Here is a 72,089-nt window from a genome sequence, read left to right as displayed (position 1 = left end):
TTATTGGGTATTGTGTGTAGATTGATGAGGGAAAAAACTATTTAGTCAATTTTAGAATAAGGCTGTAATGTAACAAAATGTGTAAATAGTCAAGGGGTCTGAATAATTTCTGAATGCATTGTAGCTTGTTTTTGGTAGCAGGTTCAGGAATGGCTGAAGAATTGCAACATTTACCTGGATATCTCTGAAAATAGCACTGCTGGGTGATTTAAAACGTCATAGTCAATTGATCAATAATATAATAATACTCTTAGCAAACATTTTTACCTTTAATTTACAATACGTAGAATCTATGAGAATAGAAAGGTTCAGAACTTTTGTGAAACTTCACAGCACTGTTGAAAAAATAAAACTGGATGGTGTTCAGAGATAGATGGGAGGGGTTGAGTAGAGCTGAAGGATGGAACTAAAAACAAACAAATGATAACTATTGTAAAATATACTGTGTCTGTAAAATATATGTAGTATGCATAAGCTGGAAGTAGAAGCCTAAGAGTTGTTGTCCATTAGTTTACTCCAATTAGGGGAGGGATGTAAGGCTTACGGGAACATAATAAAATAAAATATATTTAAAAATATAAAGTACCAGTCAAAAGTTTGGACACACCTACTCATTCCAGGGTTTTTCTTTTCTTTTTACTATTTTCTACATTGTAAAATAATAGTGAAGACATTAACACTATGAAACAACACATATGGATTAATGTAGTAACCAAAAAAGTGTTAAACAAATCAAAATATATTTTATATTTGAGATTCTTGAAAGTAGCCACCCTTTGCCTTGATGACAGCTTTGCACACTCTTGGCATTTTCTCAACCAGCTTCATGAGGTAGTCACCTGGAATACAATTCAATTAACAGGTGTGCCTTATTAAAAGTTAATTTGTGGAATTTCTTTCCTTCTTAATGCATTAGAGCCAATCAGTTGTGTTGTGAGAAGGTAGGGATGGTATACAGAAGAAAGCACTATTTGGAAAAGACAAAGTCCATATTATGGCAAGAACAGCTCAAATAAGCAAAGAGAAACAACAGTCCATCATTACTTTAAGACATTAAGGTCAGTCAATCCGTAAAATGTCAAGAACTTTGAAAGTTTCTTCAAGTGCAGCTGCAAAAACCATCAAGCACTATGATGAAACTGGCTCTCGTGAGGAAGGGAGATCCAGAGTTACCTCTGCTGCAGAGGATAAGTTCATTCGAGTTACCAGCCTATCTCTCCTGATAGTAAATTAATTGGAATTCCAACATCAAAGGAACCATGATGAATAGAAATTGCAGCCCAAATAAATGCTTCACAGACTTCAAGTAACAGACGCGTCTCAACATCAACTGTTCAGAGGAGACTGCGTGAATCAGGCCATCATGGCCAAATTGCTGCAAAGAAACCACTACTAAAGGATAGCAATAATAAGAAGAGACTTGCTTGGGCCAAGAAACACGAGCAATGGACATTAGACCGGTGGAAATCTGTCCTTTGGTCTGATGAGTCAAAATGTAAGATTTTTGGTTCCAACCGCCGTGTCTTTGTGAGATGCAGAGTAGGTGAACAGATGATCTCCACATGTGTGGTTCCCACCGTGAAGCATGGAGGAGGAGGTGTGATGGTGTGGGGGTGCTTTGCTGGGCACACTTAACCAGCATGGCTACCACAGCATTCTGCAGCGATACGCCATCCCATCTGGTTTGAGCTTAGTGGGACTATCATTTGTTTTTCTACAGGACAATGACCCAACACACCTCCAGGCTGTGTATGGGCTATTTGACCGAGAAAGAGAGCGATGGAGTCCTGCGTCAGATGACCTGGCCTCCACAATCACCATACCTCAACCCAATTGAGATGGTTTGGGATGAGTTGGATGGCAGAGTGAAGGAAAAGCAGCCAACAAGTGCTCAGCATATGTGGGAACTCCTTCAAGACTGTTGGAAAAGCATTCCAGGTGAAGCTGGTTGAGAGAATGCCAAGAGTGTGCAAAGCTGTCATCAAGGCAAAGGGTGGCTACTTTGAAGATTATAAAATACATTTTGATTTGTTTAACACTTTTTTGGTTACTACATGATTCCATATGTGTTATTTCATAGTTTTGATGTCTTCACTATTATTATACAATGTAGAAAATAGTAAAAATAAAGAATAGCCCTTGAATGAGTAGGTGTGTCCAAACTCTTGACTGCTACTATATATATATATATATATACATAATATATATATATATATTTACCCAAAAATGTATGGGGGATTGGAAATAATGCAGACAATTCCATTGATGGAAGGCACAATCTATCTGCAATATTAAAGCTGATCTACTCCCCATCGTTCCCCCGTCCCCCATAAACAATGTCTTGTGGTTTTTATGGAACGTTTTCTTAATGTTCTGATAACATTATTTTAAATTGAACCATGAGGAAACCTGCAGAAAACGTTATGCTGAAGTACTGAAATTCCCACAGAAGAACGTTGTTTCTTAATGTTCTCTGAATGTTCTGAGAACATGACTTTAAATAGAACCATGAGGAAACCTGTAGAAAACGTTATGCTAAATAACCATTAGACAATCACACTCTCTCCAAGCTCTAAGAATCATATGGTTTTCAGAATGTTATGTGCTACCTGGGTTCGTTGCCTCTCTCACACACATATTTATTTTTGTCACACACCCGCATACACACACAAATTTACTTAAAATGTCATATGTTCTTCTCATGGCATAGAATGCTGAATTTTGTTTGGAATATCGCTCGATTAAAGAAAGGCTATTTCTAAGATTGTATACTATATTGCTTCATTTCCTGTTCCAAAAAGAATAAGCTAATAGCAGACATTGTGACAACCAACATACTGTGTGAAATCCAACCTCGCGATGGGGCTGGATGTCACAAGTGCCCAGCGTGTTTGATGGCTTATAACTCCATGTTGGAATGAGATTTGAGGATTAAAAGGTCCCCATTTAAACCTAAGACCTTGTTCTTTCACCTAATATTGCAAATAGTCTTGTAAGATATACTGGTTCTGAGAAATACACACAAGAGTAAAAAGTGTGACAATCAATCCCAGTCTCCCCTAACCATCTAATGACAGTACAGGTAAGCCTTCATACAGGTTGTCCCCTCATATGCTATGGAACACACAGCTACAGTACTTGTCCCTGTCCCCCCCATAAACAGCAACCCCCACCACTCTAACTGAACCTCCCCAACATCCAGCTACCATTGAGCTCTACTCAATGGCCCTTGTTTGCGCTTGTCCGCCAGGCTTGTTTTAGCCAGGGATGAGGGAGACAGACAGGGAGAGGAGAGGAGAGAGAGAAGAGCCGAACTAGAGATGTCAGGGCCCCCCTACTAACTCACAAACAGCCAATCACCTGACTCGCCTGTCATCGAGCCGCTCCGAGCCTCTGTGGTGTCTCTCACTGTCTTCCTCTTAATTACCCATCATCCACCTCTCCGGCGAGGCCCTCACAAATTACAGCGCATTGTCCCCCGCCGATCGACCTGTCAACGCGCGGCCCGGGTTTCAGAGACGCTGGCCATTGTCGGCTGCTGTGCCCCGGCCCGGGCCGAGAAGAGAGGGCCCCCCGTAACAAACCTTCCCCATTAGCTCTGGTGCCAGCTGACTTTGTGACCCAGACGGCTTTCTGCCGAGTCAGGCCAAATGACAGGAGCTGTGGCTGATATACCCACACACAATGGAGGGAGGGATGGAGAGAGGGGGGAGAAGATGGGGGGGAAAGAGAGAGAGAGAGATGGAGGGAGGATGGAGAGGGGAGATAGAGGGTGGGAGAGAAGGGAGAAAGGGAAAGAGAGAGAGAGAGGGCGAGAGAGAGAGAGAGAGAGAGAGAGAGAGAGAGAGAGAGAGAGAGAGAGCGAGCGAGAGAGAGAGCAGGAGGAACAAAACAAAAGAGCAGCCTTCCTTGACATGAGCTAGTGGTCATATTAAGTTAATCCTCCTGGCCCACTCTTTTCTTTGCTTTCTTTTTTCTTTTCTTCCCTCTTTCCGTTTATTTGATTGTGTTCGTCTGCAGTGAGGATCTCTATGGAGAATTGGCCTCATCCATCAGACTAAACGACTCCACTGCCCGGGAGTTGAGAGAAGAATTGACCCCTTTTTATGATGTCAGATGAGCAGAGAGATGGAAGCAATAGGAGCACTGTTCTAGTCCGAGACTGCAGGAGAGATGGAGTAGATTCAGCATTCATATTTGTTCAGCCATTGAAATGCCCTGTATTGAATTGTATTGAATACAGCGTGAATGCACCGTATAGAAGTAAAGTAGGGCCAGACGTTTTTTTCCTGGTCAGATCACATTTAATTCATGAGAGTCAATGGGGTCCGGTAGATTATCATGAAAACTATAACGAGGGAAAATCATGAGTTTATCCGTTTTCTCCAGACAAAAAAAGTCTGTCTCAGTTTGACTGTATTCCCAATTACCGTGCCTACGTGACTTACTTCCTCGCAAAAATATGCGGACGCAGATGTGCTCAAGAAACTGATCATCCGATCATCCCGAAAAATCCAGCAATCAAACCGAGAATGTTTTCTTCTTCTTCAAATTAAAGTCCATGAAGCTTTGTTATTCTTGCAGTCAAATTAAATCAGCTTCATGCTCTGGTTTCATCGTGCCAACAGATTGCATCAGCCAAAACTAAAGACCTATTGAAAAACAAACACATAGTACATTTTAATTGTACGGCCTTGGGTATTGAACGTAAACGTTTTTACTGTTCTCCTTTCTTTGCTATTACCTAAATGGCGGCAACTAAATACACTAATTAATAATGACTAGCATATGCTGGGTTAAGTGTGGAATTATTTTACTGTGTTATTACGTGTAAATGAGAGATTAAAGGTACAGCAAAGGGTGTTCAGTTCAGACACTCACACAAACACCTTAGCAGTCGACCAGGGTTTCCAAGGACCAAATAAACTTTTGATTAATTATTATTATGAACTTGGAATATATACTGTATATTGATGAAAAATCTTTGTCTTTTTTTATCCTCATAATGTCAAGAAAGGTCCTTATAATACAATGGTATACCCTTAAGATTGTCAAAATGCATTTCCCTTCCAAAGTCTTTTTTAGAGTGAACACACATTGATAGTAATTTGAATTGCATGAAACTGTTTGGTATTTTAAGTCCTCATAATCCTTTAAATATTTAAGATGTCAAATTGCATTTCTGTCCCACTTGTCTGGTGGTACTCCCGAGTGGCACAGCGGTCTAAGGTACTGCATCATAGTGCTAGAGGCATCACTATAGACCCTGGTTCGATCCCGGGCTGTAACACAACCAGCCGTGATTGGGAGTCCCATAGGGCAGAGCACAATTGGCCCAGCGTCGTTCAGGTTAGGGGAGGATTTGGCCGGGGTAGCCCGTCATTGTAAATAAGAATTGTTTCTTAATTGACTTGCCTAGTTAAATAAATATAAAAAATGGTGTGATTTATTATCTAGTCTATTGTGACTCATTCACTTTAGAGCTCACAATCTGTCACAAAGTCATACTGTATGTACACATCCATAACTTATTCTAAGGACCCCCCACCCCTGCCCCCACCCAAACAAATACCTCTTAATTATAATTATTATTTCCCCGCAGTCTGTGGTACATGAAAGCACTAGTAATTGTATGAGTTTGTTTGTGGGGGATAAAATGTGACGCGGGTTGTAAAAAACTGAAAATAGAAGGCTCCCATTGAAAAACAATGACCTCCTTCCTCTCTATCCCTCTATCCCTCTCTCTCTCTCTCTCTCTCTCTCACTGAAAAACACTGGAAAAAGTGCCATTTGGCATCGATTAGAAAAAAAGCTAAATTAGGGAGGTGGATGGGGGGGAAGAGGGGAGGAAGACCACAGGGTAACACACATGTATCTGTAGCCGCGACACTCTCTACCCCCTCTAATTTGGATGTCTAAGAATTGTCTGTATTTGTTCCCATATACCAGTAGGTCTCAATCAGACTGTAAATGAATGGCATAGCACATTGTGTGTGCATGTGTGTTCTTGTGTGTGTCTATGTGTGCCTGTGTGTGTACAGTATGTGTGTGCCTGTGTGTGTGTTTGTCTGTGTGTGCATTTGTGTGTGTGTGTGTTGATGTGTGTGTGTATGTATGGGCACAGTCCCCATTTGTAAATCATTAAAATATTTTTTTTATGTGACATTAATTAAAGTGCTTGCATGCGGTCACAGTCCCGCCGGCTGCACAAGTTGAGGATAATGAAGGGGTTCAGTGTGCTAACTGTCTGGTGGTCCTCTCAGTTCAGTGTGTTAACTGTCTCTCTTAGTTCAGAGTGATAACTGTCTGGTGGTCCTCTCAGTTCAGTGTGTTAACTGTCTGGTGGTCCTCTCAGTTCAGTGTGTTAACTGTCTGGTGGTTCTCTCAGTTTAGTGTGTTAACTGTCTGGTGGTCTTCTCAGTTCAGTGTGTTAACTGTCTGGTGGTCCTCTCAGTTCAGTGTGTTAACTGTCTGGTGGTCCTCTCAGTTCAGTGTGTTAACTGTCTGGTGGTCCTCTCAGTTCAGTGTGTTAACTGTCTGGTGGTTCTCTCAGTTTAGTGTGTTAACTGTCTGGTGGTCCTCTTAGTTCAGTGTGTTAACTGTCTGGTGGTTCTCTCAGTTCAGTGTGTTAACTGTCTCTCTTAGTTCAGTGTGATAACTGTCTCTCAGTTCAGTGTGCTAACTGTCTGGTGGTCCTCTCAGTTCAGTGTGTTAACTGTCTGGTGGTCCTCTCAGTTCAGTGTGTTAACTGTCTGGTGGTCTTCTCAGTTCAGTGTGTTAACTGTCTGGTGGTCCTCTCAGTTCAGTGTGTTAACTGTCTGGTGGTCCTCTCAGTTCAGTGTGTTAACTGTCTGGTGGTCCTCTTAGTTCAGTGTGTTAACTGTCTGGTGGTCCTCTCAGTTTAGTGTGTTAACTGTCTGGTGGTCTTCTCAGTTCAGTGTGTTAACTGTCTGGTGGTCCTCTCAGTTCAGTGTGTTAACTGTCTCTCTTAGTTCAGTGTGATAACTGTCTCTCAGTTCAGTGTGCTAACTGTCTGGTGGTCCTCTCAGTTCAGTGTGTTAACTGTCTGGTGGTCCTCTCAGTTCAGTGTGTTAACTGTCTGGTGGTCCTCTCAGTTCAGTGTGTTAACTGTCTGGTGGTTCTCTCAGTTCAGAGTGCTAACTGTCTGGTGGTCCTCTCAGTTCAGAGTGCTAACTGTCTGTTGGTCCTCTCAGTTCAGTGTGTTAACTGTCTGGTGGTCCTGTCAGTTCAGTGTGTTAACTGTCTGGTGGTCCTCTCAGTTCAGTGTGTTAACTGTCTGGTGGTCCTCTCAGTTCAGTGTGTTAACTGTCTGGTGGTTCTCTCAGTTGAGTGTGTTAACTGTCTGGTGGTCCTCTCAGTTCAGTGTGCTAACTGTCTGGTGGTCCTCTCAGTTCAGTGTGATAAGTGTCTCTCAGTTCAGTGTGCTAACTGTCTGGTGGTCCTCTCAGTTCAGTGTGTTAACTGTCTGGTGGTTCTCTCAGTTCAGTGTGTTAACTGTCTGGTGGTTCTCTCAGTTCAGTGTGTTAACTGTCTGGTGGTCCTCTCAGTTCAGAGTGCTAACTGTCTGGTGGTCCTCTCAGTTCAGAGTGCTAACTGTCTGTTGGTCCTCTCAGTTCAGTGTGTTAACTGTCTGGTGGTCCTGTCAGTTCAGTGTGTTAACTGTCTGATGGTCCTCTCAGTTTTGTGTGTTAACTGTCTGGTGGTCCTCTCAGTTCAGTGTGTTAACTGTCTGGTGGTCCTCTCAGTTCAGTGTGTTAACTGTCTGGTGGTCCTCTCAGTTCAGTGTGTTAACTGTCTGGTGGTCCTCTCAGTTGAGTGTGTTAACTGTCTGGTGGTCCTCTCAGTTCAGTGTGTTAACTGTCTGGTGGTCCTCTCAGTTCAGTGTGTTAACTGTCTGGTGGTCCTCTCAGTTCAGTGTGTTAACTGTCTGGTGGTCCTCTCAGTTCAGTGTGTTAACTGTCTGGTGGTCCTCTCAGTTCAGTGTGTTAACTGTCTGGTGGTCCTCTCAGCCCATTATAAGTATTACACAATATGCATATAATATTAACACAATATTAAACAATATAGACATGATCGTCTCTCATGGAGATTATCCTTACACAATAATTGATAATTGTGGGCCCAATATGGATATTATATTTTCAAGGAATCCATTTTATATTGCAATCACTGTGTGATGCATGTTATAGTTGTGATGAGCTAGTATGTGAGTACACAGAGTAAACAAAACAAAACACTGTAAAACAGTTACCTCATCCCCGTGGAAGAACTAGCTAACAAACAACCAAAGAATTAGTTTTGCATTATGTATGATGAAAACTGATTTGTTCATTAAATAGTCCATTTCACTCATTTCAGTTCATTTACACACAGAACAAAACTGTAGTGTATCCTCCTTGTCTTAATATTTAATATCTATACGGATCAAATGATTCTCCTGGCCCTGAGGGAATATACTGGCTGTAATAACTTTCATTCCGAGCCCTGTAGCGTTTATAAAAATGTTTACTGTGAGAACACCGAGGTTCATGGTTCAAACCAGCTGAAGCCAGCATTCGTAACAAGCCTTTGAGTCAATTGTATAAATGTATAAATATATCCATTTCATTATGGAACACAGTCAAATATTTGTTTCAGCGGTTTTCTCCCCATATAATGGGAAATTGCTGCAAGCTGTTGCACTTGGAAAATGTTTGCTCATAATACTATTCTTCTACACATAAATCACAGCTAAATGTTGAATTTAAATGGCTATGGACAGACAATTTATTCTTGGCTTCCTTCCTCAACCCCGAACTTACGGCCAGTGGGGTCGCTGCGCAGTTTTATGGGCGACTGTCATTATTTGTTGACAGTTGTTCATCATTTAGATGTTTAATTGTCCTCACTTAGTCTCTCTCTCTCTCTCTCTCTCTCTCTCTCTCTCTCTCCTCTCTCTCTCTCTCCTCTCTCTCTCTCTCTCCCTCTCCTCCTCTCTCTCTCTCTCTCTCTCTCCTCTCCTCTCTCCTCCTCTCTCTCTCTCCCCCCGGGTTGTGACCACCATCAAATTAGTTTTGGGGTGAAAACTTGTCACTGAGAATGATAAGCCACTATTGGATAATCAGTCCTTCATTTTGTGTGCGTGGGGGTCTGTCTGTCTGTGCAATTCCTATGACCATCCCTCTATTGCCATAGCTTCCAATGTCAAATACACCCATAAATATCTATAGGATATTTATTTGATGTGATACTATACATTTTACGGCTGTTGTTACTCTAAGAATCGACTCCAGCATTCCAGCGCTTATCTTATAACCAAAACCAGAAACCTGGGAATACCAGTCCAAATCCATAGTGATATTTTCATCATCTTCACTAAATGATGGGAGAATTCCTTATGATCTACTGTGAGCATCATCCAGGGAATAGATGAGGAAGGCAAGCAGTGAAATTCAACTTTCCCCCAATAATTAAAGGCACGGACTTTGCACTCCTGAGTCCTGAGCTATTCAATGCTACCGCTGCGCCGTAACTTCTTCTCGTCAGTTCTAACCCAATCCTGGTAGGGTTCTTTGCCATTATACAGATCCGGTCCGTTCGGCAGGTAAATACGCAGTGCCGGGCCCCTCCGTGGCCCCTCCATGGCCCCCTCCTGGGGTCACACGCCACGGTGTCTGTCTGTCTGTCTGGCAGCAGGGACTTACCGGGCAGGGCCCGCCGCTCACGGAGGGGTGCTCTGCCGACTCAAAGAGCCTTAGGACCCCTCCGAAGTCCTCAGGGGTCCTCAGAGATGACTTTCATTAAGGGTAAATAGAGGCCCCTTGTATTGCCTGACTGGAGACCGTGTTTGTTTATACAGATCAGATCAGACAGCTTGTTTTAATGTGGATAGTAAGCCTACTTTAAGCCTGAACATAAACCTGGGGTTTGATGTCAAAGATCTAGATGGCCTAGAGAGCTCCATTAAATATGCCCTGTTTGATGTGGTAGATATATAACATAGATCTTCGTCTATGAAATACGGTTGCTGTGGTAGACGTTGTCTGTCTATAGGGCTACATTGAAATTGTTTGTTCTGTTTATCTATAGCTTAGAGCTGTCTTGCTATATTAAATATGTTTCCTGTGTTTGACTGTATAGTTCTAGAGGTCCTATAGAGCTCCATTAAACATGTTGGCTTTACTTGATGTCATAGTTCTCGATAGCCTATCAAGCTATGTTATATTTGCTTGCTGAGTTTGATGATATAGTCTGAAAATAAATATTACATATGTTTGATGATAGATATAGATAGGCTGCGCAGCCACAGTATAGTCTATCCATTTGCTCTGTTTGAGGTTATAGATCTCTATAGCCTTCTGAGCTACATCCATAATATTAGATATGCTGATGTATAATCTGTTACAGTGGAGGTTGTCTTCACCTGAGGAGGGTGAACTTCTGCAGCATCACACTTTTATTGTTCACCGACGAGTAAAAGGTCAGCCGGGATGGAAGTCGATAATTTATCCTGTATTACCGCTAAAGCTTGCCAAGTCATGGAATCAATAGATCAACATTAATCATGTCATGACCTTCTCCTCAACCAAACTATCCAAACCCCATTGAAGCCCTATTCATTCTCATTTGCCATGCAGCTCCGCGGGCTGATAATGGGCAAAGCAAAACACAGATTAAAGCCAATTTGGATGGTTTGAGCTTGATGCTTTGCAGACGCAGGCAGGCAGCCCATGTTCAGGCTGACCTAACTGGGGGTTCATTCTACTCTTTCTCTCTCTCTCTCTCTTTCTCTCTCTCTCTCTCTCTCTCTCTCTCTCTCTCTCTCTCTCACTCTTTCTCTCTTTTTCGTCTGAGAGAGAGAGTCTGTGGCTTCACCGAGCGGGTGGAGACCGCAGAGCCTAAATCAAACCAGCCTGTGTGTATGTGTATGAGAGAAAGAAAGTGTGTGTGTGTGTGTGTGTGTGTGTGTGTCTCAGCTTCTCCCTGAGATGCCATTGGTAATAGGAACCAACTCATCTCCATTCAACCTCCATTTGTCTCATTAGCCTCTTAGTCCAAAGTCTAATAACAGGATGTCGTAAAATGATTTGGTCTATGACTAATGATAATATTTCTACTCCAAAATGAACGGAACAAAAGCAAAATGCGTTTTTTGTTGTTGTTGTCTTTGATGCCATGTATGGGCCGCAGCTTTGGGTCTATCGAGCTACCTCTCCGTAGGTCTAGATAATTGCTTACACGCTAGTCGTGGCATTAGGGTATCTCACGGCAGGATAACAGACTAATGAGTAATTTCATGGCTGTTGAGTCATTTTAAAGGGCAGCCATCTTGTTGATCTGACTGCGAGTTAGAGGACTGAAACGTTCTCTCTCATTGTAGCTACTGACTAAACAATCAGGTAAAAAGGAGGGAGTTGTTAAAACAACACACAAAGTCTCTGGCCATGTCTGAAATCTGTCCTACTACTTACAAAAATGACATACTTATTGTGCTACATACTATTTAGAACCTACTGTTTAGTAAAAATGTATTCAGTAAGGAACACATGTCACCATACCAGACTCAGCTATACTGAGAATGCGTCAAATGAATGCGTCGTTTCCCGCCATTCTTTTATTTTGAGACAGCAGCCTTATCTCATTTATCAGGTGATTATCAGCTGCTGTCAAACACAAACACAGATTCTCTTCCTCAATAGCATGCAGCGAATTCTAATAGATGAAAAGCCGAAATTAGTATGACATCCTGGCGTTTTAAAGCATACTCAATTTTCCACATTTCACATGCTATAAAACATTCTATTTTCGCATACCCAAAAACTGCGAGTATTGGTATTGGGACATGGCCAATGACTTCAAGGCACTTTCAAATGTACCGTATATCACAATGAGTTAAATCAAATTTCATCATCAAAAAATGTCTGTGATGAAATGCAGGGGTACCGAGAACACTGTCTGTCACTATAGGTCAAAGGTCAAATTGAATGTATCAGGGAAGAGAATGCAGCGAGAGAACTCTGGGTCATCTCTAGTTACCACAACCACAAATGGCTAAACCCTGCCTATTTCAACCCTTTCTCTTCTTAAAATCTTATTTTACATCTAACCCTGACCTTAACCCTAACAACATTGCTAACCTCATGCCTAACCCTAACCTTAAATTAAGTCCAAAAAGCGCATATTTGACCTCATGAGTTTTTATAATATAGGGATTGTTGACTTTGTGGCTGTGGTAACTAGTGACAACCAGAACTAGTGACAACCAGCCTGAGTGAATTCCTCTCCGCAACCCCTGGATACAACCCCTAGGGGGCAACATACCTCCTAAACTCCCACTGTAACACTAAATCTTTGTCTGAATAAAATGGCACCCTATCCCCTATATAGTGCACTGCTTTGGACCAGCACCCGTAGGCCCTAACTCATTTCATATCCCTAATTACAAAAGTTTTCTCCTCCTCAGTATGTCATTGTACCGTCTTTATTTTCTCTTTATCTCATTGCTCGTCAACTAGATAATAATACTGTGGAAATAAACCACTGTGATAAGTTATGATAAAGTCCCCTTGATACCACCATAGAAGACCAAGCCACATCATGCTGCATGTATAGTGTTTCTATCATCAAAGCCAGGTCGGTATGGGGAGGGTGTGTGGGTGTGTGTGGAGGATGTGTCGTTGCACTGACTCTGGTTAAGGAGACATTCCCATCTGGCGCCAGTGTAGAGGGAACCCACTGTGACACACAACAACACATACAGACACAGAACCCCGACCCCCCCCCCCGAGACTGAGTTGCCTCCCTCCCTCCCTCCCTCCCTCGGTCTCTCCTTCCTCTCCTTCCTAATGTCTTTTCTTCCCTCTCTGTTTCCTATTGTCTCTTCTCCCTCGTTTTGGTATTTTTCTGTCTGTCTCTTTCTTTCCCTCTCCTGTCCACTGTCTCTCTCCCCTCTCCTGTACACTGTCTCTCTCCCCTCTCCTTTCCACTGTCTCTCTCCCCTCTCCTTTCCACTGTCTCTCTCCCCTCTCCTGTCCACTGTCTCTCTCCCCTCTCCTTTCCACTGTCTCTCTCCCCTCTCCTGTCCACTGTCTCTCTCCCCTCTCCTGTCCACTGTCTCTCTCTCCTCTCCTGTACACTGTCTCTCTCTCCTCTCCTCTCCTTTCCACTGTCTCTCTCTCCTCCTGTCCACTGTCTCTCTCCCTCTCCTTTCCACTGTCTCTCTCCCCTCTCTTTTCCACTCTCTCTCTCCTCTCCTGTCCACTCTCTCTCCCCTCTCCTTTCCACTGTCTCTCTCCTTTCTCCTTTCTACTCTCTCTCCCCACTCCTGTCCACTCTCTCTCCTCTCCTGTCCACTCTCTCTCCCCTCTCCTTTCCACTGTCTCTCTCCCTTCTCCTTTCCACTCTCTCTCCCCACTCCTGTCCACTCTCTGTCCCCTCTCATTTCCACTGTCTCCCTGTCCCCTCCTGTCCACTGTCTCTCTCCTCTCCTCTCCTCTCTTCTTTTCTTATCTCTCTTCTGTCTCTCTCTTTCCCTCTTTTCTTATCCTTGTTCGGTCTCTGTCTTTCTTCTCTTCTACCTCGCTCCAATTTTCTCACTTTTTTTCATCCTTTTTTTTTACATACTTTAATTACACCTCCCTACTTATCAGCCGCTGAGAGAGAGAGTAATCACCTAGACAAATAAAAAATGAAACAGAACAATGAAAAGAGAGAGAGAGACCATTACAGTTACATCACTCCAAGTCCCCCTCTCTCTCACATTCTCCTCTGTTATTTGTGACATCAGAAAAACCCCAGAGGAATTTGATTATGGTGAACGTTATACACTAAATGAGCCTAAATGACTTTTGGCAATGACTCCTCGCAATCTACTGGGGAATGCGGAGCCTCCAAACAGTCAGAACAAATTAAAAGCCAACCTGCTATTTTACTGTGGAGATCTGTTGATGTTGTAAAGCGAGGTAAACGGGACTGGAGGCCTTTATGTGACTACCCAGCAGATTTTATTTGATTTTCCCCCGGCCCCAAATCCAAGCCTTCTTGGCATAAGATGCTATGCTTTCACTAAGCATGGGGTCTGGAAATGGCCTAATAAATACTTTTTAACACTTTATGTAGTTCCATGCCCTAGGCCAAGCGGACAAAGTTTGTCACTCAGCAACTGCATGCGGAGGGGGAGAGAAAAACTCCCATCACAGTCTAAACTGGGCATAATGTCAAGTTCATTAATAAGCGTGGCTGGGCACACACACACATGCAGTAGGTGCATGTACTCATAGGCATCCGCAAACACACACATGCGCACATATACACACACACATATACATGAGCCTGCCCATACACACACACACACACAGATGTGCACACAAGCACGCACGCACACACGCCCCTTACAAAACACACAGAAATACACACACGTCTCCGGGCTTAATGCGATGGTGTGAAAATATGTGAGTGTAAATGAGATGCAGACAGCCTCACAGCAGAGTCCCTGACAGAAATAGGAGAGAGACAGAGAGAGATAGAAAGAGAGAGAGACAGAAAGCGAGAGAGAGACAGAGAGAGAGAGAGAGAGAGAGAGAGACAGAAAGAGAGACAGAGAGAGAGGGACATAAAGAAAGAGAGACAGAGATAGATAGAGAGAGACAGAAAGAAAGAAAGAGAGACAGAGATAGATAGAAAGAGAGAGAGAGAGACAGAAAGCGAGAGAGAGACAGAGAGAGAGAGAGAGACAGAAAGAAAGAAAGAGAGACAGAGATAGATAGAGAGAGAGGAGGATATGGCTCAGTTCCGGATAACTAAGCTGAGGTTTGAAGAAAAGAAGCAAGTCATGTTTAGAATTCTGTGCATGCCACTCATCTCTGAATAATCAACAGTGAAAATATATTTTGGTGTACTTTTACTTGCTTTTCTTAAAAAAAAAAAACTTAATTGAAATAATTTGGAAATACCAGGTAAATAGATACTGAAACTGGATCGTAAAAAATAGAGCGTTGCTATTGTGCATTGAAAGTACATACAAGCAGTAATAAAGCCAATTCAACAAGTCCAAGATAATGAATGAGAAAGCTTAACACTTTATTGATGACATCAGAGCAGATGGGTCTGACATAAACGTTTGGCACTCAGAACAGAACGAGGTTTATAAACGCTGGGTGGTGAATGGTGACATAATGACAGTATCACAATCTGATCCATGGTGAAAATACTGCCAGTTATTATGATGAATTATGATGAATGCAAACTTGATATGAATCGCATTGCATTTTATTCACTATTTTAAAAATCCCCAAATAAATTATTTAAAAAATGTAATCCTTCAAGCTTTCACCCAAATCAAAAAAAAATTCAAATAAATTGCTTAAGAAAAAAAGTAAGCTCATAATAAATAGGTAATTAAATAAATACTAGAAAACACAAAGATACGGATACTCTAGGTAGTTAATGTTATGTTAAAATATTAATTATGAAACAGGAATCCTACTTGTACAGCTGCTAGTCTACTACATTCAAAATCATCTGAATTGAAATGACGTCAACCCATTTGATTATCTTCCACCTGAAAATATTCAGGTTCCTCGTACCCAATTGTACCAAAATCCTCATACACAAATTGTTCATAGCTGCTGGAAATCTACTGAGAAAAAAAGGCATGATAAATATGTTTTTTACAATCAGGTTTCTAAATGAATGTGGGCTCTGTGTTTCCTGAATAGAACAAAACATTTTATTTCCGAACTGTGTATGTAAAAATCTACAAAAAACATGTCTAGTTCGATCTAAATTTAATAACGCTAAACCTCGTGAGACCACATTACTAACGATACTCTACATTCAGTTCAGAATAAAATAAAAACCTGAAAACATGTTAGTCTGATAAAGATAATCTAGTGAGAATTTCAGGGAATCTTGTTATGTTCAGTTCTCCAACGCTTCTCACACGCACATCTCTCACCTCTCTCTCTCTCTCTCTCTCTCTCTCTCTCTCTCTCTTTCTCGCTCGCATAGGCACGCACACACATAACACAAGGCTGTGGTCCTCACTGATAACGTCATAGAGAGATTAACTTTACTGCAAATGAGTCACCTTCGCTGACACCTAAACAGACATTTGGAGCGTTACCCAGAATACCTCATAGTTAACTCCCCCAAGTAAACAACACTTTTTTTCTCCCCCATCTCCATCTCCATCCCCTCTTCCTAACTCTTCCTTTTGGAAATCCCATATTCCCTTCTACCTTTATCACCCCTTCCTAAACCTTTCCCCTCTGGAAATCCCTCCATCCCTCACTCCTTCGAACGACTCGCCTCCTCTTTGGCCCTCTCGGCTTGCTTCAGGGCGTTGATGACGGGGAACCATGGTGACGGGGGCAGCTCGGGGATGATGCCGCCGGCGGCGGTCCTCTTGGCCTGGTTGAGGTGACCCAGGGCGGTGTAGAGACTGCTGGAGCGGGGGGGCACGACTGGGTCCTCCTGCTGCTGCTGCTCTGTGTAGTACCAGGGCTCCAGGACTGCTGCTGGGGTGCAGTGCTTGTGCTGCATGGGGAAGAGGAGAGAGGATGGTTGGTGTCAATTTGATCATTTGCTTCAGGATGTGAAAAACGTTCTATTTTAAATCACTTCCTGAATTGAGTGAATGGAAAGTGACCCCCAACCCTGTAAGAGACAGGAGCCAGGAGGCAGAAGCGTCAGTGAAGAGGGTGTGCAAAGTGATGACGTCTGATACTGTTGCCTCTATTTACGGTTAGGGACAGCAGGGATTCTGGTCATGATAATGGGTTGTGGAAGGACTCAGCAAACGATGAGGGCAAGTCACATGTTACTGCCTTACCCTTCATTGAAACTACTTATTACAAGTGAGTCACACACGTCTTATTCCACAGCGTGGGCGAGCATGAGTAAGGTTCTTTCAGGGAAATCATTTTTCATATTCAAACTTAGATGTGCCAGCTTCGTCTCATTAGATATGACACCTGAGATGCCATCCTTAGATAAATGAACACGTAAGCTGTCGAAGGGAAAGAATGGTACTCCACCAATTTGCCAAGCTCTGACAGGAGAAGCTTCAAGTGAGTTTTCCTTAAGAGCGTTTTCCATTGAGTAGCATTGGCCTACTGAACAAACCCCTGAGGGAAATCCAAGGCTTCTTGACAGACTACCTGACCTTCCATCAGTATTGTGAGAAATGACCTCTCACAACAACCCTGGCTGCCTACGCTCTGCTAAACGGAAGACAACGCCACGACACCCTCCGTTTGACTCTCCTATTTCCTGCCCCTTTTCATGTCTCCAACAACACATTAGCTGTGGAAAAACGCTGCGAGCTACACTGTACCCGTCAACATCAAAAGCCTTTGCCGGGAAGGCCCCGTTGCCCATCTCCCTCCTCTCGTCTCAAGCCTTTAATCACAGTTTAGTCACGCTCAGCCTTAATGAAAGGCCCCTCTCTGATTCACGGGCGTCCCAATCTACTGCCTGACCAAAAAGCCTTGCCTGCCCCTCGCTCTTTAAAAGACAGGGGGCCTTTGTAGAGAGTAACAGGCGTGGAGCGTTGCCTGAGCACACGATGCCTGGGAGGTGTCCTAAGGAGATAATGAGTTTATGTTCCCAGAGTGAAGAGACAGAAAGAGTGGGAGAGAATCCCTTAGAAGTCTCTGGTGGGAAAATATGTTGTCAACAGAATACAGTATGAGTACTAGATGAGGTGTACAGTAAGTACGGACTATAGGAGAGGGTGTATTAGTAAGTCATTGGGACTGGATGATAACTATGTTTGTGAAGGCGATTATAAGAACTTAAATAACAGTCCTCTGTTGGACTCTGTGAGAGAACGCTAGAGAAACAACCTCTGCTTCTTGTCTGTGGTTTTAATGAATGTAACCCCGAGTGGCGCAGCGGTCTAAGGCACTGCATCTCAGTGCTTGAGGCGTCACTACAGACACCCTGGTTCGATTCCAGGCTCTATCACAACGCCCATGATTGGGAGTCAAATAGGGCTGCGCACAATCGGCCTAGATTCGTCCGGGTTTGGCCGGTGTAGGCCGTCATTGTAAATAAGAATTTGTTCTTAACTGACTTGCCTAGTTAAATAAAGGTTAAATAAAATAAAAACCTATAGGACTGTCTGACTGGGATAGGAGGCAGTGTGTGTATGTGATGATGATGCTTTCAGTGGTCTACCTTACCATTGGGACATAAGCTGTTTGGATAGAAGGTGTGTGTGTGTTAGTGATGCCTACCTTGAGAACGAAGCCCTCTGGGCAGGTAAGTTGATTGTACCACAGAGCCTTGTACATGACCAGCAGGAGAAGACAAGCCAGGAACCCAAGGGTGATGAGGATCAAACCTGTGAGCTGGAACACACACACACACACACGACCATGAATATCACCATTCCCAGCAGTACTTCAGTAAACATACTACTAGCCCCTAGATAAGACTTTACCTTGACCTTCTCTGATACCTTGTTGTAGAGTTTTATATTCAGCTTGTTGATTCCCGGCACGTACAACTTCTTCTTTTTCTTCTGCTGCAGCTGATACTCTGTTGTGGTCTTCACGATTACCTGAGGATCAACAGCAGCATAGCACACAGAGCACTCCGAGTCAGATCGCTGGGTTGGAACTGGGCTGCTGCCTTAAATAGAACTGTAAGGGGTGTGTGTGTGTGTGTGTGTGTGTGTGTGTGTGTGTGTGTGTGTGTGTGATCTACTATGTATTCTAAGAGGCTCTGAGATAGTGTGGAGTGATGTCAGAGCACTCTGAATCATTGGGATAACAGGGAGGCTGGGTCAAGGCACAGTACAGGGACCAATGGCAGGCTCAGGTATGATGTAGGCTTGATGTGTGTCCAGACGTGTAGTGTAATGTAATATACAGACAGGATGTACTGAACATGTTTAATAATTTGCTTGGTACACGCGCACGCACGCACGCACACACACACGTTGTTACCTTGTCTAAGTATGGCTGTTGCAGCTGGTTAACCTCCAGAGGGGTGATGAGGGGGATGTTATCAAAGCCATCGTCCATAGACTGTTCTTTATCCAGCTTATCAGCCAGGTTACTGCCCAGCTTCACCATGTCTGCCTGCCTGAACAATCTGAATGAGGAAAGAAGCAGTGCAGAGGATCAGATGCTGGGTAACACAGCTCTGTTGGGTTCTATCTACTTCTCAATGACTGTCTGTCTGGACGATTTGGATCGCAATACAAACAGTGCTGAACGATTAGATGCTGGGTAACGCAACTCAGTTTAGCTTTACTGTGTAGAGGGTAAGATACTTGGTAATGGAGCTTGGCTTTATTCCACTTAGTTGCTCCCTGTTTCCTTGTGTGGCTGAAATTGAAGATGATGTTAAAACGATAGTGGTGGTGATGATGATGATAATGATGGTGAGAGCTTTATTTAAATGGATGCCATGATATGCCTCTGACTGTCTTCACCCTGCACTATCTAGGAGGTTTGTGTCAAACTAGATGTCATCGTCATTATGTCCATTTCCACAAGTAGGTCTACAGTATCTCTTTCATTCGGCAATGTGCATAGAGTTTATTATGTCCATACTGGCTGTAGTGCCACGGTGCGTCATGTAAAGACGTTGCGTGGGCTACACACAGGAACACACGCTGTGGGTTTGCTTCATATCCTATGTGTGTGTTGGTCTAACTGTGCTGTTCCCGCTCCTCCTCGATCAGCGCACCATCTGAATGTGGAACACAAGGTGAGAAAGCCACTGAGCTCGTTGACGCCGTGTGAAACGCAACACCACCTTCTCCGTAGCTCGCCATCCTGTACCGCTGTGGGAATGACTCATAATGATGATGCTAACAAGGGGGCAAAGGTCAGTTCCTCGCAGGTTCAATCATACAGACAGGTATAGGCAGGAACACAGACGAGCACGAAAACCATACACACAAACACACACTCTCTCTCGCTATCTCTCTCTGTCTCACACACGCACACACACACACACACACACACACACACGCACACACACACACACACACACACACACACACACACACACACACACACACACACACACACACACACACACACACACACACACACACACACACACACACACACACACACAAACACAAACACTTCCTCCAGGTTCCATTAGCCTAGCTATTGTTGCACGGTGGAGTGAGTGGGTGGCTATAATGGCTAATGTGGTTGTCTGTACAGAACTACAGCCCACCATCTTCAGACTGTAGATTGCAGGCTACTGTAGGAGGGAGGTGTGGGTGCCATGGTGATTCAGATGACTGATTGATGCTATATCAATGCAGAATGAGCTGAGAGCCAGCTGTCAAATCTGTTCCTCCATCAGCAAAGGAATGAAACAAAGTTTGGATAGATGTGGGTGGCATTATAACCATACAAACAGTATAGTTTCCTTAATCTTTTCTATTCATGTTGTTGGTCAATATTCTCTGAATATTTTGATTGGGAAGTACATTAACTAGGTGATGTGAATTAATGCTTTATAAATGCTAAAACCACATAACACAACATAAAACATAGACTTACAAATCCCCAAAAATGGAATGATTCTATAAATTAATAGTGTCTAGGCCTGTTAACTTTTTTCTTCATGCTTCACTAATCAGGCATCTGATCTCAACTTGCTGCATTGAAAAGAGCGTGTTTGCTGCAGCAGAGATTCCACTGATAAGCACAACTGCCAGGTAGCAAACATCCCGAAAACAAACAAGACAGAGAAATGGCATAAACATGACTGGTGAAACTCATCTCACATCACACGTCATGTGGCAACATACGTTTCGATAAGCACCATACATAACCTATAACCCTCATGTCATGGCACAGACTGCTCGAGATGCTCTTTGCATAGGCTACAAGGGCAATGGATTGACATTCAAGAATTCAAGAAGAAATTGAAATTCAAGAATTCGTTAATGAAAGCTAATTCGAACACCGATACATTGTCGCAAATGACAATGTCATCTTTGAAATTGTTTAGACCTTTGTGAATTTTAGCTTACTCTTTTCATGCATTCGATTAATATCGAGGGGCTCTCAACCGTATTAATATGCTTGAAATATACCGCCATTATTGATACTCAGATAAACACAAAGACATATGTAATCAATGCCGTTTTCACATCAGGCAATTTTTGTTGTGACAATCGAATCATGTCATTTGCAATGTAGACTATAGGATACCGTAGGCTACGGATTTATTCACGTAAACGCAAGCAGACATAAAAGCCTTATCAATAAAATTGCCCACAACAAACGATGACAATAAATCACACATAGGCTATAACAAAGGGAGAAAAATGACTTACTGCGTACGAGGATGACGATCGGTAGGGTTGAGTCGTGGATGTTTACGGGTAAAGCAGAGAACTGTGAATACCGTTCGGTTACCGTGGTGATGTCTGATTCACCGCAGGATTGCGCATGTAATTCGGTACTGGTTGCATCCTCCAGAGGAAATTGGAGCCTCTATGATGCGCCTCATGTTAAACGTGTCTGGGAGATGTGGGGAATAATAAAGCAAAGGGAATGAATATTTGACACATTAATTCTGATATGTTACTGTAAAGGTGAACGTTTTTAGATGGGTAGGCCTATAATGAAAAGAAAAGGTCAGGCAGCAGTGTCCCTAAATAGCCTTGTCTGTATGCCTACTGTATGCCAAACACAGTCAGATCAACAGTTTTACACATGTTGATCAACTTTATTTACTTCTCACATGGGAAAAATGGGTTAGCCTACTATATTGAATTCCACAAAATATTCTATACACATTTAATAACTACAAATTATTGTATATATTGACTTTGAGACCGAATTGGTGTGGTATACCGAAATCAGTTTGTGATATTCATATAGATATGTCATGCAATATTTGTTGAAAACCAATTACTAGGCCTACAGATGAAATAAAACCATTAATCTGTATGATTGGTTAAATAATTCAACCGTTCAATCATTTACAAAAATGTTTTAATGAAAATGTAATTGAAAATGAATATGATTTTTTAATCCAACCAAACACTACCTGCACACAACTTGCTCATATTTAAATGACATAGTCCCTAGTTCCTCAAAGACTGACATAAATGAAAGTGACTTGTTGTGAACCACAATGACCACAATGTGACATGCAGCAGCTGCTGCAGCTGATGGGGTCTGTCTATGGGATGGCTCTGTGATTCATCAGTGCCTCTAATTATGCCTTTCAATAGAGGTGAAGAGGTGATGCAGATGCCAAACAAGTGAAAAAGTGAAAACACGTTCTGTGTGTGTGTGTGTGTGTGTGTGTGTAAGAGAGAGAGTGAGCGAGAATGTGTGTGTATCAGAGAGAATGTGTGTGTGTGTGTGTGGTGTGTGTGTGAAAGAGTGTCTGTTGTGTGTTCGTGTGTGTGTGTGTGTGTGTGTGTGTGTGTGTGTGTGTGTGTGTGTGTGTGTGTGTGTGTGTGTGTGGAGAGAGAGAGAGCATCTGTTGTGTGTGTGTTTGTAAGAGAGAGTGAGAGAATATGTGTGTATCAGAGTGTGTGTGTGTATGTGTGTGTATGAGAGAGAGAGAGTGTCTGTTGTGTTTGTGTGTAAGAGAGAGTGAGAGAGAATGAGTGTGTGTATCAGAAAGAGTGTGAGTTTTATGTGTGAGAGTTTGTGTGTGTGACAGAGAGGGTGTCTGTTGTGTGTGTGTGTTGAAGTGGGAGAATTTGTGTGCATGTGTCAGAGAGTGTGTGTGTGTGTGTGTGTGAGTGTGTGTGTGTGTGTGTGTGTGTGTGTGTGTGTGTGTGTGTGTGTGTGTGTGTGTGTGTGTGTGTGTGTGTGTGTGTGTGTGTGTGTGTGTGTGTGTGTGTGTGAGAGAGAGAGAGTGTGTCTCTGAGAGGTTAAGCGAGCAAAGGAGAAACAGACAGAGAGCGAGAGAAAGAAAGAAAGAAAGAGGGGACGAAAGAAAGACTGATGGCCTACAAAAAGAGTAGGATGCAGGAGCCAGGCCTGTCTGCCCGGTTAAAAAACCCTATTCTCTCCACGAGGACCCCTGCTACTCCGTCTTTGGTTATGCCTGATTCTATGAATTCATCATGCCTTTAGTACACAGTGAGGGACTGTGAGGGACTGCCTGACCAAAATATACCATTCGCCCCCCTTTTAGAGCCTTTTGTCCCCCCCCCCCTGCATACCCTTCAATTGGACCTACATTTATTATTTTGACCTTTGCTTTGCGGGGGTGGGACTTCAAAGCAGACCCTCTATTTCTTCCTCTTTAGGGGGAGGGTCGTGTCATCCTCACAGTGTGAGAGGCAGACTGTTCTGTTCTGTCTCCTCGGGTTTTGTTGTTCGCTGGGAGATGGAGAGAGAGAGAGCCCTGGGAGAACATAATGAAAATGAGAATCAATTAGGTTATGGTCTTTAGAGTTAGAAGGGAAGAAGGGAGAGGGGAGAGAGTGTGTGTGTGTGTTCGTGTGAGAGAGAACGCGAGACTGAATGAGATTCAGTTTGTGTGTGTGTGTATAGAAGGGTGTTCTGCGTTAGGAACTACACACAGGGGTGAAAATCTGATATCAACTTTGGAGGGGACAATTACATGAAATTTTCTCAAGAGCAATTCCTGAGGGGGACACCAAAAGTAGTGCTGTAACATAGCCTACATTGTAATATGGTAAATGTATATTGAGGAACCAAAGAAATAAGGTGTTTGCCGTACTCCTAACTACCGGTACCCAAAACTACACAACTAATCACAACAGCAATACCATTGCCTTTAACAAATCTTAGTTCAGTCACCAGTTTAAGTTGAGAGTGGGGGTATCCATGGCATTTTCCAATTATGTTCCTATTTTACAAGTCAAAAAAATTGAGAACCTTTCATAATGTTGCCAAACAAAGACAACAAACTTACCTGAGACTCCCTGTCTCTGCCAGTCTGTCCCTGCATATCTGTCCCCAACTCTGCTGTCTGTGTGCCATCTGTTGCCTGCTCTGCCTAATGACATCATTGTGAAACATTTCCATTAGAATTTCATTTCTTTCTTATGAACATTTTATCAACTAGTCTTTGAGATATTAGGCTACTAGGGTTCTTACTATGCGTTTTGGTGTATTGAAAAATACTCTGATGTCCGTCTTTTATTTTTCTGCCATTTTTCTACCTGGCTGGCTGGCTGGCTGGCTACACACACACACAGTGTGTAGGTTATTTACAGTAGGAGATGGGCTTCTATCATCTTCTATCATTCTATTTGGGCTTCGATCTAAAAGGTAGCTAGCAAATGTAAAACGGATTAAAATGACAAGAGTTGACAGCTGTATGAGTTCACCATTTACACAACATATGCTGCAACCTTTTGTAATTTTAATAGTTTGTTTCATATTGGCTGGCTTCCAACAATAGCTGAATTTGCAAAGCTAGCGAGCACCAAATCAGTTTCAGTGGTGTTTGCTATAATCTTTGCTACCCGGGTTAAATAAAGGTGAAATAAAATAAATAAATAAAAGTTCCCTTGCGACAATTTAGCTTTTGCAACGAGACCATTAAATATATTTAAGACAATGGTAGAAGAGAGTGTAGTTCTGTTCAGTTTGGACTTCAGTTTATCGCTAACCTTATCACAGGGACTTTGAAGCACTAACTTACATCATCTGCATGCTGATCTTGGAATAAATTGACGATAGCAAAGATTCCATCTTTGACGACGTCACATAAATGGAATAGGTACTAGCTAGCTTAATAGTTAATATTTGCGCGCTAGCTCTGCATATTCAGCTAGTGTGTGTGCGCGATTGACTAGATTAACCTCACGTCAGTTACGTTCATTGAGTGCCTTTCAGACAGTAGATACGACCCCTCTGTTACCTTGCCAACTAAGGAACTGGCAGTGGATCAAACCATTGTGAGGCACAGGGTGGGGGGGTCGCAATCTTTTGAAACTTAAAAACACGCTAGTGAAGTACTGGTGGGAAAATATAGCATCGAAGTGGAGTGGTGAATTCTATACATTCTATGGATGTTTACATTGTATCAATAGAATACATCATGTATTTAAGTATTGCAATAAGAAACATGACAAATGTAAGCGATTCAGCTATTAGAATAAAATATGCATTAATTAAGTCTTTATAAAAGTGATACAACATAAGATGGCCAAGTACTCCATAAGCTTGTGTTATAACCCGTTATATCGTTTTTATAATACATTCAAAAAGTTAACCTGATTAGTATTACCTGTTAATTGATTAGTGTTAGTGATTATTCAACAGTCATGTCACATAATGATGTCAAAAGGATTTTATTTGTATAACGTATTTAGCATTCTTAGACATGCAGTGTTTATATTGAATCAAGTCATGCTTTCTGATGGATAGGTGTTGAATACTGACTTGTATCACGGGTGACGGACCAGCCTGGCTTTCTTCTTGGTTGTGGTAACTGAATGGGTTAGCCCGAAATCACTGTTAATGCGAAATTATTAACAATACTGCCACCTAGTGACGAATCCATTCAAATCCCTTTAATACTATTACAGAACTGCGCCAGTTACTGTACCTAGTATAGCGTCCTATTTACAAGGTGTATAGCTCACTAAGCAACTTGAACATGCTAGGTAAGAATGCACTTCTGTGAATGCGGTCTGTTTTATAAACTCTAAGAGCTTTCCTGATGTTTCTTATTTACCAACCAAGTCTTGGAAACACTGTTTATGTATTTTCATGTAAATTCACTTCTCTTCAGCATGGGAATAGAAATGACAATGCAAAAACGGCAATTAAAAAGCCCCTTTCTAATCTTGCAACTGGAATCTCAATTAATCTCCCGATTTGACTGCATTGAAATGACCATGAAATATGACTATCTCTCCAACTTATCTACAGACTCTCTACACACAATTCACAGTGTTATTATCCTGGTTACCAACAGGTGGCACCACAGTGACAGTCAATAGAGCCATGCTTCAGTTCAGTTCTGTATTTTCACCAATTTGGTTAGAAATAAGGCATAACATGATGATTAACTATTCAGTAGACCATGATGATAATGTCAAACAAATGTTATGTCCTGTATGAGGAAACCTAACTTTAGCCTGGTCTCAGATCTGTGTGTTTCCGATTCACCTGCCACCTGACTATAGATAGGCCTTCAACATGACTCGTTTAAATCACGGACGCAGCATGATGACTTGGCTGGCATCAGTACATACTGTCTAGTATAGGGACCAGGTTTATAGAACTAGGCTTCTTACCGGAGACTGTTTCTCTAGACAACAAGCAGAAGTCAGGAGGAACTCTGAGCACCACCCTCCCTCTGGGCTATTAGATCATTTCACTTTAGACTGTGTTATCCTGTCTGGCTATTACCCGTGTGACCAACACCTAGCCTGTTATCCTATTATTATCCATCAGGAGTCACTATTCCTGACCTGGCCTTATTCCACATGTCTATATCTGGCCCTGGTAATGAGGAAATGGGCCTTTAAAATAGGACCACATTAGGATGCTATTGCTGGTACACATGTTAGGTATAACCTTGCTTAGAGAGGGGTTACCAAAGTGTCACTGTCACCCTATGCTGTAAGGAGATTGATTGGAAAACATAAACAGGAAATCTAATGTAGCTAGCTAGGCTACTATACACAAGAATAAGTAGCATTGTCATTTAGCATCTGTCATGTACCTGAAATTACTGCATTTTGCTAGACTGGTTTATTAATTCATTTTTGGGTTTAAAATACTTTTGATTCCAGAGGATAGCACATTATATGATTAATAAAAACACTTGTGGTCCTTGACTTCAAGGTAGCATGTTACAATTGATTTCTGAGGTTAGATTAAGAGTGTGTTCAATGGGACAGAGTCATCTGATGAATTTAAATTAAGGCCACAACCTGTCTTTTAATTCATCACCAGGAGCCCATCAGCACTATTAGTCAGTGAGGGAGCTGTCGTAAGGTGTTACAATGGGGGTGTTGAAGGATTTGCAATTAAAGGGCAATTGAAGGGTGAACTGTAACACTGCAGACAAGAATGGGAGAAACTCCCCAAATACAGGTGTGCCAAGCTTGCAGCGTCATACCCAAGAAGACTCAAGGCTGTAATCGCTGCCAAAGGTGCTTCAACAAAGTACTGAGAAAAGGGACTGAATACTTATGTAAATGTGATATATCCGTTTTTTAAATACATTTGCAAAAAAACTGTTTTAGATCTGTCATCATGGGGTATTGTGTGTTGATTGATGAGGAGAAAAATCTATTTAATACATTTTAGAATAAGGCTGTAACGCAATAAAATGTGGAAAAAGTCTAGAGGTCTGAATACTTTCCGAATGCACTGTTTATATTGACTATAGGGTCTGACCACATGACCTGACCAGGGAAAACAAAATGTTTTTTACATGTTTTGAGAACAGAAGTGAACATTTTGCCTATTCTGGGAACATTCATTTTTAAGTTGTAGGGAGGTTCTCAGAACGTTTTACTACAGTTCCCTGAAAGTTTTCCTGGGAGGTTTTATTAACGTTCTGAGAACAGGTTTCAATAAGACTGCTAGCTTAGGTTAACTGTTTTGAACTCCAAGCACACATAGGACACATGGAAATGAATTTGCTTAGGCATTAATCATGCAATTTATTGTGGCACAGCATCAGTGAGATTCTAACCTATTACAGTATCTTCTGTTCTCTATCCATGTAATTAGTCCACTGCACCTCCAGGATGGAGCTAGCATGCCATGTTTTTTTTACTTATACGAAGCATTTTAGTATATTCAAATAGACCCTATTTCAAAGGGAACAAGAATTCATTAAGATCAGGTGTGGCCAATTAACAAGATAGAGGATAGAGCGAGTTTTGTTGATGCCGAGAACGGAATGTATGTGTTTTTAAATAACATTCTTACTAATGTTTTCATGTGGTTTTTATGGAAAGTTTTCGTAACGTTCTCAGAACAATTTGAGAACATTACTTTAAATAGAATGACGAGGAAACATGTAGGAAACTTTATGCTGAATTACTGAAATTCCCACAGAAGAACGTTGTTTCTTAATGTTCTCTGAACTATTTGAAAGAATTCAACAAAATAATTCCATTCCCCACCCCCAAGACTGTCGCCCCCCAAGCCCCCGTGCTCTGTCTCCCAATAATGCACCAACAACCAACCAAATGAACAAAAGAGAAAAAAGAGAAAGACAAAGGAAAACAGGAATCTACAGTGCAAAAAACAAAAGACATCATGGACAACAAAATCATAACAGCAAGGCCAAATGAAAATATGCTTGAGTGCATCTATGGCACTATTTACATGTGTGTATGTGTGTGTGTGTGTGTGTGTGTCTGTGTGTCTGTGTATGTGCACATGTGTGGGTTTGAATGAAATTGTGTGTATATGCATGTGGGCGGCATCAGCCTCAGGCAAACAGGATTAGCTGCCCGCACCCGCCCGCCAGTCTAGCATCACTACTCTGGACGGTTCTGACTTAGAATATGTGGACAACTACAAATACCTAGGTGTCTGGTTAGACTGTAAACTCTCCTTCCAGACTCACATTAAGCATCTCCAATCCAAAATTAAATCTAGAATCGGCTTCCTATTTCGCAACAAAGCCTCCTTTACTCATGCTACCAAACATACCCTCGTAAAACGTACTATCCTACCGATCCTTGAATTCGGCGATTTCATTTACAAAATAACCTCCAACACTCTACTCAGCAAATTGGATGTAGTCTATCACAGTGCCATCTGTTTTGTCACCAAAGCCCCATATACTACCCACCACTGTGACCTGTATGCTCTCGTTGGCTGGCCCTCGCTTCATATTCGTTGCCAAACCCACTGGCTCCAGGTCATCTATAAGTCCTTGCTAGGTAAAGCCCCGCCTAAAGCTCACTGGTCACCATAGCAGCACCCACCTGTAGCACGCGCTCCAGCAGGTATATTTCACTGGTCATCCCCAAAGCCAACTCCTCCTTCGGCCGCCTTTCCTTCCAGTTCTCTGCTGCCAATGACTGGAACGAATTGCAAAAATCACTGAAGCTGGAGTCTTATATCTCCCTCACTAACTTTAAGCATCAGCTGTCAGAGCGGTTGAAGGGCATGCATTTAGTTTTACTAGCGTTTAAGAGCATTTGGCGTTTAAGAGCCCATCTGTAAATAGCCTACCTCATCCCCATATTGTTATTCATTTTTTGGCTCCTTTGCACCCCAGTATCTCTACTTGCACATTCATCTTCTGCACATCTATCACTCCAGTGTTTATTTGCTAAATTGTAATTATTTCGCCACTATGGCCTATTTATTGCCTTACCTCCCTAATCTTACTACATTTGCACACACTGTATATAGATTTTTCTATTGTGTTATTGACAGTACATTTGTTTATCCCATGTGTAACTCTGTGTTGTTTGTGTCTCACTGTTTTGCCTTATCTTGGCCAGGTCGCAGTTGTAATTAAGAACTTGTTCTCAACTGGCCTACCTGGTTAAGTAAAGGTGAAATAAACATAAAAAATAGTTGTAACAACATTTCCCCTCAGTGTCATTCAAACTTACTTTTTGTTTCATTTAGACTTAATTTTTTTACTTTTATGTTTGACTGTCATTCTATCCCCCTTCTAGCAACTCCACTCGCACTTGTCTCTAATGCTGACAGCAGGCCTACTTAGCATATTTTCTCAGAACATACAATGCATATGCTCTTGACTAATGCTCTTTGATGTGATAAATAATGTCAATTTCTGATGCTTATTTGAGTTTTTAGGACATGTTCAATAATTGGACAAATATTAAATCCATATAATTGTTTCAGACACTAGCTAACCATGCCATCTGCATGGGCACTCGCAAACTGCAAGCTAAAATCCCTATAATTGGTAGCCGAGCACCAAGAATCACTTATTTTCTGCTGTGGAGTTCCAACTGTCATTTTTTATTTTGGGCGCCACAAATGAGTTTGTAAACGGCATGTGGTCAAAACTGACAACTGAAGTAACGTTAGCTAATTTGGCCAGCAGCCAGTAGGGCTGGCCAGCAAGCTAGGCTTTTTAGGGGGTTAAAGCTAACTGGTAACCTAGCTAGCTAAGGAATTACACATTTTCCTCCCCTTCAGTTTGTTTTACCCTCTATCAAGCCTCAAGCTGACAGCTAACGTTTTAAAACGTTTGGGCGTATTTTGTATTACTGGTTAATATAAGATAGCTAGCTAACTAACTTAGCTATCCTTTTCCAGTTAGTTTTCTCATCATTAACGAAGCAGGTAGAGTAGCTCCATTACCTTGTGTATGGTTATGTGAAATGACAACATGTTCTTGCAATATCGACACAATTTTGATTCATGCGTTTACAGTTTGGAGTGGACCAGAGACCAACACTACCACCACGTTGGGTATGGACTGCGGTGGACTGGCGCCACTGACGACCAAATCTGCAACCATCGCATCCATTGTCCATGATAACAGGGCTGGCAGGGGGATAGAGGGTGTGTAACTTTTATTTTCTGTAAAAACTTTTTTGTTGTTGCAAAGATTGGCTTACATTTGCATCTTTACAGAAAACAGGTGTGATTGGAGCTTTGGAATTGCTATGCTGCATTATTTTAACAGAAATAACAGAGAAATGCTTTGGATTAAATGTGACTACGTTTGCTTTTCAGTGCCTTGTAGCCCACTACTGAATATGGTGCAAATGTATGCTCAGATACACTATATGTACAAAAGTATGTGGACACCCTTCTAAATTTGTGGATTCGGCTATTTCAGTCACACCTGTTGCTGACAGGTGTATAAAATTGAGCACACGGCCATGCAATCTCCATAGACAAACATTGGCAGGAGAATGACCTTATTGAAGAGCTCAGTGACTTTCAACAATGCACCGTCATAGGATGGCACCTTTCCGTTCAAGTCAGTTCTTCAAATTTCTGCCCTGCTAGATCTTCCCCGGTCAACTGTAAGTGCTGTTATTGTGAAGTGGAAAGGTCTAGGAGCAACAGCTGTGAAGTGGTAGGCCACACAAGCTCACAGAACGGGATCGCCGAGTGCTGAAATCGTCTGTCCTCGGTTGCAACACTCACTACCGAGTTCCAAACTGCCTCTGGAAGCAACGTCAGCACAATAACTGTTCGTCGGGAGCTTCATGAAATGGGTTTCTATGGCTGAGCAGCCGCACACAAGCCTAAGATCAGCATGCACAATGCCAAGCGTCGGCTGGAGTGGTGTAAATCTCGCCGCCATTGGACTCTGGAGCAGTGGAAATTTGGGTTTGGTGGATGCTAGGAGAATGCTACCTGCCCGAATGCATAGTGCCAACTGTAAAGTTTGGTGGAGGAGGAATAATGGTCTGGGGCTGTTTTTCATGCTTGGGCTAGGCTCCTTAGTTCCAGTGAAGGGAAATCTTAACACTACATGGTATTCTAGACAATTCTGTGCTTCCAACTTTGTGGCAACAGTTTGGGGAAGCCCCTTTCCTGTTTTAGCATGACAATGCCCCTGTGCACAAAGCGAGGTCCATACGGTAATGGTTTGTCGAGATCGGTGTGGAAGAACATGACTGGCCTGCACAGAGCCCTGACCTCAACACCATCGAACACCTTTGGGATGAATTGGAACAGCGACTGTGAGCCAGGCCTAATCGCCCAAAATCAGTGCCCGACCTCACTAATGCTCTTAAGCGCTACGCTCTTCAGCACTCGGCGGACCCGTTCTGTGAGGTTATGTGGCCTACCACTTCACGGCTGAGCCGTTGTTGCTCCTAGATGTTTCCACTTCACAATAACATCACAAACAGTTGTCCGGGGCAGCTCTAGCAGGACAGAAATTTGACGAACTGACTTGTTGGATAGGTGGCATCCTATGATGGTGCCATGTTGAAAGCCACTGAGCTCCTCAGTAATGCCATACTACTGCCAATGTTTGTCTATGGAGATTGCATGGCTGTGTGCTCCATTTTATACACCTGTCAGCAACGGATGTGGCTGAAATAGCGAATCCACCAATTTGAGGGGTGTCCACATACTTTTGTATATATAGTGCATGTCAGCTAGTTGACATTACGGAGTTAAAATATTATACAAGTATGTAAGTGGGTTTAAGGGATCTCACCCCAGATATCTCCCTGAACTCATATGGTAGCAGGGAGATTTCTGAGGTCTGGATTGGATGCATGTAGAAACTGTTATTACGTTATTACAATAACGTTATAATGTTATTACAATGTGTTATGTGTTAAACCCTACACCCCGACCTGAGCACTCCGTTCTGCCGCATCTGGTCTCTTGGTCATTCCACCCCGTCAGCTCTCACTCAGCCCAGTCAAATTATTTCTCTGTCCTGGCACCCCAATGGTGGAATCAACTTCCCCTTGTAGCTAGGACAGGAAAGTTCCTACCCATCTTCCTGAAAATGTCTGAAATCCTCCCTCTTCAAAGAGTATCTTAAATGAATCCTGTACTTATTGAGGGAAAATGAACTTGCTACGACTGTGATATGGGATTGTCTCACACAGCTATCTTAAGATGAATGCACTAATTGTAAGTCGCTCTGGATAAGAGCGTCTGCTAAGTAACTAAAATGTAAACGTTACAAGAGTAATTACAGCGTTACTACACCGATTATAGCAAAGTGTTACTAAAGTGTTAAATGTTATCAAACAGCACATATTGCAGATAGGTTATTTTCACATGGGGACCTACTGCAGTATACTCAGTAAAGCTGCCCTTTGACCTTGAAGGCTATAAATAGAGCACTAGGAGATGTGCTAATACAATACATGCTGATCAGGCAGGATGAGAAACAGAGCCTTCACTCCTGGGTCTGTTTCTACTGTCTATTAGACAAAACCTAAGCCTGAAAAAATTGAAAAAGTGATACATCGTCAAAACTCCATAGAATCGCACATTGGCTCCTATATCACAAAGTCACCTAAAATGGAGAAATCTGCTATTAAGTAACAGTGACCAACTCACCTGAGGAGGATTTGAGCAATATACAGTAAAACAACATTGAAATACTGTAAGTTCACCCTAAACAAGTATGCTATTCACCACCTTCTGAGCCAGTTTTGAACAGTTGTATCTGGAAGTGCTACTGAAGTCAAACAGTTGCCTGAGTCAAGGTTTGTTGGAAGAGCAGTAGCCTGGCCTTCCATTGCAGTGTGACCGCAGCACTCTCTGCATATTTCGGCTCACCCATCATCACCGGGTCTACTCAGCTCAATATGGGGCGAGTGGAGTAATTCAACAATACTAAAGAAAGGTTAGTGTTGAGAGCTGTGTGTGGGTGTAATTGTGTGTAGCTGCCTCTTTGGAGGTTAAAAGGAATGCAGTGAACCAATTAAACTCCATTTGCTTCAACATTAAAGGTAGAGACTGGTTTCAACGATGATTTTAGCGATTGCTTCTTCTTTCATCTGGCCGCTGATTAACTTAGATATTGTGTCTGGACTCACGTTCTATACAGCAAAGGAAGCTAAAATGATTAGAATAATTATTCATGATATGATGAGTGATGTCACCCTGACTTCATCTTAACATGGAATATGTCATGTTTTCATGCTTTGCCTTCTCAAGAGGCACCATTCAAAGTGCAGTTTGGCAGACCCAAACTTTCCACCCAAAATGTTGCCCTAAAAGTATTTTATACATACAGAATCAGCAGTAGTTTGCTGTTTACAAGAAGTCATAAGGGAAGTTTTCCTTCATATGTCATTTGTTTGTGACGTAGACTATCTTTTAAAAGTTTGGGGTCACTTAGAAATGTCCTTGTTTTTGAAAAAAAAGCAAAAAATGTTGTCCATTAAAATAACATCAAATTGATCAGAAATACAGTGCAGACATTGTTAAGGTTGGAAATGACTATTGTAGCTGGAAATGGCTGATTAATTTGTGGAAATCTACATAAGCGTACAGAGGCCTATTATCAGCAACCATCACTCCTGTGATCCAATGGCACGTTGTTAGCTAATCCAAGTTTATCATTTTAAAAGGATAATTGATCATTAGAAAACCCTTTTGCAATTATGTTAGCCCAGCTGATTAAAGAAGCAATACAACTGGCCTTCTTTAGACTACTTGAGTATCTGGAGCATCAGCATTTGTGGGCTTGATTACAGGCTCAAAATGGCCAGAAACAAAAAACTTTCTTCTGAAACTCGTCAGTCTATTCTTGTTCTGTGAAATGAAGGCTATTCCATGTGAGAAATTGCCAAGTAACTGAAGATCTCGTACAACGCTGTGTACTACTCCCTTCACAGAACAGCGCAAACTGGCTCTAACTAGAATAGAAAGAGGAGTGGGAGGCCCCGGTGCACAACTGAGCAAGAGGACAAGTACATTAGAGTGTCTAGTTTGAAAAACAGACGCCTCACAAGTCCTAAACTGGCAGCTTCATTAAATAGTACCCGCAAAACCCCAGTCTCAACGTCAACATTGAAGAGGCGACTCCGGGATGCTGGCCAGGTTGAGAGAAAATACTAACAGGTGAACTCGAATGTTACAGTATGTTATATATTTGTTGTAGAAACTATGGCATTAAATTATGTAAACTACATAAAGTATAGTTTTTCTACAATAAAGTCATTTATGCATATACCCAAAGATGTCCTGTTTATGCCCCATGTGTTCATACATATCAATATAACACCTAGCCGAAGACCCACCTGTCATTCACCTCTTTACACACACAGACACCCTCTGAGCACTGAGAGACAGTGGCATACAGGACACAGAGAGAGAGTTTGCGATACACAGAGGAATACCAACAAGAGAGGGATACAGTCTAGACAATAGAGGTAAGACAATGTTAGTATTGTTTCGGGGTGGTGATGGTGGTGGCGGGCTGAGGGTTAAAACTCAATGTAAGGATCCAGTATTTAAAAAAAAGATATATTTCAAATTCTCTTTAAACCCTGTAGGATTGTTTGCTATTTTATGATGTAATGCTATTCTAAAGGATAAGGTATTTTCTACATGGTCCATAAGATAATGAGCAATATTCTTACAGTGGATTTGTACTATACAGTGTCTATTCAAATAGAGCATAGCAATCAAATCATAGCTAATGTACAAATCAAATCAAATCAAATTGATTTATATAGCCCTTCGTACATCAGCTGATATCTCAAAGTGCTCTACAGAAACCCAGCCTAAAACCCCAAACAGCAAGCAATGCATGTGAAAGAAGCACGGTGGCTAGGAAAAACTCCCTAGGAAAAACTCCCTAGAAAGGCCAAAAACCTAGGAAGAAACCTAGAGAGGAACCAGGCTATGAGGGGTGGCCAGACCCCTTCTGGCTGTGCCGGGTGGATATTATAACAGTGCCTTGCAAAAGTATTCACCCCCTTGGCGTTTTCCCTATTTTGTTGCATTACAACCTATAATTTAAATGGATTTTTATTTCAATTTCATGTAATGGACATACACAAAATAGTCCAAATTGGTGAAGTGAAATGAAAAAAATAAAGAACGGAAAAGTGGAGCATGCATATGTATTCACCCCCTTTGCTATGAAGCCCCTAAATAAGATCTGGTGCAACCAATTACCTTCAGAAGTCACATAATGTCACGACTTCCGCCGAAGTCGGTCCCTCTCCTTGTTCAGGCGGTGTTCGGCGGTCGACGTCACCGACCTGCTAGCCATCGCTGATCCATTTTTCATTTTCCATTGGTTCTGTCTTGTCTTACATCACACCTGGTTCCAATCTCATCAATTACATGTTGTGTATTTAACCCTCTGTTTCCCCTCATTTCCTTGTCGGTGATTGTTTGTTGTATGTGATGTGCAAGTTATGTTCTGGTGCGCGACGGGTTTTGTACCCACTTTTATTATTTTGTATATTTTGGTTTTTGGAGTTTTGTGAGTACTTATTAAACGACTCCGTTTATACCAAGTTCGTTCTCCTGCGCCTGACTTCCCTGCCACCAGCACGCACCCATTACACATAATTCATAAAATAAAGTCCACCTGTGTGCAATCTAAGTGTCACATGATCTGTCACATGATCTCAGTATATATACACCTGTTCTGAAAGGCCAAAGAGTCTGCAACATCACTAAGCAAGGGCACCATGAAGACCAAGGAGCTCTCCAAACAGGTCAGGGACAAAGTTGTGGAGAAGTACAGATCAGGGTTGGGTTATAAAAAAATATCTGAAACTTTGATCATCCCACGGAGCATCATTAAATCCATTATAAAAAAATTGAAAGAATATGGCACCACAACAAACCTTCCAAGAGAGGGCCGACCACCAAAACTCACGGACCAGGCAAGGAGGGCATTAATCAGAGAAGCAACAAAGAGATCAAAGATAACCCTGAAGAATCTGCAAAGCTCCACAGCGGAGATTGGAGTATCTGTCCATAGAACCACTTTAAGCCGTACACTCCACAGAGTTGGGCTTTACGGAAGAGTGACCAGAAAAAAGCCATTGCTTAAAGAAAAAAAATAAGCAAACACGTTTGGTGTTCACCAAAAGGCATGTGGGAGACTCCCCAAGCACATGGAAGAAGGTACTCTGGTCAGATGAGGCTAAAATTTTGCTTTTTGGCCATCAAGGTAAACACTATGTCTGGCACAAACCCAACACCTCGCATCACCCCGAGAACACCATCCCCACAGTGAAGCATGGTGGTGGCAGCATCATGTTGTGGGGATGTTTTTCATCGGCAGGGACTGGGAAACTGGTCAGAATTGAAGGAATGATGAATGGCGCTAAATACAGGAAAATTCTTGAGGGAAACCTGTTTCAGTCTTCCAGGGATTTGAGACTGGGACGGAGGTTCACCTTCCAGCAGGATAATGACCCTAAGCATACTGCTAAAGCAACACTCGAGTGGTTTAAGGGGAAACATTTAAATGTCTTGGAATGGCCTAGTCAAAGCCCAGACCTCAATCCAATTGAGAATCTGTGGTATGACTTAATGATTTTGGTATGACTCAAAAATCTCAGTGGCTAGATATGCCAAGCTTATAGAGACATATCCCAAGACACTTGCAGCTGTAATTGTGGCTCTACAAAGTATTGACTTTGGGGGGGTGAATAGTTATGCACGCTCAAGTTTTCAGTTTTTTTGTCTTATTTCTTTTTTGTTTCACAATAAAATATATTTTGCATCTTCAAAGAGGTAGGCATGTTGTGTAAATCAAATAATACAACCCCTCCCCCCCCAAATATATTTTAATTCCAGGTTGTAAGGCAACAAAATAGGAAAAATGCCAAGGGGGTGAATACTTTCTCAAGGCACTGTATCAACAGGAAACACATCTCCTTAGTTTATATATCAAAAATATAAAAAAATGTCAATGTATTTCCAGGCTGTTTTTACAGGATGAAGCCCAGACGGCTGCTTTCCTCCGTGGAGCTGCTGCCCACCATCAGTGAGCTGCAGGAAGGAGTTCTGGAGGATGGGGAAGACGAGTACCCCACTATGGAGGAGTATGTGGACTCCATCAAGAAACTCTCCCAGACCGCCCCATACCCCCTCCACGGCCCACTCCGGGGGCACCGACGATGAATGACCTGCTTGGCCACCCATCAAGGCAGAAGATGCTCCACTGTAGCCCCATTGGTGCCCTATAACAAATCCATGGCATATGCTCCTCGGATCCCCAGTGGTCTATCGGATGTGTCACTGATGGTCGCCCATCCTTTGGACTGTGTAACCCGGGTATGTTCCGGCCGAGACCCCCTGGATTGGTTGTTTGTGCAGGCCCAGTTTTCCGGGTTGACGTGACTAAGAAAGTCCTAGGCTTCTGTTTATGACGGTGCTGTTGAAAAGGCCGCAGGGCTTTGCGGAACTGTTTGGTGAACAGGAAGCATAGTCTGGTTTACATTACTGGATTAACCCAGCCTGGGATTGGAGGTCGAGGTAGTCAGGGATGATTTGTGAACGTTGTCTTAACTCTCCAATGTATTCTACTGTATGGACTGAGTCCCTCCAGGCATGACCAGAGTTGAAGGGTGTCCTAATATGGACACTGTAGAGGAAGACACCTTACAAACTGAGGGAAGAAAAAGGAGGGGGCAGCCCAATGAATTTACACTTTATCTGCTTTATCTCTCTGGATACCCTCGTAATGAGAATATTTTTGTAAGGAACTCTTTTGTAAATAGAAGCTGTAAATACTGTACATGATTGTCTGTAAATATTTTTGTGTGACCAACACAATTAAAACAACATGGTATTCAAAAACATTTTTATCACAGCCATTGACACTGTCACTCACAATCAAGACAATTATTTTCTCTTTGTCTTCAAGACAGACATTTCTCTTTTCTTTATCGGCCAGCAAATGGTATCTATTTTCTTTGTTAAGCACTCCTGTGTGCTCTGGTTCTGGTCTGTTAGGGTCCTTAAGTTTCTGTTTCTTCTAAATGTCGCAAGCGTGTGGTAAGCCAAGACAGCTGGCGCTACAGTGCATTAGCAATAAAGCTACCTTGGCCTAGGTCCATCCCCCTATCATATCAAGAGGAAGGGAGGAAACAGGGAGGCCTGCTTTTCCAGTGATACAGTTAAAATGAAATGTAAATCATTATCGTTTCCAATACCCAGAATATAGATGACTTATACAGTACAGATTCTACTGAAATGTCATCAGGTCCTGTTCCGAAGAAATACCGCACTCATTTTAAGACGTTAAGTAACAATGTTTTTCAGTGTACATTACCATGAAATGACACTTTATGAGAAAGAGCAACGGTATTTGCGATAACCCCCCAAATTTGTGTTAGTCATGATCTTGGGTATCTTGAACTTGGCTCATTAGCGGTGGCTCACATAATTGGAGGTGGTAGTCAGAGTACAGTATTGGTCATATAATGATAAATTGTGTATGAACCAAAAAGTCAAATCAGGCCATTACCACTCAACTTGCTGAGCACAGACCCACTGGATTAGTTCATTTGAGCAGAATTGGTCAAATATCATACAACCACAGGAGGTTGGTGGCACCTTAATTGGGGAGGACAGGCTCTTGGTAATGGCTTGAGCGGGATAAGTAGAATGGTATCAAATACATGGTTTCCATGTGTTTGATGCCATTCCATTTGCTCTGTTCCAGCCATTATGAGCCGTACTCCCCTTAGCAGCCTCCACTGCATACAACTACATAATGCATAAACCAGCTTTTTTTAAATTTGCAGATGTAATCATATGTAGTGTAATTACATTTAAAAACAGGTGTATCTACCTAGTTATTTATCATGAAAAAACATGTTTAAAAACGGACATATCACGCCACAGAATAGGAGACATTTAGTATCTCAACCGGCTTCCATTTTTCTTCAGGAAAATTACTGACGGTTGTGGCTGCTTTGCGTGATGTATTGTTGTCTCTACCTTCTTGCCCTTTGTGCTGTTGTCTGTACCCAGTAATGTATGTACCATATTTTGTGCTCCTACCATGTTGTGTTGCTACCATGTTGTCGTCATGTGTTGCTACCATGCTGTGTTGTCATGTGTTGCTGCCTTGCTATGTTGTTGTCTTAGTCGTGTTGTCTCGCTTGTCGTGATATGTGTTTTGTCATATATTTATATTGTCACGGCCGTCATATAAAGTGGACCAAAATGCAGCGGGAGTCTGTATACTCATCTTTTTTTTTTATTGAAGAAAGAAGGAAAACACACGTATACAAAAACAACGACGACCATCAGTCCTGTAAGGCATACAGCTATACACGAAATAACTACCCACAAATCCCATAGAAAGAATACCCCTCTTAAATAGGACCTTCAATTAGAAGCAACTAGGAGCAGCTGCTTCCAATTGAAGGTCAACCCAACAAACACCACATAGAAATAGACATATTAGAACTAACATAGAAATAGACTAACAAGAACATAACCCAACAAACCCCGAAACACTCTAAACAAACACGCCTCTTAAATAAGAACATAGCCCAACAAACCCCAAAACACTCTAAACAAACACCCCCTGCCACGTCCTGACCAAACTACAATAACAAAATAACCCCTTATACTGGTCAGGACGTGACAGTACCCCAAAGGTGCAGACTCCGGATGCACCTTAAACAAAAACACAAAAATAAACCCAAAACAAAAATAATCCCAAACTAAAGGGAGGGAAGGGAGGGTGGCCACCGTCACCGACGGTTCTTGTGCTAAACCCACCTCCCCAACCTCCTACTACGGAGGTGGCTCAGGCTCCGGCCTTACTCCCCAACCTAACCTGTCCACCCCCGCTAACTGGTTATTATATATTACCCCTCCCGAAGTCTCTGGACTAAGGTGCATCGCTGAAGACCTCGGGCTGAATGCGCGTCGCTGGAGACCTCGGGCTGGTGGGCGACTCTGGGAGCTCCGGACTGGAGGGCAACTCTGGGAGCTCCGGACTGGAGGGGGACTGTAGGGCGACTCTCGGTTCCGGACTGTAGGCCGTCTCTCTCGGTTCCGGACTGTAGGCCGTCGCCGGAAGCTCTGGAGGGGGAGCTGTCGCCGGAAGCTCTGGACGGGGAGCTGTCGCCGGAAGCTCTGGACGGGGAGCTGTCGCCGGAAGCTCTGGACGGGGAGCTGTCGCCGGAAGCTCTGGACGGGGAGCTGTCGTCGGAAGCTCTGGACGGGGACTGCGCACTGAAAGCCTGATGCGTGGGGCTGGCTTTGGAGATGCCAGACTATTTACACACCACAAGGCTAGTGCGAAGAGCAGGAGCAGGACGTACTGGACTGGGCTGACGTACTGGAGGCCTGGGGCTGGTACTGGAGGTACCAGACTGGGGACACGCACCCCAAGGCTAGTGCGAGGAGCGGGAACAGGACATACTGGACTGGGCTGACGCACTGGAGGCCTGGTGCGTGGTGCTGGCTTTGGAGATGCCAGACTGGAAACACGCACCTCAAGGCTAGTGCGAGGAGCGGGAACAGGACGTACTGGACCATAAGTAGGCACCGGCGGTCTGGAGCGCACCGCCTGCACAACCCGTCCTGGCTGGATGGTAACAGTAGCCCTGCATGAGCGGAGTGCTGGCACAGGGCGAACTGGGCTGTGCAGAGGCCTGATGGCTGCCGTGCGTAGAGCAGGCGTAGGGTAGCCTGGGCCTAGGAGGCGCACTGGTGGCCAGATGTGCTGTGCAGGCATACTCCTACCCGACTGGATGCCCACTCTAGCACGGCACTTGCGAGGAGCTGGGATCGCTCGCACCAGACTGTGCGTGCGCATGGGCAAGATCGTGCGCACTTCCGCATACACCGGTGCTCTCACTGCCAAACGCTCCCCATAATAAACACGGGAAGTTGGCTTAGGGCTTACCCTAGGCCCAGCCAAACTACCCGTGTGCCCCCCCCCAATTTTTGGGAGGCTGCCTCTCGCACTTGCCTCTCGGTGCGTATAATGCCTCATAATAGCGCCGCTCCACCTTGGCTGCCTCTAGCTCCTCCTTAGGGCGCCGGTACTGCCCAGCCTGGTGCCAAGGTCCTGCCCCATCCAGAATCTTTTCCCATGTCCATGACTCCACGGAGCTCTGCTGCTGCTCCTTCCTCCGCTGCTTGGTCCGTTTGTGGTGGGTAGTTCTGTCACGGCCGTCGTATAAAGTGGACCAAAATGCAGCGGGAGTCTGTATACTCATCTTTTTTTTATTGAAGAAAGAAGGAAAACCAAAACAAAACACACGTATACAAAAACGACAAACAGTCCTGTAAGGCATACAGTTATACACGAAACAACTACCCACAAATCCCATAGAAAAACCCCCCCTCTTAAATAGGACCTTCAATTAGAAGCAACTAGGAGCAGCTGCTTCCAATTGAAGGTCAACCCAACAAACACCACATAGAAATAGACATACTAGAACTAACATAGAAATAGACTAACAAGAACATAACCCAACAAACCCCGAAACACTCTAAACAAACACCCCTCTTAAATAAGAACATAGCCCAACAAACCCCGAAACACTCTAAACAAACACCCCCTGCCACGTCCTGGCCAAACTACAATAACAAAATAACCCCTTATACTGGTCAGGACGTGACATATATTTTATTTATTTTTAATCCCAGTCCCCGTCCCCGCAGGAGGCCTTTTGACTTTTGGTAGGTGTCATTGTAAATAAGAATTTGTTCTTAACTGACTTGCCTAGTTAAATCAAGGTTAAATAAACAAATAAAAAATAAAAGAAAGACATGGGGACATAAGCCCGAAAACTAATCTCTGACAAAACACAACACACATGACTGAAAACACCAGACACATCCTGGGTGTTAGGCCCAGTCACTATTCATCACCATGATATTCATTCACTTCTGGTAAAACAGGTGTCGGTCTACAGACATGTTCTAGTGTTGACTAGCATGATTAGTATGACATGGTAGATTTAGGTTGGGGGTTCACAGAATAGAGATGACTGGTTATCGTGTCATCATGATGTTCCTGCGGCTGTTGTTGTTGCTACTTGCCCCAGACAGCATATCTGACTTGGGTATGCTGGTGGAGGAGGAGAAGAACCATCAACATTCTTCGCAGTTTATACACTTTTGCTTTCACTTTTCCTGTTATTTCTATCCAAGAAAGTTTGGGGTGAAGTTTGTCTTAATACGAGACCCTCTTCCGAAGTACCATCTCTCATTTGACCCCCAGATCTGTGATGTCATAAAGAGCAGTTTTCAGGAGGAGGAAGTAATTGGAAGGAGACTTCGGATCTGTCCAACTAATGAATCCGAGACAGCTTAATATACATTATTTAAAATAACAGGTTTGCAGACAGCTCTGCCTGCAAATAGGCCACTTCAACATTAATCACCGTAACTTGCAACGCTGAGTCACCCTGGCTTTCACATTCCCACAGTCACAGTTAGGAAGTTAGGAGTTAAGACTCTCGCGGCCAACTTTTTATCTGCAGACTCCCAGCTCCCTCCGCCCCTTCAACCCTCCACTCTGTAGTCCAACATTCCTTAATTTCTACCCTAGTGAGCTGGGAAATTCCAGTGAGAGCTATTTCTTCAACGTTTGCCGGGAAAGAACATGGGATTTGGGAAAACCCTCTGCCGGCAGTTTATAAAAAGGACAATGGATCCCACTAGTTCTTCACTTTTCACTTTCACTTCAAGTGGATCTTACTGCCTCTTGACTCCTCACCTCCCCATCACCTCCCCTCTCGCTACTTATATTCACGATGGCCTTCGCACCAAAAGCCTGCAGTCTTTTCCTGGTGGTTTTGCTGGGAGTTTGTATACAGCTCAACGGAGGTAAGATTTCAAAGTAATTTCTAGCAATGTCAGCTACAATATATGGAATGTACAGTGCAGTGTGCATGCTTTACTAGTTACCTGACTGACTAGGGATTTTGCAGTGACTAGGCTACTGTACATATAGTGTCTGTCATATAGCATACAATTCATGTAGAATACTATAGAAATTGCAGTTATGTACAGTTTCTTCTCAGAACAAGCATTGTGCAAAAAATGCATGCATGTGAATTCTTATCCAAAATCCAATTTGAAAACATATTTTTCATAAAACAACTTTTCCATTAAAATGTTTGACCATGTTAATTGATGTTTATAACTCTCATTACAGCTCAGTACGTTCCAGGTGCCAGATGCAAATGCCCAGGAACCATTATGCACACTCAGGAAACCATTGTTGACTTTGAAATCATTGAAAAGACCCATTACTGCGACACCACTGAAATCATGTAAGTACTGTATTTATTTAACCAGAAAGTGGTTTCTCTCTCTTTCTTTCTCTTTCTTTCTCTTTCTTTCTTTCTTTCTTTCTTTCTTTCTTTCTTTCTTTCTTTCTTTCTTTCTTTCTTTCTTTCTTTCTTTCTTTCTTTCTTTCTTTCTTTCTTTCTTTCTTTCTTTCTTTCTTTCTTTCTTTCTTTCTTTCTTTCTTTCTTTCTTTCTTTCTGACATTAACTTATGACATGACAATCACCTCTATCAGCTTTATATCAGTTGTGTGACACAAGCATTAATTGTGTGTATGTGTGGTTTGTTATTTTCAGTGTTACACTGGCGGAAGATGGAGCCAGAAGGTGCCTGAACCCCGTTGGAAGAAAGGCCATGTTTTTCGTCAACTGCTGGAACAAGTAAGATAGATCAAATCATCAGACTCATCACCACCATACTAAAGCCTTGGCAGAACTATACTGCAGTTATGACAATGTAATAATGTATAAATCAACATTTATCACAATCTAACGACATATAGATCTAATGGTAAAAAAGCTACTGTAATTATAAAAGTTACTGTAATTATAGTTTTATCACACCATTAAGTAGCACACATAAGGCTAAAGCATGTAAAAGCAAAAAAGACCTTAGCACATACTTTAGAAACATCCTATAGCACTTGACTTAATATAATCCATGTAACATTAGTCCTTTCTGAGAATAACACTCTTCTCCCTCCTTCAAAATAGAATAAACAAGGACGACAAGCACAAGAAGAGGTGTCTTAAGAGAAAAGCAGAGTGAACGTAACGGAGGAGGGGAGAAGGGCCATGGAAAACCCACCAGCTGGATTTTCCCAGAAGTCATGTGACCAAACACACACAAGAAGAACGTTGACGCTGCACTTTAGAGAAAGAGAGAGAGAGAGAGAGAGAGAGAGAGAGAGATTTTCTATTTCCTTTGTGATTTTGTGTTACAGCACTGTATACAACTACAAGTATACAACACTAATTGTGAGACATTTAAAGATATCATAAGTTAAAACTTTATTTATTTTTCTATTTGTTATTTAAATATGTGTATATTAATGAACAGATAAATATGACTTTGAAACAAATGAAATAAAAATGTTTTTTATACAACTTAAAGATTCAACGTTCTCTTAATCATAACACTCCATTTGTTATGAATGCTTATACCAAGTCTTATAATGCAATATGAGGTAACACAAGCATTATTACTTGCACAATTAATGCATATAGCCTAATACTCATGGTCTATAGAGAGAGCCATGGGAACAGCTCTTTTAATATTTGGTTACAGAGTATGATACACTCTGGAGAGAGAGAGAGGGTCCCATGAATGGCAACACTGAAATAAGACCCATGATCATGACTTAAACACAGCTGGTCTCAACAGCTGCAGGGGTTCGCTGAGAAACGAAGGCTGGACTTCCAGGTCAGGAGCAAAATGTACTGATGCCATAGCAACCTGGGATGAACCTCGACACACATGACGTTTCTAAACTACTGGAATACATGAAATGAACACACTAGGTGTCACGTCCTGACCAGTATAGGGGTTATTTGTTATTGTAGTTTGGTCAGGACGTGGCAGAGGGTATTTTGTTTATGTGGTTGGGGGTGGTGTTTTATGTAGTAGGGTGTTTGATTTATTATTTCAGGGTTTTTGGGGTTATGTTCTTGGTTTGTTTTCTATGTTCTTTCTGGTTTGTTGTATGTCTATGTTTAGGTTGATGGGGGGTTGGACTCTCAGTTGGAGGCAGGTGCTTTCTCGTTGCCTCTGATTGAGAGTCCTATATATGGGTATGTGTTTGGTTAAGTGTTTGTGGGAGATTGTTTCTTGTTTTGCTGAGTGTGCCTGACAAGACTGTTTTGTTGTTCGTGTGTTTTTCGGTTTGTTATTTTGGTGTTTTCTTGACTTAAAATAAATACAAGATGAGCATCCACATTCCTGCTGCGTTTTGGTCCTCCATTCCCGACGACAACCGTTACACTAGGGTTAGACATATTACAGTCACTTGTAATAATCCTACATAATCGGATTTATTGACGTGAAAGAAATGTGAAATAAATGTCAAAATAAATGTTCATGATCATAAAATGTTGATTTCCAGCTATTACAATACTGTCAATGTGCACCATCTGCTGGGGGATCTTAGTACCTAAACCCAGATAATCATTGACTTCTGTAATTACAGCGTTACTACACAAACATAAAGCAACTTAACATAAAGGTATAAAATCTATTTAATATAAACGTATAAATCAACTGAATGTAAAGGTATAAGATCAACTTAATATAAACGTATAAGATCAACTGAATGTAAAATTCAAAATCAAAATTATTTAGATGCCAATATTTACCTTCTAAATAAATCAAGATAATGTAGCTTTCTAAATAAATCAAGATAATGTAGCTTTATCAATAAATCAAGATAATGTCACTTTCTAAATAAATCAAGATAATGCAGCTTTCTAAATGTGTCATTGAAAACAACAAAAGGCTCTAGGAGGTCTTGAATATAGAAATGTTTCTGAAACACTTACTGGTATACTGATTTGCTGCAGCGGCCTAGTTTCTTCCCTTTTAGAACCACCATGGATGCGTCCTAAATGGCACCCTATTCACTATATGGTGCACTTCTTTTAACCAGGACTCTGGTCAAAGGTAGTGCATTATAAAAGGAATAGGGTGCCATTTGGGACTTACGATGTTTCTCCAGCGTGATGAGCTCCAAGGCAGCACGTCTTGCGTTTGACCATTACTTTGCTGTGGAGATAAACTTTGCTGGAGGATATCAGAACTGGCCTTCACACTCGGGGGAAATCAAAGGGCTGCTGGTGGTCAGAGAGAGCCAAGGAGTGTGGGAGAGAATAGATCCTCCATAAACTTTCTTATTCCCAGACCAGAGTCCTAAGGCTGCTGAGCTTCCTTTTGTGTGAGCGCGCACGCACATGGACACACACACACACACACACTCTATAATAAAACCTGCCGCATGAGATCATAAACCAAAAACAAAGCCTAGAAACATAGTAGATGAAGGGGTGCTTAGTCATATCTGCCTGTGGCATACCCTGCAGTATATACCGTATCTCCTGGAATGAAATAATCTGTTAAGACAGATATGGACAATATCTCATTAAAGTTGTTGGGAGAAGACGAGGCTAATGTTACATTGCTATGGCAGAATCCCAAATGGCACCGTATTCCCTATTTAGTGAGCTAGTTTTGACCAGGGTCCATTGGGCTCTGGTCAATAGTAAGCACTATGTAGGGAATAAGATGCCATTTGGGATCCGGCCTTTATGAACTGTTGTCAGCATACTATTTGGAACACAAGATGGAAATGGATGTTTACTAAAATGATCATTGATAGATCATTGATCATCTCCACCCGAGGTTCAGTAGACCAAGGTTCAATATGGTTAGGTAAGTGGAAAACACTCTACTTGATGTTAGAAAGACATCCAATCTGGATGCATGCTGTTTCATTTGTTGCCTAATGTTCCTCACTGTAGCCGTTAGAACAGCAGAACCTCCGAGGAAGAGAACCTTTCCTTAAGAAACTAGATCAACAAATACATCATCAATTTATCATCTGCATGTTATCAACAAAGCAGTTGGATTTTCAATGGGTGGCGTTTCATGTTTCAGCAAAATTGCTACTAATAGTTTGTCTGGCACTTTTGCTGAAGCCTCCCACCGACGAGTGTGTTTAATTTTTTAACATTCTGCGGCAAAGGCACAAATCCTGAGAGAAATATTTTGCATTTTATTTCCATGATATGTGTTGTTCCCGCCTGCTTTAAAGCTTATATATAGCTTTTAAAAAAGAACTGGGCTGTCTCCCACAGTGTAATACTCTCTCGTATAGGAGAACAGCGGCGGCTGTTAGAATAATAAATGAGTGAGAGCTGCCACTGCCCGGCTTCTGTTGGAATCCAACAAACCCATGCTGTTCGTCAGATGTAAAAAAAAATAAGTAATAATAATAAAATAAATATAAATGGCAACCCAATATTTTATTTATACATGTGGAGCATGCCCAATCGCTTGTTGATGTAACTGTCAGACAAAGGGAAGAGGGTAAATTGCTTCTAACACGTTATCCCCATGCAATATTCATACAGCTACTGCTATAACATGGCTTTCATGCGCTCTCTTTGTTGCTCTACAGGCCGTGAAGAGAGTGGGCATCAATTATATGAAAATAGTCAAGAGAGGACGCTGTGTAGAACGGAACGACACACAAACAAATAAACAACTGTGCCAAACGACTCTAGAGAAGCCCTGCTTTGACTATGTTGGCTATGGGTTCTCTACAAAGAGTGTGTATGTGCGTCTGTCTGTGTGTGTGTGTGTGTGTGTGTGTGTGTGTGTGTGTGTGTGTGTGTGTGTGTGTGTGTGTGTGTGTGTGTGTGTGTGTGTGTGTGTGTGTGTGTGTGTGTGTGTGTGTGCGTGTGTGTGTGTGTATGTGTGTGTGTGTGTGCGTGTGTGTGTGTGGTGTGTGTGTGTGTGGTGTGTGTGTGTGTGTGTGTGGATACACTGTATACATCCATGTGTGTGTGTACACTGGCATGTGTGTGTGTGTGGATACACTGTATACATTCATGTGTGTGTCTGTGTTTTATGCGTCGCCGTGGGTATATGACTGAGGCTTTGGGGTTAGGAGGAAAGCCTCTCATGTCCCGTCTTGTCAATCACCCAGCCTCAACCCATAAATAAAGAATGACACACGCACCCAGCTACTCTCTCTCATTGTCTAGTGGGCCTGCCTGCCTGCCCAAAGCCCACCGCTCCCCAGATGCAGAGATGCAGACCACATGTCATTTTAAGTGCAGAGAGAGGTTACTATACAGGCAGGGAGAGAGAACACATCACAGAGTAACTTGCATAGACGCAACAGGAGACCCACCAGGAGGTAATGTGGAAGGCAGCACACACCCCAGGGAAACTCAATCTTAAATAAATCAAGCTGTTGTCCCATCAATCCAAACACTGAACTCTATGTGAAATGTAGATGATTCGAGGTGAATGACGTGAACATGGCATGATATGAAACGTCCCCTGATACTTCGCCTTTGTTCGGCTTGAATAGTTGATTTGAGGAAAATACGTCAAAACATGACTTTACTCTAGCTGGTTTGGACAGAAATCTATTTGAATGATCGTTTTATTCATCGTGGTAATGGATCGTGGCAATGGATCTTTGATTCAGATATTACACCAATGGGATTTCCTTCCACCTGATGTAGCTAACATTGAAGTCCAGAGTGAGGTTGCCATTTGCAGGAGAGAGTCAGAGACAAGCACACGGAAAACAGAAATACAAAGCCTGTCTAGGGGATTGTTTCTGGACACTGTTTCAGGTCTTTGACTACTGAACTTATCTGTCTGTCAAGTGTCTGAGATGCAGTGTAGGAGCTTATAGACACACAAACATGGACACACACACACACACACACACACTGACACACACACATGCGCACACACTTTCTCTCTCACAGAGGATAAGGCTGGTTGCAAATTTGCATATGCTGCTCACTGACAAGATTACAGGAGGCTGAGAATGGAGTGTGATGTGACCTCACCACACAATACTGTAGTATATTCACACTTTGCTTGTATGCTAATCCTCTTCATATGGCCATAGAGCTGGGATTGCACTGTGCCATTCAATTATCACAAAGTCACTGGAACATTCGGCTGAGAGACACATCGCAAGGAATGAGCCAAACATCATATTGAAATGTATTCAGCCCCATAGCCCCAACGGTAGTTGCAGTAGGTAAATCCACATTTCCATGTGGCGCAGTAGTTAGAATCAATCAGGAAGTTTAATTCCCACGTCGCAACAAGGGAACAAGCAATCAGCTGAAAACAGCTAGTGGGTCGAACCTCAACCAATACATTAAACCGAACACAGACGTTGCTTAGCTGTTTTGCTTGTTTCTTGGAAATAAAGTAGATAGTTGTAGTTACAAATCTAAACCTACAGGGTGCAGCATATACACTCTGCTATATTAGTCCCCCTTATCAGCATTCTGGAACAATCTCCTGTACCCACTGACTCCTGTTGTGCCCACTGTTAAGGAGGATACAGGGCTTACAGCAGTATTGAATTCATTAACCTTTTCTCCACTCTGGTCCAAAATGGGAGCAGGACCGCAATTGTTGGAAATAACCCCCTCGGCACTTTAAACAGTTTATTTAAAGGGTCACGGATGGAAGAAGAGGGGCTGAAGAGGGGGCTCGCCCCTATTTGTTACTTTATCCGAAAAGTGTCATCTTGTATCAGGTGGTTAGTTATTCAGCAACTCACCGTGCGATAATAGGCGTGACTACGTTGCCCATTACCGTCCCCTTAACCTGCGCTTGACGTGCTACTTTTGGACAAGAGACAAATTTGAACGAAAACTTGGTAATTGTCTCACTGGAGACCGTCTGATGGGGTGCTGGAGTTGAGAGGGTGTGTTCAGCTAGCGTCTGTGTCAGGTTAGTCAGTGTAGCGTGGCATCATAAGGAGTAAGAGGCTTCGGCTCAGAGAGAGACAAGTATTTTATGTCTCCTAAAAGCAAACTTCTTTAACACTTGGTTCATCTCAATCGGTTTGGGCGATTGCTGTTGGCCGGATCACTTTGAGCATGGTGACTTCTAAACAACAGGATGTTGCTCATTCCTGATGTGGCATGAAGTCTTTGAGGAACATTCTATTTGTATAAGATCATTCGATTGTATGTCATATTCTGTCATCACTGACAGCTTCATACTGTATGTCAAAAACCTCAGAGTGTCACATTTAAGGTAATTCCCCACTCATTCCCTACTAAGGGAAAGACAGATGGAGCTAGATATCGCGTCATCCAAAAATCTTATATTCATAGAATTTGAATCTTTTAAATATTATGTGAATTGTAAATGAAAGGTTTCCAAAAGTCCTCCTAAAGCAAGGAGGCTTTAACTTTTTTTGGCTACCAATAACGAGCGCCGATAACGCTGTGAAAGTTCAGATATTCACGTCTGATTTTGGCAGAACAGCAAGGCAGGAGACTATAATTTAAACAATATCTGATCAACATTTTCAAGATAAAGCTGAAATCTTCCAGTTCCTAATGCCAAATGTGATGTGCAACAGCACCAGGAAGACCACTTAGATTGCCAGACGGACATCTAAACACTTGTAGAGCTCGCCGCTCTAATGAGCAAGGAAGAGCACAGAGGCCCAACTATTACATTAAAAGAGCCAAAAAAGCCAACTATGTTCAGTTTCAACGGTGAACTGTGGTAACCAAGTCAATATGACCCCAGGCATTTCAACCAGTGGCGGTTGGAGCCGTTTAAGATGAGGGAGGATGATCGTTTTTTTCATGAACATGGCCTTATTTCTATTACAGCATATTGGATAACTCATATTCCATTCATCCAGCTCAATGTAACATCAATAGGTTTAGGGTACTACATGATGCTAAACTTTCGCCTGTATTCATCATGAGGTTGCTACAACCTAGCCTATGAATAATAGAATCATTTACAACGTAGGTGCACAGGTCGAGAGAATTCTGAGTAATCAAGGTGACAGACAGTGACACATTCAATACTGCATTGCACACTTTACAATCCTGCAGTGCAGTGTACAGTCAGCAGCAAGCAGTTTAGCAGATACACTGGCAGGCCCTGGTGGCAATAAATTAATAAAACCAAAAGCTTACCTTGACTTGGAAGAGTTCCAGTGTTGGATAGCCATAGCCAGTTAGCTAACATAGCATCCCTCTCTGTTTGAGTAGGCTAAACTAGCTAGCTGCATTCGATGCTAGCTAAGAAAGTGAAAGTGAAAAGATCTATACTACGAAATATAGCTATCTCTCTCTCTCTTCTCCTTAATTTGGACGAAATTAACTAATTGCAAAACTGTGTGTTTTAATCAATTATTTGGTAGCATGTGAATATATTTAGTATAGTTTTATCATTCTTTTTTTTTTTATGTTTCACTATTTTTATTTGATTGAAATTCACTGAGGAAGATGGTCCTCCCCTTCCTCCTCTGAGGAGCATCCACTGATTTCAACAACCATCACAGAGTGACAGAGAGAGGGAAAGAGAGGGAGATCAAGAAGAATTACAACCAGAGTGGAGAAGGAGCGGAACCTCTGGTGAATGAGGGACATAGAGAAGAGAGTAGGAAGAGAGAGATCAAAAATGGAGTGCTAAGGGAATGAGAACAGAGTAGAAGAGAGAGATGAACTGAAGTTAGAGGCCAGCTCCAGAGTTAATAGGTAGGAACCTGCGAGAGAGAAAAGCATTTAATGAGCGAGGAGGAGGAGAGGAGTGAGAGATCAAGAAGGAGAAGACTCTAGGAAGCACCAGAATAGAAACGGTCCCTTTTAAAGTGAAACTTTTGACTGGAATTCAGGGACTACTGTAGCTCATGTATGGCAGACACTCAACCAGATAGCTATATTCTATTATTATACTCAACTGTTAAATCTTAACTTAGAGAGTTTACAAACTTAACTTCACAAAAGAGTCTTCAAAAAACAATCAAAGCCAATCTCAAAGGGAAAATATCGATTGGCTACCTGACAGCGTTGCAGCCCTACCCTCTAAATGAATCTCACTGAGTTGCTGGTAAGCAACAGACAGGCTAAATATAGCAACACTCGTTGACTGACAAGTAAACCACACCCATAATTGGTTTGGAGCCCCTCTGTGCCCAATTTACCACCTGCGGCTCCCTGAGCTGCCTATAGCTACTGGTACAGACTGTAGTATCAGGGCAAGTACCAAGCATTGTTGGAGAGATACACGTACCATCTGTCTTCTAAACCACTTATTTGTATTGTACTATAGTACTTAAGACTCTGTAAGTAACTTCTAGAACAAAAACAAGCCAGAGCTTGGATAGTGGCCTGCTTGATGAAGTTGAATGAATGAACTGAGTGCTATACAATAGCTTGTGGCCGAACTTCAGATATGTGTGTGTAACCCCATTTCACTCCGAGCTCCTATTGACATCAATGCATTATTTGATTTACTGTACAGTATCCTATAATAGGATTCGGTGCTTAGAGCATCTGTGAATATAAGAAGCATTCAGAGCCAGGCGAACAAACAGTGCAGTATATCTTCAACACAAACAAAGTTGTTAACAGGAGGCTGGTGAAGCTGAACAAGAGGCCTGACTCCTTTACAACTGCAACAAGGGGTGTGCCCCAAATGGCACCCTATTCCTTTCAGAGTGCACTACTTTTGACCAGGGCACAAAGGGCTCTGGTCAAAAATAGGGCACTACATAACAAATAGGGTACCATTTGGGACGTAGACAAGCATTACCACTGTGCCGTGCAATTACAATATAACAGACTTTTACAAGATGGCTATCAGCAATGAGAATTTGATTAATGCTATGGCCTCTGGACTCGAGTACTGCGGCAGGCGAGGGCTGTGGAACACCCATTCTGAAGCCGCTAGCTATACCAGTCCCTAATCACCACCAGCAGTGTGATGGTAGTAATGGTGTGTGTGTGTGTGTGTGTGTGTGTGTGTGTGTGTGTGTGTGTGTGTGTGTGTGTGTGTGTGTGTGTGAGGGAGTGAGTGAGTGAGTGTGTATGCCTGAGTGTGTGTGTAGTTGTGCCCTGTATGTCTCCATCTGCGTGAGTGTGTGTGTGAGGCAGCAGTGAGCAGACATTCAGACATCACACACAAATTGCATGCTGGGGAGAGAGGAGTGTTAGTAGCGCCACGGGCTAGCGGACCTAAAGCACAATTAATGTAATGTGATGGAGCGGCTCGGCCCACGTTCTGTTTTCTCTCAATCAGCGAACAGACACTTTATCTGTCCCACGTTTGGTAATCTAATCAACACAATGAATTGCTCTCTGTCTCTGTCTCTCTGCTGTATGGCTCCAGTGAGGGATATTGTTTTAAAGGCCTAGCTGCTGTCACGTCCTGACCAGTAAAAGGGGTTATTTGTCATTGTAGTATGGTCAGGGCATGGCAGGGGGTGTTTGTTTTTGGTGGTTTGATGTTTTTGGGGTTTTGTTCTGTTTTATATTGTTTATTCTAGTTCTATGTTGGGTTTTGGCAATGACCTCCAATTAGAGGCAGCTGGATGTTGTTGTCTCTAATTGGAGGCCATATTTAGTTGTGTTCGTTTCACTTGTGTTTTGTGGGTGGTTGCTTTCTGTATAGTTGGGTTACCTTACAGAACTGTTGGTTGTCGTTTATTGTTTTCGTTTAAGTGTTCACTTTAGTAAGTAAATAAAGAAGATGATCACTATACTCGCTGCGTTTTGGTCCTATCCTTACGACGATTGTGACAGAACCACCCACCAAACAAGGACCAAGCAGCGGAAGAAGGAGCAACGGGAGAAGTATCTCGAGTCATGGATGTGGGAGGAGATCCTCGAGGGTAAGGGTCCATGGAGCCAGGCTAGGGAGTATCAGCACCCGAAGGCGGAGCTGGAGGAGTCGAAGAGGGAACGACAAAGGTACGAGGCGTTGTATCCTCCTATTCAGGAGGTGGAGAGGCAGCCCCCCCCCCAATTTTTTTGGGGGGGGGCATAAGGGGAGTGTTGCTAGGTCAGAGGGAACCCTGACCTAACTTCCCGGGCTATTCGGAGGGAGCCGTGGAGCAAACCGGAGCCGAGAAGGGAGTCGAGCGCCGAGCTTGACGCAAGATTCCGGAAGGAGGTACTGGCAGAGAGGGCACGACTGAGCAGGTAAGCGGAGGGGCAAGCGATGCATTACGGGGTGATGTGCACTATCTCGCCCATCCGCTGCGGTCGGTACGGGCTCCGCAGCGTTGCAGTGCTAGAGTTGGCACTCAGCCAGGAAGGAGTGTGCCTGCTCAGCGCATCTGGCCGCCAGTGCGTCTCCTTGGTCCAGCTTACCCTGCGCCTGGTCTACGCACGGCAGCCCTCACTCTCCAGCACAGCCCAGTTCGCCCTGTGCCAGCGCTCCGCCCGTGCCGGGCTACAGTCACCATTCAGCCAGGACGGGGTGTGGCAGCTATAAGCTCCAGACCTCCAGTGCGCCTGTCCAGCCCAGTACATCCTGTTCCTGCTCCCCACACTAGCCCTGAGGTGCGTGTCACCAGTCTGGCACCTCCTATGCCAGCCCCACGCATCAGGCCTCCAGTGCGTGTTCCCCATTCAGAGCTTCCAGCAACACTTCCCCGTCCAGAGCTTACGGTGACAGTTCCCCATCCAGAGCTTCCGGCGACAGTTCCCCGTCCAGAACCTACTGAGACGGCCTACATTCCGGAGCCTACAGAGACGGCCTACAGTCCGGAGCCTACAGAGACGGCCTACAGTCCGGAGCCTACAGAGACGGCCTACAGTCCGGAGCCTACAGAGACTGCCTACAGCCTGGAGCCTCCAGCGACGCTCCTCAGCCCGAAGCCTCCAGCTACGCCTCTCAGCCTGGGGCCTCCAGCGACGCCTCTCAGCCCGGGGCCTCCAGCGATGCCACGCAGCCCAGAGTCTGCTGAACGGGAGCTACAGCCAGAGCCAGAACCACCTCCGTGGTGGGAGGACTGGGAAGGGGGGGGGGGGGTGTAGCACAGGAACCGTCGTTGACGGTGGCCACCCTCCCTTCCCTCCCTTTAGGTTTGGGGTTGTTTTTGTGGGTTTTGTTTTGAGGTGCATTCGGGGTCTGCACCTTTGGGGGGGAGGGGGGGGGGGGGGGGTACTGTCATGTCCTGACCAGTAAAAGGGGTTATTTGTCATTGTAGTATGGTCAGGGCGTGGCAGGGGGTGTTTGTTTTGGGTGGTTTGATGTTTTTGGGGTTTTGTTCTATGTTTATTCTAGTTCTATGTTGGGTTTTGGCAATGACCTCCAATTAGAGGCAGCTGGTTGTTGTTGTCTCTAATTGGAGGCCATATTTAGTTGTGTTTGTTTCACTTGTGTTTTGTGGGTGGTTGCTTTCTGAATAGTTGGGTTACCTTACAGAACTGTTGGTTGTCGTTTATTGTTTTCGTTTAAGTGTTCACTTTAGTAAGTAAATAAAGAAGATGATCACTATACCCGCTGCGTTTTGGTCCTATCCTTACGACGATTGTGACAGCTGCAAATGTTGAACTTAAGACAGAAAACCTCATAGTGATTACTGTGAAGTTCTGACCAAATGTATGATGGTATTTATTTATTTGACATTTTACAGGATGAAATCTCTTGAGATCTCGTTTTCAAGTGCTACAACTACTAATACAACTAATAAAACTACTGCTACAACTACTAATACAACTAATAAAACTACTGCTACAACTACTAATAAAAACTACTGCTACAACTAATAAAACTAAGTACCGATAATATATACATATATATTTACAAATATCTTCACATGGTGATGTTTCATGTGACAAACAGTTTGTTCTTGTCACAGAATATGTCGTACTCGTTGCTGAAAATGTCATATGTGAGAGAGAAGGACCAAGGCGCAGCGGGATTGTGGATACTCATTTTCTTTTAATTGGAAAATGAAAAGCATCCACCGGAAAACAAAACAATAAATGATACTCACAACATGGACAGTCTTACAGGCTATGCAAACGCAGTGCAAGAACAATTCCCCACAACCCCAAAGACAAACACACACACCTATATAGGACTTCCAATCAAAGGCAACTATACACACCTGCCTTCAATTGGAAGCCCCAATCACCAACACAACATTAAACAAACAAACCACCTGCCACATCCTGACCAAGACTAAGCAATACGCCCTCTGCTAGTCAGGACGTGACAGTACCCCCCCCCCCCCCCCCCCTCAAGGTGCAGACTCCGGGATGCACCTAAAAAAGAAAAAACACAAGAAAATCCCCAATACCCCAACAAAACCAACAAACAATAACCCCTAAACAAAAAGGGAGGGAAGGGAGGGTGGCTGCCGTCACCGACGGCACTGTGCTACACCCCCCCTCCCCAACCCACCTATATCTGGAGGTGGCTCCGGTTCTGGCAGCTCGGGGCAGTCGGGCCACTCTGGCAGCTCCGGGCAGTCTGGCCACTCTGGCAGCTCGGGCAGTCGGGCCACTCTGGCAGCTCCGGGCAGTCGGGCCACTCTGGCAGCTCCGGGCAGTCGGGCCACTCTGGCAGCTCCGGGCAGTCGGACCACTCTGGCAGCTCCGGGCAGTCGGGCCACTCTGGCAGCTCCGGGCAGTCGGGCCACTCTGGCAGCTCCGGGCAGTCGGGCCACTCTGGCAGTTCCGGGCAGTCGGGCCACTCTGGCATCTCCTGGCAGTCGGGCCACTCTGGCATCTCCTGGCAGTCGGGCCACTCTGGCATCTCCTGGCAGTCGGGCCACTCTGGCATCTCCTGGCAGTCGGGCCACTCTGGCATCTCCTGGCAGTCGGGCCACTCTGGCATCTCCTGGCAGTCGGGCCACTCTGGCATCTCCTGGCAGTCGGGCCACTCTGGCATCTCCTGGCAGTCGGGCCACTCTGGCATCTCCTGGCAGTCGGGCCACTCTGGCGACTCCTGACTGGCGGGCGGCTCTGGCGACTCCTGACTGGCGGGCGGCTCTGGCGACTCCTGACTGGCGGGCGGCTCTGGCGACTCCTGACTGGCGGGCGGCTCTGGCGACTCCTGACTGGCGGGCGGCTCTGGCGACTTACGACTGGCGGGCAGCTCTGGCGACTTACGACTGGCGGGCAGCTCTGGTGACTGACTGGCGGGCAGCTCTGGTGACTGACTGGCGGGCAGCTCTGGTGACTGACTGGCGGGCAGCTCTGGTGACTGACTGGCGGGCAGCTCTGGTGACTGACTGGCCGGCAGCTCTGGTGACTGACTGGCGGGCAGCTCTGGTGACTGACTGGCGGGCAGCTCTGGTGACTGACTGGCGGGCAGCTCTGGTGACTGTTGACTGGCGGGCAGCTCTGGTGACTGTTGACTGGCGGGCAGCTCTGGTAACTGTTGACTGGCCCTCCAGTCTTGCCCCATCAAACAGCCCTTGTGCCCCCCCCCTAAAAAAATCTTGGGGGTGCCTCTCAGTCTCCCTTACCCGTCGTGTTCCCCAGTCCTCGCCAGACTTCTTCCGCTGCTTGGTCCTGGTTTGGTGGGGAATTATGTCACAGAATATGTCGTACTCGTTGCTGAAAATGTCATACGTGAGAGAGAAGGACCAAGGCGCAGCGGGATTGTGGATACTCATTTTCTTTTAATTGGAAAATGAAAAGCATCCACTGGAAAACAAAACAATAAATGATACTCACAACATGGACAGTCTTACAGGCTATGCAAACGCAGTGCAAGAACAATTCCCCACAACCCCAAAGACAAACACACACACCTATATAGGACTTCCAATCAAAGGCAACTATACACACCTGCCTTCAATTGGAAGTCCCAATCACCAACACAACATTAAACAAACAAACCACCTGCCACATCCTGACCAAGACTAAGCAATACGCCCTCTGCTGGTCAGGACGTGACAGTTCTTAACATTTGAAAAAGGGATTTCTTACATTTCCTGTGTGATTTTAATGCCCTGATTTCTATAGGTAAATGATTCCAGTCAGTTGTGTCTTTGTATCTGAAGCATCTTTGTCACGTCCTGACAAGTAATAGGGGTTATGTGTTATTATAGTTTGGTCAGGACGTGGCAGGGGGTGTTTGTTTCATGTGGTTTGGGCTATGTATTTAGGTAGAGTGGAGTTTGGTTTATGTGGTCCGGGGTTTGTTAGTCTATATTCTATGTTAGTATATTTTCCCGACGGCAGCCACCCTCCCTTCCCTCCCTTTAGATTTGGGATTAATTTTTTTGGGGTTATTTTTGGTTATTTGTGTGAGGTGCATCCGGGGTATGCACCTTTGGGGGGAGGGGGGGGGGGGGGGGGGGTACTGTCACGTCCTGACCAGTAATGGGGGTTATTTGTTATTATAGTTTGGTCAGGACGTGGCAGGGGGTGTTTGTTTCATGTGGTTTGGGCTATGTATTTAGGTAGAGGGGTGTTTGGTTTATGTGGTCCGGGGTTTGTTAGTCTATGTTAGTATATTTTCTATGTTCTATCTAGTCTTTTGTATTTCTATGTGTAGTTAATTGTGGTTGGACCTTCAATTGGAGACAGCTGGTTATTGTTGCCTCTGATTGAGGGTCCTATAATTAGGAGTTTGTGTTTCATGGGATTTTTGTGGGAGATTTTGCTTGTTTAGCTGAGTGCCTGACAAGACTGTCCAGTTCGTTTGTGTTTTTGTATACGTTTATTGTGTTTCCCTTCTTCACCAAATAAAAAGAACATGAGTATATATTTTCCCGCTGCGTCTGAGCCCTGAGATACAGTACACCTCTACTGACTCCAAGAAGTTGTAATTTGTGTCCTTCTATGAAAGCATGTTTTCTATTGCTAAGATATGCATGGAACCAGTTTGGTGATCTGTTAGTGAAACCAATGTTTTGAAGTTTTCCTAGTAAAATAGAATGACAAACTAAATCAAATACTTTTGATAAATCAATAAAGATGGCACCAGTTAGTTTGCCTTGGTCAGGTGAAGAATTTATATCATTAGTAAGTTTCACTCATGCTGCAGTGGTAGAATAGTTGGGTGTCAAGCCAGATTGAAAGGGTGAAATTAAATTAATCTAGGTACTGATACATTTGGGAATGTTATTGAACAGATTATAGATGTAGGTCTATAGTTATTTGGGTCTAAGGAGTTTCCACCTTTATGAAGAGGGGTCACTCGGGCACAAATCCTTACAAAAGGTATTTCACCAGTCGTTAAATATCTGCTAGAGGATACATTCTAACATTAGCAGACCACTTTATAAAGTTGGGTTCCAGTCTATCTAGGCAAGATCCTTTGTAAATACAGTATTTATTTCATTGAGGAGAGGCAGTCTATCAGTTGCTTTAGTCTTTCTAAAGTTAACTGTCTGATTTAGGGTGTTGATTTCATGTAATACCTAGCATTGATGGAATTATGGGTGAAATTATTATCAGAAATGTAACAGATGAGCTAATAGAAGAGAAATGAGGATTAAAAACCTCAGCTATGCTGGCTCCTGAATGACACGGTCATTTAGGATTCTTTACTGAATAAGTTGATTATTTAACCTACTATGTTTAAAAGGTAATTTGTGTATTTCCAGAACTGCTCTGGATTTAAAAATATATATTTGTAAGACTATGCATATAGAACTAGGCTTTTGCATTTCTAGTTGTAGTTTTACTGGCGTTTCTTAATTTTCTATAGGACTCCAATCAGTTGGATCTTTGGTTCTACGATACTTAGTCCAGGCTTTATCCCTTTCTCTGAACAGATGTATTAAGGCAGAGTTAACCCAGGGCGGGTGGCGGACCTTAACTTTCAATGATCTCTGTCTGTGGTATGACGGTATGTAGGTAAATACTGTGCACCTCAAATGTGAAAATGTTACCATTTGTACCTACATGTCTTCTCTTTCCAATACATTATCTAAAGCAGTACAATTTACAGTCCATAGGCTTATGTCTTTGAACCATTTTCTTTGAAAACATGGCTGATTAAAAGAGAGAAAGTTCCTTTGGTCTGGTCTTAACCAAGAAAGGGGTATTTCACAGGCAATTAGGGGTGTAGCCACTGTACTGAACACTCTCAAATCTTACGCTGTGAGTCAAGTAATCGGAGAGACCTTGTTTGGCCCTGTACAAATTAAATGATCTTGTAGCCATGCAACTGTAAATTTCTAGTAAAACAATTCCCATCGGAAAGTCTATCAAAACGTCAAACAGCACGACTTGAAATGGATCGCTGAAATGAGTGGATATTGTTTTAATATTGGGCCCCCCTGCTTGGAAGGCTGGAGCCCTGTTGCTTTGTTTGTTTGCGATATCGCAATTTTCCGGCAACCACACGATATGATGTGTCTGCAAAGGAGTCAGTATCTTTTTATATATGTCATCATTGGTGTTAAAAACTATCCTCTTCTTTTTCTCTTCTATCCTCTTGTCTTTATTCATATTTGTTGCCGCAACGAAATCCCAATAGCTTTATGTTTCGTTGTCTAAGCATGCTCATGTGTGAGAGTTTATTTTATTCATAGACTCCCTGAAAGTGTGTGACGATCCGTTCCATTCCCTGCCTCCCTTTTAAAAATTCCTTGGACCCATTCATGAATATTTTAAATCTTGTTCTCAAGGAGGATTTACCCACTGTTTTCAGTTCAGCCCTTTCACATTGTTCGGTGAAAAAGGGAGGGAGAGAGGGAGAGAGGGAGAGAGGGAGGAAGTGTAGAGAGGGTAGGAAGAGAGGGGAGGGATAGCATGCAAGGTTTCTTGAGGTTATGTTTCAAATCACAGTCGCGTGCCATTTTAAAGGTGCTGTACATTATACTTGATTTATTTATTTATTTGATGGGGAAGTTTAATTTGGTTGTTATGGGACTGCCAGGTGTAGGGAATGGAGGTTGGGTTGGAGTGAAATGGCTAATGCCGTGTAATTATTCTAATCAAAAGGAGAGACTTTTAGATTTCTTCAAAACAATCAAAGATTATTATTTAATTACTGCAGTAATGGAGCTTGTCAACGGTGTTTCGTTGAGAGCCCATGAGCAGATTTGAGCCACAGCATTTTATAGCAAAGTACATCCTCCTGAATGTTCATGACAAACAACAGATGTATGGAATGGGTCACAAGGTTAGGATTTATAGGAAAGATACTAATAATTCACAGCAGACAGTATCTGCTGTAAAGACTGTTCTCATTGTGTAGAAACCACGGTCTGGCCCCCAAAACAAAGTTCCTCTCATCATTATCCATACTGGAGCCATCTCCACCCTGGTACCTCCTGGCACACAAACACCAACTCATTCTATGGAATGCGGGCTCCGAGAGAAGAGAAGACCATCATAAATCCGTTGCTAGAGTTACATCTCAGAAGATCACACAGACACAATAGAGGTTTAAGAACCCTACTTTGTTGCATAAAACAACCATTTGATGCAATAACAGTATTATTAACATAATCTTGTATTTTCTCCACGATACTAACACTAGAATTTTAGGAGGTGTATAAAGATAATCATAAACTGGCTGATTCGAGCACCCTGAATGCTGATTGGCTGGTACAGTCGGAAGTTTACATACACCATAGCCAAATACATTTAAACTCAGTTTTTCACAATTCCTGACATTTAATCATAGTCAAAATTCACTGTCTTAGGTCAGTTAGGATCACCACTTTATTTTAAGAATGTGAAATGTCAGAATAATAGTACAGAGAATGATTTATTTCAGCTTTTATTTCTTTCATCAAATTCCCAGTGGGTCAGAAGTTTACATACACTCAATTAGTATTTGGTAGCATTGCCTTTAAATTGTTTAATTTGGGCCAAACATTTCGGGTAGCTTTTCAGAAGCTTCCCACAATAAGTTGGGTGAATTGTGGCCCATTCCTCCTGACAGAGCTGGTGTAACTGAGTCAGGTTTGTAGGCCTCCTTGCTCACACACGCTTTTTCAGTTCTGCCGACACATTTTCTACAGGACTGAGGTCAGGGCATTGTGATGGCCACTCCAATACCTTGACTTTGTTGTCCTTAAGCCATTTTCCCACAACTTTGGAAGTATGCTTGTGGTCATTGCCCATTTGGAAGATCCATTTGCAACCAAGCTTTAACTTCCTGACTGATGTCTTGAGATGTTGCTTCAATATATTGTCACATGCGTAGAAAGGAATGGACCAAGGCGCAGCATGTTGAGTGCTCATCTTCTTTTATTATGAGAGAACACTTAAACAAAATAAACAAACAACAAATAACAGTTCCGTAAGAACAACGACTATACGAAAAACAACCACCCACAAAACCCAAAGGAAAACAGGCTGCCTAAGTATGGCTTCCAATCAGAGACAACGAAAGACACCTGCCTCTGATTGGAAACCATACTCGGCCAAACCTGGAAAACGAAACATAGAAAATGAAAACTAGAACACATTCCCCTGGAAACAAACAAACCCCAAAACACACAAAACAACCCCCCTGCCATGCCCTGACCATTCTACATTCGCAAATGACCCTTTTCACTGGTCAGGACGTGACATATATCCACATAATTTTCCTCCCTCATGATGCCATCAATTTTGTGAAGTGCACCAGTCCCTCCTGCAGCAAAGCACCCCCACAACATGATGCTGCCACCCCCGTGCTTCACGGTTGGGATGGTGTTCTTCGGCTTACAAGCCTCCCCCTTTGTCCTCAAAACATAACGATGGTCATCATGGCCAAATAGTTATATTTTTGTTTCATCAGACCAGAGGACATTTCTCCAAAAAGTACGATCTTTCTCCCCATGTGGAGTTGCAAACCGTAGTCTGGCTTATTTATGGTGGTTTTGGAGCAGTGGCTTCTTCCTTGCTGAGCGGCCTTTCAGGTTATGTCAATATAGGACTCGTTTTACTGTGGATATAGACACTTTTGTACCTGTTTCTTCCAGCATCTTCACAAGGTCCTTTGTTGTTGCTCTGGGATTGATTAACACTTTCCGCACCAAAGTACGTTCATCTCTAGGAGACAGAATGCGTCTCCTTCCTGAGCAGTATGATGGCTGCGTGGTCCCATGGTGTTTATACTTGCGTACTATTGTTTGTACAGATGAACGTGATACCTTCAGGCGTTTGGAAATTGCTCCCAAGGATGAACCAGACTTGTGGAGGTCTACAATTTTCTTTCTGAGGTCTTGACTGATTTATTTTCCTTTCCTGTGATGTCAAGCAAAGAGGCACTGAGTTTGAAGGTAGGCCTTGAAATACATCCACAGGTACACCTCCAATTGACTCAAATTATGTCAATTAGCCTCTCAGAAGCTTCTAAAGCCATGACATCATTTTCTGGAATATTCCAAGCTGTTTAACCTGTTTAGGATAGGGGGCAGTATTGACACGGCTGGATAAAAAACGTACCCGATTTAATCTGGTTACCACTCCTACCCAGTAACTAGAATATGCATATACTTATTACATATGGATAGAAAACACCCTAAAGTTTCTAAAACTGTTTGAATGGTGTCTGTGAGTATAACAGAACTCATTTGGCAGGCAAAAACCTGACAAGGTTTCAGGCAGGAAGTGGCCTGTCTGACAAGGTGTCGTTCTTCTTGTCTCTGTTTATTGAAGAGTGAGGATCTTAGCTGTCCCGTGACACTTCCTACGGCTGCCATAGGGTCTCAGAAGGCGGCAAAAAGCTGAATCGTGGCTTTGCAGGCTCTGGCTGAAACAAAGTAGCGCGTTTGGGTAGTGGCTGGTTACAGTACTGTGAGACTCAGGCGCGTGCCCGCGTCGACCGAAAGCTTTGTTTACTTTCCTCAGTTTAGCTAAATGGACATTCCCGGTCGGAATATTATCGCTTTTTTACGAGAAAAATGGCATAAAAATGGATTTTAAACAGCGGTTGACATGCCTCGAAGTACGGTAATGGAATATTTAGATTTTTTTTGTCACGAATTGCGCGATGCGCGCGACCCTGATTTACCATTTCAGATAGTGTCTGGGACGCACGAACAAAACGCCGCTATTCGGATATAACGATGGATTATTTTGGACCAAACCAACATTTGTTATTGAAGTAGCAGTCCTGGGAGTGCATTCTGACGAAGACAACAAAAGGTAATCAAACTTTTATAATAGTAAATATGATTATGGTGAGTGCTAAACTTGCCGGGTGTCTAAATAGCTAGCCCGTGATGCCTGGGCTATGTACTTAGAATATTGCAAAATGTGCTTTCACCAAAAAGCTATTTTAAAATCGGACATATCGAGTGCATAGAGGAGGTCTGTATCTATAATTCTTAAAATAATTGTTATGCTTTTTGTGAACGTTTATCGTGAGTAATTTAGTCAAATGTTAGCGAATTCCTCCGGAAGTTTGCGGGGGGTATGCTAGTTCTGAACGTCACATGCTAATGTAAAAAGCTGGTTTTTGATATAAATATGAACTTGATTGAACAAAACATGCATGTATTGTATAACATAATGTCCTAGGGTTGTCATCTGATGAAGATCATCAAAGGTTAGTACTGCATTTAGCTGTCTTCTGGGTTTATGTGACATTATATGCTAGCTTGAAAAATGGGTGTCTGATTATTTCTGGCTTGGTACTCTGCTGACATAATCTAATGTTTTGCTTTCGTTGTAAAGCCTTTTTGAAATCGGACAGTGTGGTTAGATTAACGAGAGTCTTGTCTTTAAATAGCTGTAAAATAGTCATATGTTTGAGAAATTGAAGTAATAGGATTTTTAAGGTTTTGAAAATCGCGCCACAGGCTTCAAGTGGCTGTTACGTAGGTGGGACGAATTCGTCCCGCCTAGCCCATAGAGGTTAAAGGCACAGTTAACTTAGTGTATGTAAACTTCTGACCCACTGGAATTGTGATACAGTGAATTATAAGTGAAATAATCTGTCTGTAAACAATCATTTGTAAAATTACCTGTGTCATGCACAAAGTAGATGTCCTAACCGACTGGCCAAAACTATAGTTTGTTAACAATAAATTTGTGGAGTGGTTGAAAAACGAGTTTTAATGACTCCAACCTAAGTGTATGTAAACATCTGACTTCAACTGTATATCAGACCGTATACCACGGGTATGACAAAACATGTATTTTTACTGCTCTAATTACGTTGATAACCCGTTTGTAATAGTAATAAGGCACCTCAGGGGTTTGTGGTATGGGGCCAATGGGGCTGTGTCCAAGATGCGTCGTGCCTAAGAACAGCCCTTAGCTGTGGTATATTGGCCTTATACCAACCCCATCGTGCCTTATTGCTTAAAAAATGTCCTAGCAGTTTACATTTGGTGCTTGTCAGCTTACCTTCTCTGGGTTTGAATACTGTATCTCAGAGTTACAAGAATCCTAGGTAGGTCTACTTTCAGCAGCCTTATTCAAATGACTTCTTAGATTGCTTGGAACTCGCTAGTTGCTACTTAGGATTCTGGTAAATTATGTTCTGAGATGCAGTATCTAATGACTATCTTCTTATATATAATGTAATAAAACAAATCACCCAGAGATCATACATTTTGGACATAAAAGTTCCCGGTTTCTTGGCAGGGAGAATGCCAGATGAGATAGTTTAGTATGCCTGCAGCACCCTGACTTTTAAATGATTAAAGTCAAACTGAAATCACAGCAAAAGGTTGTCAAAGTAATACCATACAATGGCGATTCACTTGAGATGCCTGTCAGATAGGAGCTTAGATCTTCTCTATAGTTTATTGATTTAAAGTTAAAGATGAGGATGTCTCATATCTCTCAGCCTGTTGAGGTCAGTTCCCATTGTGGTATATTTGTTGGATTATTTTGTGCTTGCAGATAGTCTTGAAATGCTCTTTGAGAGGAATCCTTGTCTTGATATTTTCCCTTTGGCAAATCTGGCAATAACGCTATCCTCTTGATTCCTGCTTACATGCAAAAACTCAAACAGGAAGTACCAGTGAAGCGCTCAATACAGAAGTGGTCCGATGAAGCCGATGCTAAGCTACAGGATTGTTTCGCTAGCACAGACTGAAATATGTTCCGGTATTCATCCAATAACATTGGGAGTTTACCACATCAGTCATCGGCCTCATTAATAATAAGTGCATCGATGACGTCGTCCCCACAGTGAGATACGTACATATCCCAACCAGAAGCCATAGATTACAGGCAACATCAGTACTGAGCTAAAGGCTAGAGCTGCCGCGTTCAAGGAGCGGGACACTAATCCAGACGCTTATGTCATGACTGGCCTGTTCAGGTCAGGTTACCATGGACCACACTCCTACAGATTACCCACCCACCAGAGGGGGAGAGATCGAGAGGTATGGAGGTGGGGGTGGAGTTGGGGGGGGGGGTTATGACACCTCCCGCCCATTGTAAATCTTAAGGCAGCAGACAAAATCCTTTGTCCTCTCAGTATGGAGGAATGGAATGTATGATGGGCCTGTGGACAACCTACCTCAGAACAATAACATGCAATAAATGGACTTTGGAACAATATGTTTCATCAGGCAAAATGGTAGTAATAACGATAGATGGAATATGAAAATGAATGTCGTTTTTGTTATGTTATTAAAAGTTAAATGACGACGTTATAACGAAAACATTGTTACTTGAAGAGTTTTCACAATATGTACCTGCTGTTTGCATACTGTACGTTGTGTGGAAAATGTCCAGATCAAGAATGTTTTTGTAAAGATGAAATGTGAAATTAGTTGTCTAAATTGGATCTGAGTAAAATCCATACCTTGCCTCGTAACTAGTTATGCCCAGAGAACTTGCCCTAAAGGCGGAAACACTAATTTCTGACCCGAGGTTGTAAAACATGTGAGTTAAGAATTAACATCATGACTAGGGACCACGAGCTGCAGCCAAGGTCAGATTAGTTGTAACCCCAAAACGCAACACAAGGTTAAAGAAGACAAAGGAACCTTTTAACAATCTATGCTATGGATGAGTAGCTGTGTCTAAGAGGGTGAATTCAAGCAGGACCACCCAGTTATTCTCTCCGAGGTATCGTGTGTTTACACTGCTTTCTTTCCCACGCTGGAACCACCTATATGGCTGATTAGCCGTCCTCAGAAGACCCCTCTTTCAGAACAAGGGCAAGGAAACAGACCACTAAGAGAAAGGACACTGACATCGTGAGGACAAGCAGAGAGTTACACCCGGTAACCGAAGACGCGCCGTTATCAGAGAAGGCGAACCCGGTCCACAAAGAGACACTCTATCGGAGACCTTTGACACGTAATTACATCATTATATTCTGACCCACAAGAGCGTCAGTTCGGTGCAAGGTTAGGGTTAACCTGTTGGGTCTAGGGGGCAGCATTTGCACGTCTGGATAAAAAAAATGTACCCGATTTAATCTGGTTACTAATCCTACCCAGTAACTAGAATATGCATATACTTATTATATATGGATAGAAAACACTCTAAAGTTTCTAAAACTGTTTGAATGGTGTCTGTGAGTATAACAGAACTCATTTGGCAGGCAAAACCCTGAGACATTTTCTGACAGGAAGTGGATACCTGATGTGTTGTATTGACTTTAAACCTATCCCATTGAAAAACACAGGGGCTTAGGAATATTTTGGCACTTCCTATTGCTTCCACTAGATGTCACCAGCCTTTACAAAGTGTTTTGAGTCTTCTGGAGGGAGATCTGACCGAACGAGAGCCATGGAACGATGATGTCCCATTAGACACCTGGCGCGCGAGTTCATGTTGGGTACCCTCGTTCCAATACGTTATAAAAGAGTATGCATTCGTCCACCTGGAATATTATTCATGTTCTGGTTAAAAAAGGCCCTAATGATTTATGCTATACAACGTTTGACATGTTTGAACGAACGGAAATATATTTTTTCCCCTCGTTCATGACGAGAAGTCCGGCTGGCTTACATCATGTGCTAACGAGACGGAGATTTTTGGACATAAATGATGAGCTTTTTTGAACAAAACTACATTCGTTATGGACCTGTGATACCTGGAAGTGACATCTGATGAAGAGAATCAAAGGTAATGGATTATTTACATAGTATTTTCGATTTTAGATCTCCCCAACATGACGTCTAGTCTGTATCGCAACGCGTATTTTTCTGGGCGCAGTGCTCAGATTATTGCAAAGTGTGATTTCCCAGTAAGGTTATTTTTAAATCTGGCAAGTTGATTGCGTTCAAGAGATGTAAATCTATAATTCTTTAAATGACAATATAATATTTTACCAATGTTTTCTAATTTTAATTATTTAATTTGTCACGCTGACTTGACTGCCGGTTATTGGAGGGAAACGATTTCCTCAACATCAATGCCATAGTAAAACGCTGTTTTTGGATATAAATATGAACTTGATAGAACTAAAAATGCATGCATTGTCTAACATAATGTCCTAGGAGTGTCATCTGATGGAGATTGTAAAAGGTTAGTGCATCATTTTAGCTGGTTTTATGGTTTTGGTGACCCTGTCTTTGACTTGACAAAACATTACACACAACTCTTGTAAATGTACTGTCCTAACATACTCTAAATTTATGCTTTTGCCGTAAAACCTTTTTGAAATCGTAAAACGTGGTTAGATTAAGGAGATGTTTATCTTTCAAATGGTGTAAAATAGTTGTATTTTTGAAAAATTTGAATTTTGACATTTATTTGGATTCAAATTTGCCGCTCTTGAAATGCACCTGCTGTTGATGGAGTGCACCACGGGTGGCACGCTAGCGTCCCACCTAGCCCCAAGAGGTTAAACTAAGCATAGTTTAGAAATGTACCCAAGTGTGCTTTTCTCTTGTGCACTCTCTCTCTCTCTCTTTTGAAATCCCCATTTTGTGTAACACGTGTCATATTGTGTTGGTCCGCTAGGGACCTGTTTTATTGTACTAAGTTCTAATTAATAGCCTAGACTGTGTGTTTGTGTATCTTATATTATCATTTTAGCTTGTTAGTAAATAAATAATCAACTCAATTGGTGTGGTACGGACTTATTTAGTGAGACTCGGGTTTCTGCAGATTCCCGGATTATGCGACGTTCAGAATGAGAATGTAGAGGAAATTAATTAATTAGCGACTGTTGTAAAATCGATATTCTGATATTCTTTGAGTTAATTTGGGAAATAGAAACTCAATAAAGCCAAAACTTTCCCATGGTACCCCAGGTTAATGAGTTAATAATTACCTGATTCATTTAATCACTTAATTATAAACAGTTATTAATTCGATGAACAGCAGTCATCACATTAATCAATACAATGTCCCGACACTTATAAGAAATTCCGCTATGACTTCAGAAGAACCATCAAACACACAAAGCATCAATACAGTTTACATTTTCTTGTTGTCCACATCACTAAGGAATTAACATGGTCCACTCACACCAACACAGTCATGAAGAAGGCACGACAACGCCTTTTCCCCTTCAGGATGTCTACCTCAATTATCGTATACCCCTGCACATTGACTCAGTTCTGGTACCCCGTCTACACAGCCAACTTATCGTTACTTGTGAATTTATTTCTCGTATTATTATTTTTCTATTATTTTTCTATTTTTCTCTGCAATGTTGGGAAGAGCCTTTAAGAAAGGTTTTCACAATTTCTGTTAGTCCAAACCTGTTGTTTACGAAGCATGTGACAAATACAGTTTGATTTGATTTTGATTTGATTTCTCACTTTAGTGTGAACTGTGAGGGCACTGCATTCTAACTTATTGAAAACGAATATCTCAAGGAATAGTACTTCATGTAAAGATCACAATATCGATGAACACTTTCAACACACTTTTTGAAACTGTTCACAGTAAGTGAGTGCTAATTGTCTTTGGTAATTACAGTGGTCACATAGCAGATTACTTGTTGTGGTGCAAATCAATAAACTTGACCGCAAAGTGTGACTCGAATTTAGAACGGCAGATGTAAATCTGAGTAATTACGTTTAAGGAATTATAATGTGAGATCCATTGATTCTACTTGACACCGCCGGAATGCAGATTAGGAAGAGGAGAAGCTGGAGTATTTCTCAGACAGACTACGGTAATTACGGCAAAAGATTGAGACATGGAATAGAAACAAGTCGATACGGCATAGAAGGACATTTGGCATATCTGAGATTCAGTTAAATTCTGCATTTTGCAATATAGAAATCAAGAAAATAGCGATGCCTGTATCTGCATAAACGGCGGATTTAAATTGTTTCATATTGTCTGACATTTCCCTTGGCACATCGAAAAGTTGCATATTCATCGACATCCAAGATGACTAAACGAATCCACCACATAGCTTAATCAAACTACGTCTAGTCCCACGCTGAACAGTTTGCTCATGGAGTGTGTGTGTGTGTTTCTGTGTGTGTGTGTGTTGCTAGGCTGCAAGGCAGGACTGGCCTTCTCTTAATAATAGCATGCTGCAGAAAACACCTGACCATGTTTGCTCCACACCAGAGGAGGCTGGTAGGAGGAGCTATAGGAGCACAGGCTCATTGTAATGGCTTTACACACTACATGACCAAAAGTATGTGGACACACAAAGGGAGGCTTACTGGATATCCTATCTAAAAACATTGACCCCTAGTGGTTTGAATATTAACTTTGATCTCAGTTCCTTCTTATGGACAATTCTTTCTTTTATGAACAAGTCTTATAAATGGATATATTATATCTACAGCTTATTAACGTACACATAATATGTTCCCCCCGTTGATGATGCTTATTATGCATTAATGTTGAACCAAAAGATTACATGTGACTAATTAAAATGAAATACGAAACAATTAAATATGTGAAATTGAATTAAACAATAATGTATGTTGATGCTAAAATGATGTACAATATTCAATTATGTTTCTATATGATAACAATAGCCTTATATATTTAATATGCCATAAACTATTGTTTTAACAGTTTCACTAATTCATTCTAATTAACTTAATCATTATGACACAACCCTCACTACTGTCATTGGTTGCACTAATTGCACTGTTTGTCTACATAACCTGGTTCAATTATTCATGACATTACCCTAAAGGAGGCACAGTGATGCCGAAACGTTAGTAAATACCCAGTTTATATATGGAGTGTGCGACTCTCTTCATTTTGATAGTTTACACCTGCTCGTCAAATATCTCATTCCAAAATCATGGGCATTAATATAGAGTTGGTCCCCCCTTTGCTGCTATGACAACCTCCATTCTTCTGGGAAGGCTTTTCACTAGATGTTGGAACATTGCTGTGAGAACTTGCTTCCATTCAGCCACAAGAGCATTAGTGAGATCGGGCACTGATGTTGGGCGACTAGGCCTGGCTCGCAGTCGGCTTTCCAATTCACCCCAAAGGTGTTTGATGGGGTTGAGGTCAGGGCTCTGTGCAGGCCAGTCAAGTTCTTCCACACCGATCTCGACAAACCATTACTGTATGGACCTCGCTTTGTGCACAGGGGCATTGTCATGCTGAAACAGGAAAGGGCCTTCCCCAAACTGTTTCCACAAAGTTGGAAGCACACAATCATGTCATTGTATGCTGTTAAGATTAAGATTTCCCTTCACTGGAACTAAGAGGCCTATCCCAAACCATGAAAAACAGCCCCAGACCATTATTCCTCCTCCATCAAACTTTACAGTTGGCAGTATACATTGGGGCACGTAGTGTTCTTCTGGCATCTACCAAACACAGATTCGTCCATCGGACTGCCAGATGGTGAATCGTGATTCATCACCCCAAAGAACGCATTTCCACTGCTCCAGAGTCCAATGGTGACAAGCTTTACACCACTCCAGCCGACACGTGGCATTGCGCATGGTGATCTTAGGCTCGGCCATGGAAACACATTTCATGAAAATCCCGAAGAACAGCTCTTGTGCTGATGTTGCTTCCAGAGACAGTTTGGTAGTGAGTGTTACAACCGAGAAGATTTTTACGGCCTACGCGCTTCAGGAGCGCTGTGCTCTTGTGTGGACTACCACTTCATGGCTGAGCCGTTGTAGCTGCTAGATGTTACCACTTCACAATAACAGCACTTACA

At 42.7% G+C, this 72,089-nt stretch overlaps 2 protein-coding genes across 3 annotated transcripts; one reads left to right on the top strand and one right to left on the bottom strand.

Annotated features, from left to right (window-relative positions):
• Nucleotides 1–15,054: 15,054 nt before the first annotated feature.
• On the bottom strand, nucleotides 15,055–21,509 carry LOC106564688 (neuronal vesicle trafficking-associated protein 1). Of its 2 annotated transcripts, none has more exons than XM_014130937.3 (5): nucleotides 21,320–21,509; nucleotides 18,954–19,101; nucleotides 18,464–18,565; nucleotides 18,240–18,353; nucleotides 15,055–16,536 (listed from the first exon to the last, which is right to left on the bottom strand). In XM_014130937.3, exons 2-5 carry the CDS (start codon nucleotides 19,080–19,082, stop codon nucleotides 16,288–16,290), a joined length of 594 nt encoding a protein of 197 aa, XP_013986412.3. In that variant the 5' UTR covers nucleotides 19,083–19,101; nucleotides 21,320–21,509; the 3' UTR covers nucleotides 15,055–16,287. The 2 variants fall into 2 exon arrangements, with proteins under 2 accessions (XP_013986412.3, XP_013986411.3); XM_014130936.3 differs by having other exon boundaries at nucleotides 18,446–18,565; nucleotides 21,320–21,501.
• A 21,375-nt stretch (nucleotides 21,510–42,884) lies between these two features.
• Nucleotides 42,885–44,740, top strand: LOC106564720 (C-X-C motif chemokine 11). Its single transcript, XM_014131006.3, has 4 exons — nucleotides 42,885–43,169; nucleotides 43,501–43,618; nucleotides 43,931–44,014; nucleotides 44,348–44,740. The coding sequence occupies exons 1-4, from the start codon at nucleotides 43,097–43,099 to the stop codon at nucleotides 44,400–44,402; spliced, it is 330 nt and encodes a 109-aa protein (XP_013986481.1). The 5' UTR covers nucleotides 42,885–43,096; the 3' UTR covers nucleotides 44,403–44,740.
• Nucleotides 44,741–72,089: the final 27,349 nt, after the last annotated feature.

The sequence above is a fragment of the Salmo salar genome, chromosome 12 (genome assembly GCF_965601325.2).
Source record: "Salmo salar chromosome 12, fSalSal1, whole genome shotgun sequence".
Lineage (NCBI taxonomy): Eukaryota > Metazoa > Chordata > Actinopteri > Salmoniformes > Salmonidae > Salmo > Salmo salar.
The sequence above is the reverse complement of the archived record's forward strand: the minus strand, read 5'-3'. Positions and strand labels throughout refer to the sequence as shown.

Excerpts from the sequence above, each read along its gene's own strand:
- LOC106564688 (XM_014130936.3), bottom strand. The coding sequence starts at position 19,082 with ATGGTGAAGCTGGGCAGTAACCTGGCTGATAAGCTGGATAAAGAACAG. Across the intron at positions 18,354-18,445 it reads AGGTATCAGAGAAGGTCAAG|CTCACAGGTTTGATCCTCAT; the intron begins GTAAAGTCTTAT and ends TGTGTGTTCCAG. Across the intron at positions 16,537-18,239 it reads CAGAGGGCTTCGTTCTCAAG|CACAAGCACTGCACCCCAGC; the intron begins GTAGGCATCACT and ends TTCCCCATGCAG.
- LOC106564720 (XM_014131006.3), top strand. The coding sequence starts at position 43,097 with ATGGCCTTCGCACCAAAAGCCTGCAGTCTTTTCCTGGTGGTTTTGCTG. Across the intron at positions 43,170-43,500 it reads TTGTATACAGCTCAACGGAG|CTCAGTACGTTCCAGGTGCC; the intron begins GTAAGATTTCAA and ends CTCTCATTACAG. Across the intron at positions 44,015-44,347 it reads TTCGTCAACTGCTGGAACAA|AATAAACAAGGACGACAAGC; the intron begins GTAAGATAGATC and ends CCTTCAAAATAG.